This window comes from Hakea prostrata, chromosome 4 (genome assembly GCF_041222555.1).
Source record: "Hakea prostrata isolate BN-2017 chromosome 4, UWA_Hpros_2, whole genome shotgun sequence".
NCBI classification, from domain to species: Eukaryota; Viridiplantae; Streptophyta; class Magnoliopsida; order Proteales; family Proteaceae; genus Hakea; species Hakea prostrata.
In genome coordinates, this window is record NC_142603.1 from 42,155,673 (window position 1) to 42,227,761 (window position 72,089).

Genomic DNA, 72,089 nt, shown 5'->3' on the forward strand with positions numbered 1-72,089 from the left:
CTTAAGAAAAACAAAATAATACCCGTGAAGAAGCTTAGAACTATTTCATCGGTTTCATGTCTTTTCATATACCTTTTGAAGTCAATCTTCGGACATTTTATAGTTTATCATTTGTTTGGAAGGTTTGATTTGTTTACTTAGTGAACTCTGTCAGTGTTTTGCTATCGGGCCCAAGCCCAAGTAAAGGAGGTGGGTTAGTGCGTCAGGTCAGCAGCCAGAACTGGAAATTTTTTTTTTAGCCAAACCCTCTTTCATGGATTCGACCTTATATGATAAACGTTATACAAAAGTGTTCCCCGACAAAGAAGGAACGCTCTACACTATGGCCGGGTGTAGTGATAAATGGGCAAGGGTTAGCTAGGGTGTCTCTTGTAAGCAACACGTCGCATTGGCACCCATATGCGGTGATAAATAGGCAAGGGTTGTCGCGTTGTGGACGAGTGTGGGTAAAGAAGCTTATCCAAAAACGTAGGATTAGATTGGCATCTTGGAACATAGAATCTTTAATAGGTCAAAGCTTAGAATTGATAGATGTCATGAGGAAAAGAAATATTAATATAGCTTGCATTCAATAGATTAGATGGAAGGGCAAAAAAGTTAAGGAGTTGGATGACTTCAAACTCTAGTATACTGGGGATAAAACTAATAAAAATGGAATAGGTATAATAGTGGATAAAGATTTTAAGAATGATGTGGTGGATGTTAAAAGAGTGGGTGATAGGATTATTGCTATCAAGCTTGTAATGGAGAAAGATATAGTATTGTAAATATAATTTGTTCATATGCACTTCAAGTAGGATTGATGAAAGTCTAAAGTTTGAATTCTGGGAATATATGGATGCATTATCGCAAGGAATTCGTCAAGGAGAAGATTATCATAGGGGAGGTGATTTAAATGGATATATTGGAAAAGATCGAAGAGGCTATGAGAGAATACATGGAGGACATGGTTTTGGAGAGAGGAATGAGGAAGGGAATTCAATTTTAGATTTTGCTATTGTTTTTGATCTATCTTTTGTAAATATTTATTTCAAAAAGAAAGATGAACATTTATTTACCTTTAAAAGTGGACGTCTCAGAAGCCAAATAGATTTCTTCCTAACTAGAAAGATTGATAGATTGTTGTGCAAGGATTGCAAGGTGAAACCAGGGAAAAACTTAACTGTACAACATAAACTTGTGGTCTTGGATATGTGCCTAACCCAAAAAACTCATAAAAGGTGCAAGGTTAACTATCCCAGGATAAGAAGGTGGAACTTGAAAGGAGAGTGTTCGAAATCTTTCGCTAATGAAGTAATCAAACAAGGAAAGTGGGATTTTGAGAGGGACATTAATGCATGTGGAATGAGATGACTATGTTTATCAAAAAGGTGGCTAAAGATGTCCTAGGTGAATCAAAGGAAAACTCCATTCTTATAGAGAGACTTGGTGGTGGGATAGTGAGGTTCAAACTGTCATTAGGAATAAGGAAGCTAGTTTTAAGACATGACAAAGAACTAAGGATGTTGAGGATCTTTCAAAGGTATAGGTTGGTTAGAAATGAAGCTAAGAAAATTGCGAGAAAAGCAAGAGAGAAGAAGTATGAAGAATTATATAAGTTGGGCATGAAGGAAGGGAATAAATCTATTTACAAGATAGCTAAATAAGGGATAAGAAGAGTAGAGATCTTGACCATATTATATGTATTAAAAATGGAGATGATAAAATACTAGTGTGTGATGAAGACATTAAGAAAATATGAGAAATCTATTTCTCTAGTCTACTAAACGAGCATGCATCAAGCACCTTTGATTCGGACAACTACACCATTCACCAAGGCACCAATTTTCAAACATATATGCGGAAAATTTCGATGTCATAAGTAAAATAAACAGTAAGGAGGATGAAACATGGCAAGACACAAGGTCCTGATGAAATCCCAATAGAAGTATGGAAGAGCTTAGGGACCCGAGGGCTAGTTTGGTTGACTAAGTTTTTCAATAAGACTATGAGCATAGGGAAAATGCCAGATGAATAGAGGAAAAGCATTGTGGTTTCAGTTTATAAAAATAAATGAGATATTTAAACCTATAATAACTATAGGGACATTAAACTGATGAGCAATACTATAAAATTATGGGAGAGAGTAATTGAAGTCTGTTTGAGACACTTAACCACAATTACGGAGAACTAGTTTGGGTTTATACCGGGAAGATCAACAACGGAGGCTATTTACCTAATTAGAAGATTTATGAAAATGTATAGAGAGTGTAGGAAGGACCTTCATACGATATTTATAGACTTAGAAAAAACTTATGATAAAGTTCTTAGAGCATTAATTTGGTAAGTACTAGAGAAAAGAAGTGTTGCAAGTAAATATATAGACATAGTTAATGATATGTATGATGGTTCAATGACAAGTGTAAGAACAATAGAAGGACAAAGTAATGAATTCCCAATTACAGTTGGGCTATGCCAACGATCAACTTTAAGCCCATATTTATATGCACTTGTAATGGATAAATTAACCAAAGACATTCAAGACCATGGTAAAAAATTCGAGGCAAACTCAAGTTTCAACTGGGTGAAAATGGAAAACTTAGGTGGAAACTTGGGAAATTTCGAGGAAACCAAGGACTTCTCTGTACAATTTTTGACAGGTTTTAGAGAGTATTTTGGGGTGGAATTCTGTATTTAACTTAATTAGAGTATAAAGAACACATTGGCACATGCATTTTACTAAAAAAAAAAAAAATCAATGTAGATATGTCATTCAAAGTACATAACATTAATGCAAAGATGACCGAGAAGTACACAATAAAATTAACTATACTTAAGCATAACATTCAACATATAACTTCTAACTTCTAACTTCTAAGTTCAATTCAAAACATCAATTTAAACTCTTAAACATCATATACAATGTAACTAGTAATAAAAATAAAATGGGAAGTACAACTCACTAAATCAGTGCCAAGAGGAGTGCCTTGGCAAATCCATCCCGTGACTTGAGTAGTATTATGCCTGTGGCATCCTCTCCTCTGACCAATGGACATAGACATCCCGTGACATGTGATGCCTATGGTTGTCGAGGTAATCGATAACTGCAGCTCTATAGGTTTGGTTGCCAAGATGCATAAGATATCCAATCTGAGGGAATGCACAATAAGGATAGGGAAGTCCTAATTGAGCCTTAGGGGGTAGGGGTTGCGGTTGTATGCCGAAGATTTGCTCCACAAACATCTGTGACCCCGAATCAACATCCATATAAGTTGCACCCCTGTTCACATATACCATCCTCTCGTCAGATGTTGGATAATACATCCTATTCTGTTCCACTAGTCTATGTCCCCCATAATCCTGAGGAAACTCCTGACCATAAGATGCATCACTATAAGCCCTAGAAGAAGATGCAGCACTCTCCATATCGCTCTCGTACGAGTGGGGATCAGCTATTGCCGATATCCAATGTCCGGCAGTGGAGCCTGTTGACTCATCTAGACTGATAGATCCCATGGAGCCTGCCAAGCTATTCACATCATGGGATTGTAAGACCCGTACGATGAAATGTCATCCTCATACCCATGTCCATGCTCCTTCCCTTTCCCTTTCCCCTTCCAGCTGCAAGTGGAACTACGACCTGCACCATGGTCGACATCCTGGGTAGCGTGGGTGAACTGACTCTCCCCCGTGAACCTTAATGGCCCTCCCTATCCCTGACTCTCAATTGGGATCATTGTTGGCTCTGGTGGTGGTGGTGGTCTCTCCCGTGGTTCAGCTGAATCCTGATTAGCAGGCCCATCACCATCATCATCAGACCACCACCACCACCACCACCACCATCATCATCATCATCATTCCCACTCTCATGCCCACTACCAAGTCCATCATCATCATCATCGTCTGCATCATCTTGTGCTTGGCTAGCAGGTGGCTGAGTAACATCATCATCATCATCTAACCATATAATATTATGCACCGGAGTGTGGTACAAAGGGATGGTTAGGCTCGGTGTGCACTCTCCCATCTGTGGCCAAGAACTCATCCACATTAGCTCCCATCTCTCATGCAATTTGACTTCTGGGTCAACCTCCCGCCTCATCCAACAATGGCTCTCTGACCCACTCAAATAGGGGGTACTCCTCCTCCTCATCATCTATGGCAAAGATGTCAGCCAACTCAATCTTGTCCCCACTACCTTGCTCTTTACATAACCTATGTGCTCCTCTCTCAACCTCATATTATAGTGTGAACATATACAAGATTCTCTAGCCGCTTCACCCCCAAACGGTTCCACCTCTTAGAATGTATCAGATTGAATGTGCTCTAGTTACGTTCGCAACCGGTGGCAAAAGATGTCTGGGAGAGCACTCTAACTGCAATCTTAATCAAGTACTCCGAGTCTAACCCGTACTGCAGCCACCACTCAACTGCAAGAAACATAACCAACCAAATTAATAATAGTAAAAATAAATTGTGTCAAAAACTCAAATTGAGTATCTAAGACTTAGACTAACTGACTAAGTGACTAACCAGGAGTGTTGTTCTCCCTAGCTTGAATAGCAACTGAGCGACCGTAGCTACCAATAGCATCTCTAAAAGCCTTTAACTGCAATAAGTAATTACAAAGTTAGTATAAAAATAAGTATTTATCTTAATTCTTAAGTACTAGACTACTCGACTACTAGTCATCTCACAAGTCACAACTCACAATCTTACCTCATTATTAATTAATGTTTGTTTTGTTGGATCCGGTTCCAACCTTTTCACTACTTCATGAATTGCCCGGATCAAATCTGCCCTCACCCCAAGTTCTCTACTGTAGTGGTACATGGGATTCAAATAATAGGCTATCAAACAAGCCAACAAATGAGATGGTAAGAAACTATAAAACTACATAATAAGTATTAAGTTATTAACAATTAAGTATTTAAGTGATAACTTGAAAATTTTAATAACTTTCAACACACCCGCCAAATGCAATGGATCTTTTTCCTTTCCCACCTTTCTTGGATGATATCATCTCCACTGCAGCCCATATATGTGGTAAAGTTGGTTTCCTTTGTTGATCTACCAACTTCAAGACTGTCACCATAGGGTCTAGAAGCTTTATAAAAACTCTTAGATTTCCCCAGAAAGTATCACTGGATATGGTAGCCCGTGCTGCTCTCCCGCCCGGTGATTCTGATTGGGGCCAAGCAAACCACTCTTCAGATGCAAACATTGCACATAGTTGGGTTTTCTTCTTCTAAAAAATCTTCAAGAAAATCCAATTTGTAGCAAATCTTGTGACCCCAAGCCTCACCAAGTCACCACCACATGTCCTCCTCAACATATCCAATGCAAATCCATGGTTATATACGAATGTGGTCACATTTTGAGCCCGCTGAACAACGTTTTTCACAAATTTGACTTGCTCCATGTCTTTTAGCATCAAATCAATACAATGTGCCGCACAAGGAGTCCAAAAGAACTCATACCTAGGATCCACCATCAACTTCATCCCATCCTTCTTGAAATTGGCGCCATTATCAGTCACAACTTGCACCACATGCTCGACTCCAACCTCTTTCACCACACTCTTCAGCAACCCATATATGTATTTTGCATCCTTCTTGTGACCGGATGCATCAATAGACTTGAAGAACACCGTCCTCCCATCACAATTCAACATAAAATTGATGATAGACTGTCTAGTGGGACCAGTCCAACCATCACACTTCACTGTCACCCTATAGTGCATCCACATTGGCTTAAGACCATCAATGTAGGCTTTCAAGTCTTCCTTATGCCGTGGGAGATATACATTATATATCTCATATGGGGTTGGCCCAACCACCCCATGTCCAGCACCACTGATCTCATCCACCATCGCCACATAATAAGGTCCCTGTGCAGCATTTGTAGGAACACTATGATATAATGCCCACTTAGAAAAGGCCATCCCCAACTTCTCCTTCACATTACCCCACATATGCTTTAATTTCTTTTGTTTTGACTGTGGCCTCGCAAACAAGTCAGGATCAGTGCATAGTATCTACACATCAGGATCAGCCTCAATGGGTCTAGAAGCAACATATATGGCACTAGGTTGTGATCGTGGGGCCTATGGTAATGGGACTGATTCTCTGGATCCTCCTCATACTAGAGCTGCCTCCGCTTGCCCTCCCAACATCCGGATCTCTAGATGACCCTGCACCCACGGCCCTCTGTGTCCACCTGATCTCATTGAGTCTATAAGACTCCCTACTCATCCTGAGTACTCTCTCCATCTTTGCCTCTGGGGATGATGCATCACTTGGATTTGGATCCACATTTTTCTCTCCCACCTCCACCTCCTCTAGGCATGTTGGTCTGTAACTAATCCCTCTTTGCTTTCTTTTGTGCCCTCTTCTCTTGCCCTCTTGTCACATATTTTGCCATTGCCACTTTAACTTCATAAGGGACATTGGGGCATCCAACCACATTGCGGTCCCCTCCCGCTAGATGGATCTTTAGTCGAGTGGCCCACCTGATCTAATCTTTTTTAAACAATATTTACACTCTAACTTTTTCCTATCATTCGTCAGAGGCTTACCATGCTGCCAAGCTATGTCGAACATCGTGTTTCTGTCCGAGTCTCCAACTCAAAAGTTTGTGCTTGAATCTGAATTCCTGATACAAACATACATAATAATCACTGTTAAAATAGAAACCCAACACTTTAATTTTAACCTAAAGCCCTAAAGACACTAAAGTGTTAAACACATAGTCACACTTTACTTGAAAAGTGTAAACTAAGGTATTCATAAACATTTTGAAGTTTTTGTTCCTAATTAAAAATATTTTTTAATAATTAAAATATGTTTCATAATAATTGTTAAATATAAGGAAAATCAGAAAACATACTAAAACACTTCAAAAAACAGATCCAATCAATTACATATGTAGAGTTAGGTATTCATAAGCATTATGAAAATTTTGTTCCTAATTAAAAATATTTTTTATAATTAAATTATTTTTATAATAATTATTAAATCCAAGAAAAATAAAAAAAACATAGTAAAACACTTCAAAAATCAGATTCAATGAATTACATATGTAAATCTACTTACTAGAGACAACAAATACCAATATCAACTCAATCCAATATGCTTTGAGCATGAAGCAAATAAAAAAATGTAAAATTTCAGGTATTTTTTAAAATAAAAAAAAATATATATAGTAGAACAGTACAAGGATCAAATCCAACAACCACCACTTGTTAATCTACCTACTAGAGACCATCATAGTAAATTTCAAAACATTCCAACACCATTTGACGAGAAGGAAATCCAAAATAGGGACGGGCCTTCCAACAAAGCTTCACCGTGAAATAACCAGAAGGCCGTTGACCAAAGGAGTGCTTTAATCAACTTGAAATCATGCATAATCATGAAAAAAAGGTCGAAAATGGTGTTTCGAATTCCCTGCTTTGCCTGTTTTTCACGATTTCGATCGAAGAATGAGACTTTATAAAGGTAAACCCGTTGGTTCAACCGGTTCACTTAAATAAAAAAACCCAGTTTCGAGGTTCAATCGAAACTGTCGAAGTTGCGATCGAAACTCTCGATTTTCGCAAGTTTCCCCAGCCGGTTCAGGTTAGTTCACCCACGTTTCGACCCATTGGGAAATTTTGACAATTTCAACCGAAACTGAGGACTTTTTTTTTGTCCTCAAAGGTTTCATTTTGCATTTTTCAACTGAATTTTGTACCATGTTCAAGACGAGGTCCTTTGGTATATACTTTTTGCTGATGATATTGTGTTGATAGATGAGATTCAAGTGGGGATTAATACCAAGTTAGAATCATGGAAAACAACTTTGGAATCAAGAAGCTTTAAATTAAGTAGAATGAAGAGAAAATATTTAGTTTGTAACTTTAGTCATGATCGGGCAGATGATGAGGTGGTGAGACTTGACAATAAGGAGATTCCTCAAAGTGATTCTTGTAGGTACCTAGGTTCAATCATAAAAAAAAAGAGGTGATATAGAGGTGTGTTCGAGGTCTTGTGTGATCTACGTATTCCATTAAAGCTTAAAGGAAAATTTTATAGGACCGTCGTTCAACTAGCTCTGATGTATGGTACATAGTATTGGATTGTTAAAAATAATCATATAATAAACTCAATGTAGCAGAAATGCGGATGCTAAGATGGATGAGTGGCAAAACTAAGAAGAATAGGATAATGAATGATCACATTAGAGTTGATTTGGGAGTTGCTCCCATAAGTGATAAGCTACGGTAAAGTCATTTGAGGTGGCACGACCATGTTTAACGGAGACCTATAAATGTCCCTATATGGAGAAGTGATATAATCCAGAATGAAGGAACTAGAAGAGCTAGGGGTAGACCTAAGATAACCTTAAGAGAAGTGGTGAGAAAGGATATGCATAGTTTAGGCATTGTATTTAGCATGGCCTCAAACATAATAGATTGGAAGGCAAGAATTCATGTAGCCGACCCCATTTAGTTGGGACAAGGCTTATTGTTGTTGTTGTTGTTAATTTGTTTACTTAGTGACCATTTCGGGTTTGTATACATGTATATTTCATAAGCTTCCTAATTTAACCAAATCATCGGTATGTGCTTGTATAGCTTTCCTCTATTTATTCCGTATGTCACTTTTATTTTTGTATCTATCTACTAACCTCTTGTTCTTTATTTATTTATAAGGGAAGGAGGACTCTTGATGCTTATCAATTAGCCTCCAATCCTCTTTTTATTTATACAGGAAGGACTATTTATGCTTATCAACCCCTAAACACTTATTGCCCTTAAGGTTGGTAAATAAAATATCAATGATGAATAAGCATCAGTTTTATTTGTAAAAATTACCATATTACCCTTTCTTTATCTTTTCTTAGAAAAAATAATGCTATTTTTTTGGTTAAAAAAAAATTCAGCTAAGGGAAGAGAGGGGAAGAAGAAGAAGAATGTTATGGATGTTTGGCTCAGACCTTTAGGTCCAGGATAACCAATCAAACTGATGCTTTGGTCTGGTCCTGGTTCATTAAGACCTGGTTCGTTGGCCTCATAAGGCATTTCGTTGGCCTCAGTGAGGCACTTCTCAATAGAAAGGGATTGCTGAAAAGAGCGCCTCCTAGTGACAGCTAGATGTCTCGAGAAGCTTCTCGGCTCACCTCTCTGTAGGCACATGACAAGCCACTTCTCAAATAAAATAATGTTGCCAGAGGACTCTGCGCATATCTCTCAAAAGTCAATCGATGCATGAATTTCAGCATTGAATGCACTGAAATTCATTAAATGCTCATCGACAGCCAAGAAGCTTCTCATTCGCCCACAGCTTACTCAAGCACCACATCCTACCGTTTTGTCTGCCGAAGATTGGACTTGCTATCACATCAACGTTAGAAATAATCTGATCACCTTATTCGGTGGGATTATGTACAGTTGCAAAAGCTTCCTGGGGAAGATTGGGGTTTAGCTTGCTGATCAAGCCATGTTCCCCAAATGATTGCCACCCTCCTTTTGGGATCCATGAATCTGATGGCTAAGCAACACCTTCATGATCACAGAGGTATGAAGAGAATAAATATACTAACACTCAATACCAAAAGGGGTAAGTTCTTGAAGAACATTAAAGCTGGTTGATAACTCTCCGGCCAACCACCCAAGAAGACATTCTCTTCATCTTCTGGGAGTATTTACTTCTTCTTGTGAGGATTTATGTTCAATAGGATCTGACTCAATCATTGGAGGTGGTTTCCCGTCCCCAGAGGCGGCCCACTCTCACTTTCTTTGTCTTTCTAGGAACCAAGAACCAAGTTTGATCTTGGAACGAACCATTTTGGTCACAAGTCAGATTTTGGAGCAGCATTTGGTGCCATCTATGGGAAATGCTAACTAAAAGCCATTAATAGCTTTTCCCCTCGATTCTATCCAAAACATTCTGGAAGAAAGAAGACATTTAGCATCAACATTTGAAACGAAATAATTTCCAATAAAATTATGAGTTGATGTAAAACAACAACATTCAATCACAACAACCATAATAGAAATACACAAATGGAGTGGAAGAAGAGGGGGGGGGGGGACTCTAGAACTGAGATGGACCTAACTAGCATTCAACTAAGAACCAAGAGCCTCAAAACATAAACCAATGTTTTGTTGAAGTATCACATTGGAGGCAAATGAAAGATGTCAATATTTAGGGGAACTAAAAATTACTTAGGTTGAACCTCAAGGGTCCAAATAAAAATTACCCTAAAAAATAATATAAAAAGTGAACTCATAGTCTAATATGATCAAAATGACCCAAGGCTTATATCATGGTTAATAAGAAGATCAGGGTAAAAATCAAGGATAGGATTAGGGTCAAGATTAAGGACAAAATTAGCGTGAAGATTGGGGCCAAAATCAGGGTCAGGATCAGGGGAAAAATTAGGGTGATGATTTAAGCCAAAATTAGGGCCAAATCATGGTCAGGGTTGGGGCAAAAAATCAAGGACAAATTGAAATGGGCCTTGCAGGCCAAAGAGTAATAGCAGGCCCGCCCTTGATCCACCCTTAGGGCGAAAATCTTGAGCCCAAGCCCTATTTGGGCTCAGGGCGGGTCAAGGCCGATAGGGCAAAACTTGCACCCCTAACATATCCATATTGGATATAACCGATACATCACTTATTGATGCGTCTCTTCTTTTCTTAAAAGGGCACGTATTGGTCTTCCCAAAAATTTATCGGTCAATACAATACAATACTTGATATGAGACAATATTTCTCTTAAAATGACTTGAACAATATTATACTTCATACCAATACTTTAAACATTGTGCGCTTCTATTGACCCTTGCAGTGTCATGTGAGTTGCATCCACTAATGGAAACTATTGGCAAATCAAAGGAGCTATTTGAGACACAATTTTGATTAAAAAACAAGATTAACAATAACAATTTTATTTGTAAGGTAGAAAGAAAACATATTATTCATTATTAGGACTAGTAGAAAAAGGCCAAGAACTTCTATCTTAGCCATTCATGATCCTCTAACATTGGATCGAGTTGGTGATTTTAAATAGGGAGGGTATCCCTAGAAAGCCTCTAGATAGAGTACTAGTTAACACCCCCCCCCCAAAAAAAAAAAGAGTTTTTAGGAAACTCTTTGCATGGTTCCAAGGTTTAAATATCCCCCAAGATACAATATGATACTAGCTGATACATATCCATATTGAATATAACCGATACATCACATATTGATACATCTCTTTCTTTTCTTAAAAGGGCACATATTGGTCTGCACAAAAACATATCGGCCACTACAATGCAAAACTTGATACAAGACGTTATGTCTCTTAAAATGAACAGACCGATTAGATTTCAATACCGACAGTTTAAACCTTGTATGCTTCTATTGACCCTTGCAGTGTCATGTGAGTTGCATCCCCCAATGGAAACTCTTGGTAAGTCAAAGAAGCAATTTGTAACGCAATTTTGATTAAAAAGAAGAATAAAAATGACAATTGCATTTGTAAAATACAAAGAAAACATATTAATCATTACTGGGACTAGTACAAAAAGGCCAAAACTTCTAAGTTAGCCATTGATGATCTTAAAGCCGACCACAATCATAAAGAGTGTGGTCTGCAGTAGTGACAGAGAAGATGAAAAGAAGAATTAAACTTAGGAACTTAGTGACTGGTGATGTGGTCTGCAATAGTGTACCAATGAGATAAGTCTGTGTAGCTAGCCTCAAAATTCTCATCTTTCGCTCTTTAACATATCGATCAATTGCTTTCTCAATCGTTTTTGACATTGCCTTCTCTTCTTCTTCATTGTTCGTGCTAGTCTCTGAGTCCAAGCCAACTGCTGCTACTGGGTTTTTGGAAATCTCTTGTGCAAAGCATCTCCCAAGCACAACTGCATCTTCTAGTGCTGCAGCACCACCTTGTCCAACAAATGGTCCCATCGCATGCATTGCATCTCCAGCCATTGTGACATTTCCTTTCCTAAAACTTTCTACCACTATGTCCCATGGTGCTCGATGCCTCAAACTATAGAAAGTTACTGACTCAAGTTCACACTTCTTTATTACCTCAGGGAATCTTTCAGGGTGGTCCTTTATTAATTCCAAAGTTGAATCCCGGAGAAGCTTTGGTTCTTGGGCCAACATCGAATCTATTCAAAAATCCGTCATTGCATCAAATCAATCACCATCGAGGAATCAAAAGAATTTATATCTTCTACTATAAGAGATATAATGATGTTACACAAAAGTAATTAAGGGAAGTTGCTCAAATTACGGAGTTTAGATCCTCCCCAGTGACATTTAATCAGAGTAGTTATAGTGTTGTACCTTGAGGAGTCCGTGGTCGAGCCACAAACCAGTGAATAAGCTTATCATCAATCGGTAGTCTTCCGGAGAGTGTATGGTTTCCCCTTATTCGAACAAATTCATCACCGAAGCCATGGCCATTTGGGTAATTTGTGAAACCTACTACCCCACACACATCAAAGCGCTTTGTAGGTTTCAACTCCAACCATTTTCCCACCACTGAATTTACACCGTCACAACCAATTACAACCTGCATAAATGAATGTGATTCAGTATATATAAATCAATGCATGAGTACACATATATATAAGCTGCCAAAAAAAGAAGAAGATGAAATTCTACCTTGGCGCTAATGATAGTTCCATCCTGCTGATGGAGGATGGAACGGGAAGAATTAATAGGATCAGATTCCATTTTCACTATTTGGCATCCAAACCGTATTGTCTTGGATGGCAAACTCTCAGCCATGATTTCAATTAGATCACTCCTCTTGAGGCATCTATGCTCTGCATTTCTTTAGTAGGAAAAAGGAAAATTTTAATTACTTAATCAACATAATTAAATAGAGAGCTTAAGGAACTTACTTGAATGATTGCTCTTGTTGTGAACCCTCAGGAACGACTATATCTCGAGCCCTATAAAGCGCATGTAGATATGCAATCAGTGGAAGGTTTTGGAACCCACGTAGATTACATGCTAAAAATGAGAGAGTGTTAATGTAGACTCCGTTAAATATTCAAAGAAGTTACCGAGATAAGGGAATAGCTCTGAGCCTAAGGTGATGGCCAACTCCAAGCTGATCCAGAGCACGCCATGCATTTGGCTGGACACCAATTCCTACTCCTTCCGTCCTCAGTGATTTCGCCTTCTCTAAAACTGTGCTCCTAATCCCCTTCCTTATCATACATCATTAATAATCAATAATCAATATCTCCTTCAATTCATCTAATCCTTCTTCCATACTTGATTTAATATAGTTAATACTAGACAGATCAAATGGGTACCTGTGAAGAGCAAGAGCAGTAGCGAGGCCACAGATTCCTCCACCGACGATTACAATCGACTTTTCCTCCATTTATGATCACTCTCTGTATCTCACACACTAAATTTTGGTCAATGAGGTTGCAGACTTGCAGTCGTCTTATTTATTCACACTTAAAGGCAAGACAGAAAACAATAATTTAGTGGTTTCTGTGAACGTTCTCAGTCCACGTATGTGGTAATCGTTGATAAGGAGTAAGAACCATCAGGGTGAAGGATATCCTTGTATTCCAAGTCAAGAAATCGTGATTGAGAAGAAAACCCAAGGAAAACCAAAGTGGATTTGTGTGTGTCAAACATAGACCAATTGACTTAAGTCTCCCATGTCTGCTGAGGTAATTAAATCTAAGTTAGCAAGTGGAGGTAAAAACTACACGTCATTCCTTGCATCATAACTATGAATCTTCTAATCATTCATGTCAAGCTTTTAAGTATCGACATGAACTACCGGCTATGGAATAAGTTAGGTAATTTTTAGAGATTGTTTTTATTAAGGCAAATTACATATATATACTCCCCATATTTACAATAAGTAATATCTACTATCTCTAAAAGAAATCAATTACAAATATCTATTTAATTAATTAAGTGGAATGATGATAATAATAATTAGGGAATAATTGTAATTGATTTTTTTTTAAAGATAGTAAATGTAATTGATTACAAATATAAGGACTCTATATTTAATTTGTCATTCTTATTAAGCATACTAGAGAAATTATCATAGAGGCAAATAAAGAACGGTTAACAAGAAACGAGGGTGGAATTAATAAACAAAATTTGGCAACTGATAAAGACTTTACACACATAGCTAGAAATCTTTTTGTTGATTATTCTATGAAAAAAGTAAGGACTTTGCACACCTAGCTAAAAATCATTTTCTTGACTATTCTATGAGAAAGCAAGGTTAACCAGAAATAAGGATGGAGAATTAACTTCTTACCCCCCACCCCAGCCCACAAAAAAAAAGTGGAGTTAACCAAAGATTTTTGCAACTGATAAAGACTTTGCACGCATAATTAGAAATATTTTCATTGACTATTCTATTCTTTGTTTTCAAATGGACCTTTTTATTTCACTCTACTGGATCAAATGAAGTTTCCAGCTCTATTCATCAACTAGATCAAACAACTAGTGGTGAATCCTCAATATGTTATATTCTTGAATGGTGCTCGGTCACCTAGGTTTTCAGTGAACGAGGGTTTTCGTCAGGGCTGCCCCACTCCCCAATTCTCTTTAATCTAGTTTTACAAGTTCTCATGGACAACATTATGGAAGTTGCTTCAACTGGTGCATTTCAACTCCATCAATTTTGTACCAAACCTAGCATCTCCTCCATATGTTTTGCTGACGACTTATTTATTTTTGGGAAGGCAACACCCTGGAATGCAAAATCTTTGAACACTACTTGAATTTTCTAAAAAGTTAGGACTATGTGTCAACAAGAATAAGCCAGCTCTCCTTATATGTAACACCCTATGTCATGTCATATTCAGGATATCTTCAGCAACACTTTGGGATTTTCTATTACTACCAAACGTCGCCCCCCTTCTAACTTTGCATCTTAGATATCAAAGGTAGAGGGATGACTCTCATCATGGAAAGTGAAGGTGTTATCATATACAGGAAGATTGACTTTATTTAAATCTGTTGTTTATGGAATGATCAGTTACTGGATGCAATGCTTTGCTTTCCCTATGTCAATTATACATTGCCTAGAAAGGGCAATTTCTAGATTTATGTGGTGGGCCTCTAATGAAAAGGAATTGTTGCAATTTACCCAAGATTTGTGCATGATCAAGTTGGAGAAATCTTAATTCAATCATTGCGTCAAAACCTTCACCCGTCAAACACCCACTATTTAATCTACTTTTGAAGTCAATACTAAGGTGCTTGAGGTTAATAGAGAGTCCTATGCACTTATTTGTTCCCTACAAAAGAAATGATATATTGTCAAGTGACTGAATAACAAGTGAAAGGAACCCCCCCCCCCCCTACAAATAACTAATACACAAACTTGACATGAGAAATAACAATAGATGCACTAAATATATAACTTTTGTTTCATAAGCACATCCAAGACTTCCTCCTTAGACCATATTAGACTACGTTCCCTTGGTTTTAAACTCTCTCGTCAAACAATATACCTTCTAAGATTCCAAAGCACTTCGTACATCCTTAACTTACCATCTTCATCAATTGTAACCAAAGACTTGGCACAAAGAACTTTAAGTCTTGCTTGAGGGTAAAAGTCACAGGTCTTCCAATATATGACACACTATATTTTTTCCAACCAATATCAAGAAACACTTGTTGGTCTGTTTCTCCTAGTCCATCACAACTTATTTTTAAGCCATCCACAACATCATCATTGGGAATCTTTTGTAATTTCTTTAACATACTTTCCCATACTAGTCTTTTTTTTTTTTTTTTTTTTTTTTTTTTCTTGAGAATAAAGATGAACTTATAACTTCAAGAGCTAAGCGAAGTCCTCCAGTAATTTTTTCCATTGCTTTTGAGAGATATAAATACTCTTCTTGAGGTTGATTCCTCTTGAAGGTGTAATTGCTAAAGAGCTCAAGAGAGTGGTCAAAATTCATTACACGAGGCTCATAAATCCTATCTTTTTGAGAAGTTAAAATATCCTTATCCTTGCTGGTGATAATGATCTTGCATACTAAACCAAATAATTCCCCATCTCCAATTAAAGCCTGTGGTTGAATATCTCGATCCACATCTTCAAGAGCGAAAAGAACTTTCTTTGTGTATAATCTTTTTTCGATCACTTTTATTCCAGTATCTACATCAATAATATTTGGAATTCTGCTTTTCAAGATAGTAGTGAGAAGTTTGTTTTGTAGATGTTGGACCCCAAATTTTTTAGCATCCTTTTGAACATTTTCAATAAATGCATGTTCTTCAAATTCATTAAAGATTGTGTTGCAAATTACCCTTGCAATTGTTGTGTTCCCAATACCACCAAATCCATGGATCCCAACAATTTTTATGGCCTCACATTTAATATATAATAATTCCACCATTTCTTTTATATGAGATTCAATTCCAACTAGCTTGGTAGAAACATGCAAGAGCCTCCTATCCAATGTACTATAAACTATTTTTAAGATTTCTTTTACTAACTCCACTTCACGCCTTATTTTTCAAACAAGAAAATGGCAAATACAAAGTGTGATGAATAACGTACATTAAAAAAGAACAAAAAGAGATGTTCAATATAAAAGACATATACAAGCAAATTATGTGAACAAATGTATATTATGTGTTTATTATGTGCCTTTATTTTGGTATTGTTTCTTCATCATCAAAATCTTTCACAAAGAGCAAATAGGGTAAAAAAAATAATAAACAATATTTTTAGCTCTTAAGCTGACACACTTTTCTTGGGTACCCCTAATCTCCAGTTATTCTTCATTGATCCAACCCTTACCTTTCTTAATCTAAAGGAACTAGGTATTTATAGTGGAGGAATGTACACAACATTACAATGTAAAATAAAATGAAAGTGTAGCACTTACAAGCCCTCCTTGAAATGCCACCCGTCCAAGTTTCCTTGTCTCTTTTAGAACCTCTCGCCACTTTTGTATTGTTGCCTTGTCAAAGTGCTTTAGGTTCTCCTCATCAAAGGCCTTTGCATATTCCCCGGTTTGGTTTCGGATACCCCTAGGTTCAATTTTGTAGAAAATCGGCAATACAATTTGGTTCCTTGTTCTTTTGCATTCAGAGATCACCTTAAGCTCATTGAGGCACCATTTGCTAGATCCATAGTTCATTGAGAGAATGGAGATGGAGATTTTTGATTGCTAGATAGCATCTTGTAGATTAAGAGCAATCTCTTCTCCCTTGGTTAGTTTTTCATCATCCCTAAAAGTTTGAATCCCAGCCCCAACTAAAGCATGGTAGAGGTGATCGGTAAAACAGGTGTGAATGTCTTTGCCATGAGGCCATGTGGAATGAGGGTTAGTTAGGGTTAGTTGAGGTAATAAATAGAGGTAGAAGAGAGGGAGAGGGCATCAAATGTTTGGAGAGTCTTGTGGCAGCCGTAGGTTGAGGGAACACCTTGAGGTGTGTGGGGGGGTGACTGGAACCATAGAAACCAGTGTTATTTTGTTAAATTCTTGCATCTTGTATGGATATTGGGAAGTATTAGTAGGGTTTCATCAATTGGCATCAGAGCTGTAACGATCTTGGGAGGTGAAATGGCTTTGTCACTGTTTTCTAGTGATGGAAAGGCGCATGAGTGGTTAATAGAAGTCGAGCAATTTTTCCGGCAACACCAAATTGAGTGTGAATATTGGCTCGGAATAGCTCTCGAGCATTTGGATGGAGAAGCGTTAGAGTGGGTTTACTGGAGAAATTGGCTGGTGCTTGATTGGAAGGGTTTCAGAGAAGCCTTGCAAATTGATTTCGTTACGAGCCAAGCGGCTGACGTGAACTCGATTTTGGAGAGCAACCAGGAAGAACTTAGGGATGCTAATGGAGTGGTGGAACTAGGAGACCAAGCAAAACCGATGGAAAAAACGCCGAGTGACATCGCTTCCCCGGTCGATTACTACGGTGGTTCCATGCCAAACTGGGAGAAGAGAGAAGAAGCAAATGAGAGTTTCAGGTACCGATGCCTACCGGATTAAAGATGCAACAACGAGAAATCTGGCCGCCATATCCAAAGCCTGCAAGAAGAAAGAGATTCGAGGGAGACCAGAGGCAATCGGAGGAAAACTCCGGACAGCGGCTGAAGTTTATGTTCGCAGGAAAGGAAGAAGAAGACGATGGAGAGTTAGGGTTTTTCGAATTGGTTCGGTTCATCTCAAATTGGTTCGTGGGTTTGGTTCATTCATTAAGAGCTATAACTTTGGCCCAACTCAAGTTCGCCCATTCACACACTTAGGGCCCAAATGAACCAAGTTTAAAGATTGGGCCGCTTGATTCCCAAAGAAACCTTCTTGGGGCCCAACCTATTTCTTTAAACCCCAGCCCATTTTATTCCATTAGCCCAATATCCAACCTATATTCCTTCATCCACACTTTTAAGTGTTTAGACCTAGCCTATTCAAAAGAATTAATTTGGGCCCATTACGGTTTCATGACCCAAAACCCAACCCTTCCATTAAACCATTACCCAGCCCATTTCTTTTAACCCATGGTTTTAAGTATTTTGACCCCACCCGTTTTAACCATCACTCATGGGCTTGGCTCATTTCATTAATCCAAACCCCACCTTTTCTCATTATTATTTTGGGCCCATATTACTCAAACAAACCAAGCCCCCAACCCAAGTCCAATCCGACTCAAACAAATACCACAGGAGCGGTCCAACCGAATCAGAATACTGGGAGCCATCATCTTCAACCTCGCGAAATCGCGACGGACAGCAGGTGTCGTCAATGGAGTTGCAGCATCGCGATGGAGATTAATTTCGTTGCTAGCGGAAAAAAAATTCCAAACCAATTGTTTCGCTCCAAGTCTGATTTTGAGCAGTGGGTGTGTTATTCAGCCTGGGAGGACGATATTGAATTACTACGGTTATGCGGTACCATCATACGACTAAACTTCAATAATTCCATCACCTTGGGGACAAGGTGATTTTCGAGGGGTCGGTAGCTAGTGTTAGGACCCTAGGGATGAGGCCATGTGGAATGAGGGTTAGTTAGGGTTAGTTGAGGTAATAAATAGATGTAGAAGAGAGGGAGAGGGCATCGAATGTTTGGAGAGTCTTGTGGGCAGCCGTAGGCTGAGGGAACACCCTGAGGTGTGTGGGGGGGGTGACTGGCACCATAGAAACCAGTGTTATCTTGTTAAATTCTTGCATCTTGTATGGATTTTGGGAATATTAGTAGGGTTTCATCACTTTCCTTTTTAAATTTTGCTAGAGCAACGGTATGATTTTGTTTGGATTTGACCATTTGAGTGATAAGCCCAAGTTGCTTTGAATCTTCATACCAAACTAGTCCCTTCGAATTCCAATATATGGTTAATGTTTTTGTGTTCCCCGTAGGCAAAGTCCTCCATTTATTAAAATTTGAGTAAGTACATTTTCTGTTTTGCAGGAAAGGATAAGCATTGGAAGTAGTGGGGACACTCCTAGACGAGCTTACGAATCTGACTTACCTCACCAATATGTATGGATACACTTCTACTCATAATTTGTTGTTCTTGCTGTCTTTTGAGCCGGGATCAACTGCCCATATACACAGAGATATAGGCAAGAACAACTTTCCATCTTTCATGAAGGTATGGGATCCTTCTCCAAGGTGTAACAGTTATATCATATGAATGGTTCAGATCCTAAACTCAATTTCCGATTATAGTTTCAATCCTCTTCCTATATTTTTTTCCTTTTGATTGGGTAGAGCAACAGAAACAATGCAGTAGTCATGATATATATGGCTTGGGATATTTAGAGATTATCAGTATTGTTGCAGAATGACACCAAGTCATATAGATGGTGTCGGTATCCGTTGAGTATTAAATGGTCTAAAGTTAAGTCCAAGTGATGTAAACCAAGAAGGGGAAAGACTGATCTTACTGCTATAGATGATTAGCAGCACTTTCCTAGGGTTTTTGAGGCTCGTGGGCAAAGGGAATCTAAGGTTTTAGCCTTCCGACTAGGGTTTAGGGTGTTAGATTGGTAGGATTGATGGTCAGTAAAAGAGAAATTCTGTCTAGGGTTTTCTAATTGATTTTATTTTCTTTCAGTTCCGAATTTTCATAAATTTTCTATTATTCAGATTTTCCAGGATAGGGTCAGGGTTATGGTTGGGCAAGGTTGGGGATGCAGTTCTAACGTTTCGAGGTATGGGGAGGGGCCGCTGTCGACAACTTTAGGGTATGGGAGTGTTTTGGGAGGCTGTTCTGATAGAGATTTAGGTCTCAAGAGGGGAGTGGTTGATGTCTTCTGGAATTACAGCATCAGAGAATCCAGAAAATTACTGCAGGGTTTGGAAAAGAAGAGTGTTGGGGGAAGGCTTAGGGCTGCGTTGGGGGCTGGAACTAGGTCACTTTCTGTTCTTCAGGGAGTATGTGAAGAAGGGTTGCTGCTGCTGCTGTTGGAGAAGAATTAATGAAGAAGATGGACACACAAAGCTGCTGCGGGGTTTCCCTCCTTGGAAACCCTACACTAACCTAGTCGAACCTTTGGCTATAACTCACAGAAATTTTTTGATTTCAAAACTGATCTAATACAATCCAGCAAGAAATCTGGTTCAGAAACAAGCACTCCCTTCTTCTATTTATCATGCTTCAGTTCCTCTTCGTTTCTGGGTGGAATCTTCTTAACTGCAGTATTTTCGATAAATAGACTTCTATCTTCTGTTCTTGACATGCAAACTCCTCTTAAATTACTGTTTGGTCAAGATCCTACATATTCTGTTTTTCGGGTATTTGGGAGTGCTTGTTTCCCTTATTTAAGACCCTATGCAACACATAAATTTGCTCCCAAATCTTTGCCTTGTGTGTTCATGGGATACAGTGATAGACACAAGGGTTATAGGTGTTTTCACAAGTCTAGCTGCTGGTCGAGTTTACATCTCAAGAAGTGTTGTATTTGATGAACATCAATTTCCTTTTAAAGATGCAGCAGAGCTTGTTGACATGTTTTCTCTTAATGGTGATTTGGACAAGCTGGATGTGTGTACTTTTGAAGGGTGGGTTTCATATAATGAATCTCAGAATGTGTCTTCAAGATTATCACATCTGGATAAGCAAGGTTGTGTTCTTCAACCATGGTTTACAGCGGATGTTTCTTCTGGTACAGTTCAACCTTCTGCTAGTATAGATTCGGGTGTTGCAACTAGTGGTGTTCAGCATGCCTTGGAAATGGATGTTTCTTCTGGTATAGTTCAAACTTCTGCTAATATAGATTTGAGTGTTGCAGCTGGTGGTGTTCAGCCTGCCTTAAAAACCTTCCAAACTGAAAATAATGATGTAGTTGGTAATATGTCTACAGTTGGTAATCTTTCTAATGGTTTGTTAAGTAATGGACTGGACGTTACTTAGAATGGTTTTCGGATTTTAATTCTTCTCCTACTAGCGATGATTTGGATGTTAGCCCACGGACACGTTCTCAGGACATTGTTCACAATGGTGTTTCCTCTGGCCCATTAGTTAATGGTTCTAAATTTACATTGGGTACACTTCATTCCAGCCCATTATTAACAACAATTGTTTTACCTAATGATAATCTAGTTGCGTCCAGAGTATCTATGGGTAGTGATCATGTTGGTTTAGGATCAGCTCACTCTACTGCATTGGGTGATTCATCCAATCTGCATTCTATTGTTACACGGGCTCAAAATGGAATTTGAAAACCTAACCCACGCTATGTTTTGAGTGTATCTCAATTACCTCTTGAGCCTTGTGGTGTGAAAGCTGCTTTAAAAGATCCAGGTTGGCGTGCTGCTATGCAAGAAGAAATGGATGCCCTTTGCTCATAATAATACTTGGTCTCTTGTTCCACGGACTCTAGATATGAATATTGTAAGTTGTAAGTGGATTTTTCAAAACCAAACTAAAAGCTGATGGTTCTCTAGAATGACTTAAAGCAAGGTTGGTCGCTCGTGGATTTACCCAACAAGAAGGTGTGAATTTCTTTGAGACTTTTAGCCCAGTTATTAAACCTGGGTCCATACGGCTGGTTCTTGGTATTGCAACAATGTCGAAGTGGCCTTTACGACAACTTGATGTCAAAAATGCTTTTTAACATGGGTATTTGACTATACCTATGTACATGACACAACCACCAGGATTTATTGATGCAACACGTCTTACTGATGTATGCCAATTACATCGCTCTTTATATGGCCTATGACAAGCACCCAGAGCTTGGTTTGATCGGTTCAGTACTTTTTTATTGGACTTTGGGTTTGCTTGTAGTACATATGATAGCTCTTTTTTTTATCTATCGGGCTAATGGACGTGTGTTGTTGCTTCTTCTCTATGTTGATGATATTGTCTTAACGGGCAACGATAGTGCTTTTATGATGAGCTTCATTTCAACTTTACCCACCCCTTTTGCAATGAAGGATTTAGGGGAGTTACATTATTTTTTAGGGATTGAGGTTTCTCAAATTCCTTCTGGATTGTTCTTGTCTCAAAAGAAGTATGCTATGGATATTCTTCGTCGAGCTCATATGGATGAGATCAAGCCAATGTCAACCCCAATGGTAAATCGGGCTTCTACTATTGTTGATTCTACCTCTTTTTCTGATGTTACACTGTTTCGAAGTATTGTGGGTGGTCTACAATATTTGACTATAACACGTTCGGATTTATCTTATGATGTTAATATGGTATGTCAAGCCATGCATGCCCCAACGGTTGCTGATTTTGCTATTGTCAAAAGAATTTTGCGCTATGTTAAGGGTACCCTTGATTATGGGCTACGAATACATAAGGAAAGCAGCTTTCAATTATATAGATATTCAGATGCAGATTGGGCTGGCTGTCCCATCTCCCGTCGATCTACTATTGGTTTATGTACTTTATTGGGCTCCAATTGCATCTCATGGATTGTCAAGAAACAGCCTACTGTTTCATGCTCTAGCACTGAGGCCGAATATTGAGCCATGGCCTCTACTACTGCCGAATTGACTTAGCTTTGTTTTTTACTATGGGATATTGGTATCCCTCAGCCTGCTCCTACCATTTTGTTTTGTGATAATCTCAGCGCCTTACATATGTTAGTGAATCCTGTCTTTCATGCTCGAACGAAGCACATTGAGTTGGATTATCATTTTGTACGAGAGAAAGTGGCCCTTGGACTTTTAATCACTCGTTTTGTCTCTTCTTCGCACCAGCTCGCTGATCTGTTCACCAAGCCCTTACCTCATTGTGATCATGAGGCTTTGTGTATCAAACTAGGCCTTGTACCTCGGTCTAGTTTGAGGGGGGATGTTAAGGATATAGAAGTAAAATCACCTAAGAGTACATTTGTAAAACCACATACAGGGTAATGGGGTAGTGATGTTATATATATGATATTTGTCTTTCATAAATCAACGATCAATAAAATCATTCGATATTTTACATCAGCCCTGATACCATGTAAAATATCGAATGATTTTATTGATCGTTGATTTATGAAAGACAAATACCATATATATAACATCACTACCCCATTACCCTGTATGTGGTTTTACAAACGTACCCTTAGGTGATTTTACTGCTATATCCTTAACACAGATGACATGCACATTAAGCAAAACTAAGATATTCATTTCATAAAATTTATCATTTTATAATTTTAAACCTAGACTGAACCTTTTTTAAGGTGTCATATATTTTCTTTCTTATTGTGTGGATATCAGCTAAATTATTGCTTGTAAAAAATCTTATTATCAATGTTCTATAGGAGGTTTCAAGGGAAGTCATTTGAAGGACCGATACCTTCCAAGGTTTTCTACCCCAGCCTCAATGACTGATCTCTGAGTTTTATATTCTACTTATGTAAATTCAAATCTCACTTTTCAAATTTGAGTATCCTGCTTATTTGTAAGGGAAAAGTAGAGTATTCACCCATATTTTTTTACTGTGTCTTGAAATATGGCTCCCTGTTTGACAATGCAACATTATTGTGTCCATGAACAGGTTTCGTGGAAACGACCAATTATCCGGTGTCTTGCCTTCTCGAAAGAGTTCCTCACTTGTTAACATGTATGCTTTCTGCCCATTTTAATTTCTAAGGCAAGCGCAAGAGATTTGTAATGCCCCGAGTTTAAAATAAATAAAGAGAGTAAGAAATTTCCATATTAAGTAACAGGCAGAAATTCCTAGCTAGTACATAACAGGCAGAAACTCTAAGTAGCTTCTAGTTGTTGCTGATGGTCTTAAAGCCGACCACAATCGTAAAGTCTGTGGTCTGCAACAGTGACAAAGATGATGAAAAGAAGGATAGAGGTTAGGAACTGAATCACTGGTGATGTGGTTTGCAGGACTGTACCTATGAGGTATGTCTGTGTAGACAACTTCAAAATTCTCACCTTCCGCTCTTTAACGTATCGATCAATTGCTTTCTCAATCCTCTTTGACATTGCCTTCTCATCTTCTGCTTGTTTCTTTGAATTCAACTTAGCCTTGCTACTTCTCTCTGAGTCCAAGCATGCAGCTGCTGCTGGGTTTTTGTTAATCTCTTGTGCAAAACATCTTCCAAGCACAACTGCATCTTCTAGTGCTGCAGCACCACCTTGTCCAACGAATGGCCCCATGACATGCATAGCATCTCCAGCTACTGTGACAGTTCCTTTCCTGAAGTTCTCCAATAGTAAGTCCCATGGTGCACGACGCTTCAAACTGTAAATTGATATCAATTCAAGGTCACAGTTCTTCACTACTTCTGGGAATTTTGCAGGATAATCCTTGACTAATTCCATAGTTGAATCTCTAAGGAGCTTTGATTCTTTTGAAAGCATTGCATCTTGAGGTGTTCTTTGTTGAGTCACAAACCAGTAAATCAGTTTGTCGTCGATTGGTATTCTTCCCGCCAGTGTATGATCTCCTCTTATTCGAATGAACTCACCGCCAAAGCCATGCCCATCTGGGTATTTTGTGAAACCCATCACTGCACACAGATTGAAACGGCTTGCAGGTTTCAACTCTAACCATCCTCCCACCACAGAATTCACGCCGTCACACCCTATTACAACCTATGTAAGTAATAGTGTGAACCATCATACTCATTGCTCATACATGCATATATATACATTTAAGAAAGCAGCTTAAGAAACAAGATGGAAATAAGGAAATTTACCTTGGCCTTTATTATAGTTCCATCATGAAGATGAAGGATGGTAATTGAAGAATTAATTGGATCAGATTCTAGCTTAACTACTTGGCTTCCAAAACGTATGGTTCCAGAAGCCAAATTTTCAGCCATGATTTCAACAAGATCACTCCTTCTGAGGCATCGAACCTCCTTATTCCTTCAAAAGAGAGGAGAAAAAATATAGATAGTATGCAGTTGTCAGATAGGAAGTCTGAAGTCAGTGGAATTTTCTATTCTTGTACTTTGCTGTCCCCACATCCTTCCCTCACATACTTAGGAGGGGATTTATTTTGGGTCTACATTGTCAGAGGTAGACTTTCCTCTTAAACATATGATGGATGTATATGAGGGAAGCATAAATCTCTATGCCTGGAGTAAAGTACCCCATCTTCCATTATAAACATTAAGAAAAAGAGAATTTTAAAATTATATCTACTAGTAACTCACGCAAATGATTCTTCTTGTTTTTTACTGCTGGAAATGTTAATATCTCGAGTCCTACAAGCATATGCATATAATCATCCACACTGTCAGTATTAAAAGGAATCTACCCACTGCATCAATGAGGTGTAGAGAATAATATCTTCAAAATATATGTGACTCCTATTTATTATGATATGAGAAAGTGTATTGTTCTATTTCTATAATTAAATTATGGAAAAAAAGGCTGCCACTGCATGGCCTCTATGCCTACAAATGTAAGAAAAGAAAAACGATCTTCTTACTCTCTTTGGAATGAAAAATTCAATACAATTAGGGGTTTCATATGTGCTATCATTGCCCTCAAGAATGAACGTATGAATATCGTTCTCAATGTTTTAGTGAATTTTGTGTAAAATTTGTTATATGAAGAATTTTGGAACCTAAGTTCGTCTAGACCAATTTTTGTGCACTTTATCTATATTTAGGGAATAGGGAATAGCTGTTGCATATAATTTTAAATACAATACGAGACTTCGCCAACACGAACAAATAAAAACCCACAAAGACTATTATTTGGCTGAATCAAAATTTTCTCCCTTTCACAATTTAGTCAAGTAATTGAAGTATAGATGGACTATCGAAGAAGAATAAGACATGAAAAATAGAAGAAGAGACGTGCAAGAAACTTACAAAGATATGGGAATAGCTTTGAGCCTAAGGTGATGGCCAACTCCAAGTTGATCCAGAGCACGCCATGCATTTGGCTGGACACCAATCCCTCCTCCTTCTGTCCTCAGTGATTTCGCCTTCTCTAAAACTGTGCTCCTAATCCCCTTCCTTATCATACATCATTAATAATCAATAATCAATATCTCCTTCAATTCATCCAATCCTTCTTCCATACTTGCTTTAATATATTTAATACTAAACAGATCAAATGGGTACCTGTGAAGAGCAAGAGCAGTAGCGAGGCCACAGATTCCTCCACCGACGATTACAATCGACTTTTCCTCCTCCATTGATGATCACTCTCTGTATCTCACACCAAATTTTGATCAAATAATTTAGTGCCTTCTGTGAACGTTCAGTCCACATATGTGGTAATGGTTGATATGGACCATCAGGTGAAGGATATCCTTGTATTCCAACCAAGAAACAGTGATTGACAAGAAAAGTAAAGCCAGTGCTCCAACACATCCTTCAATTCTCCTTAGCTTTTCAGAGATTGGAAACTCTGATCCAGTGAGGTCAATCAACGATAATCGAATCTTAAATGTGGACGACGCAATGGATCAATGGGCTGGATAAGGGAATCTGAATCTGATTAATTTCCATTATGTTGCCTAGTACCGGATTGATCTTCAAAACACTATGAGAAAGCATTGAATTGGTCTGCAAGAGAGCAGAAGATACCCGTGAAGATTTTAGACATTGCCTCTTCTTACATTTGTGTCTGTCAACGTGGACCGATTGACTTAGTCTCCCATGTCTGCTGAGGTAAATCTAAGTTAGCAAGTGGAGGTAAAAACTATACGTTATTCCTTGCATCATAACTATAAATATTCTAATCATTCATGTCAAGCTTTTAAGTATCTACATCGACTATTGACAATGGCATAAGTTGGGTAATTTTTAGAGATGTTTTTTTTTTTCTTTTGCCAACCCTGGTTTTCAAGGCTTTGCCCTGACAAATCCGGTGTTCGACCCGGGTTGCACACCTGGTGTGGTGGGTGAGTCTTCCAGCGGGGATTTTTTGCATCAACAAGGTTTCAATACCGGAACCTTGCTTTAGCGGACCAAGCTGCTTACCACTTGGACCAACCCTGTTGGTTTTAGAGATGTTTTTTATTAAGGCAAATTACACTAGATTTCCCAGATTTATAATATGTTATATCTACTATATCTAAAAAGAAATTAAGTATAAATATCTACTTAATTAATTAAGTGGAATGATGATAATAACAGTAAGGGAGTAATTGTAATTGTTTTTTTTAGAGATATTAGATGTAATTGATTGTAAATATAAAGAGTCTATATTTAATTTATCATTTTTCTTAAGCATACTAGATAAATTCTCATAAAAGCAAATAACGGACGGTTAACAAGAAACGAGGGTGGAATTAACCAACAGACTTTTGCAACTAATAAAGACTTCACACACCTAGCTAGGAATCTTTGAGTTGATTATTGTTAGATGGACTGAAGCGTTAAATGATTCACGTCCACAGATGGGAAATTGTGTCGCAGTTTAATTGTTTCTAACTCATAAAAAACATCAACTCCAATTTAAGACCTCACTAGGTTGCAGAATTAGAGTTTTAAGTCCAAGGAGCTACAATTTGGAATCTTGCAAGAGATGCCTACCTAAATAAACCAATGTAAGCTAATCCTCGATCATTGAGAAGACCAAAAAGCTTCCCACCATATATCTCAAAGAAACTCACAAACAACTGGAAACCTTGATTGTGGAAAGCACTGTGCATTGATCTCAAAATATCCTGCAATGCTTTAATTGGCAGAGGTTGCATTGTACAAGTTTTTCCACTCCCCAAATTTGAAACAACCATCAACCTAAAGTTACTGTTCCATTATGCTAAAATCAGCAATTTATACTAGCCAAGGAAGTAGGATGTCTCAACTACCAAAGGAAAACCAAATAAAAATGTAGATTGTTAGATTTACTCACTTGAATAATATCTACATCACTATGACAAGTAGGGACTTTTGCCACAGGAAATTATCCTTGAAAAAGCCCTAAAATTGTAGCAAATACTTTGACGCGACGGTAAAATTTTGTGGGTTAGAAAGCCATCGTAAAGTTTTGCCACGGAGAATGGTGACTGTGGGTTCTATTTTCTTTACCCACAATAATTAGTTTGATAATATGGGCATCCACTTTCATAGAATTAGTCGTGCTAAGTGGGTCCCATGGGACTACCTTTCGCTATGGAATTTGTCTACAAATGCAAAAAAAAATAGAAAATCGTTATACTTATATAGATAAAGTAATATATTCTTATTAATGGACATGTAACAATCTTTTTCAGAGATGAAAATTTTCATTTGAATGGAAAAATTTTAATACGAATAGAGAGGGTTGACATAAATTGTTGCAGGTAGTTACAACCACGGAACATTATATCGCTGAATTTTGGTGAAATTTCGCCGAAATTCGGTGATATCGCCCCCTAGCGAACCAAAACCCGGGGGCAAAACGAGATTGGCGGGTTATCGCCGATTTCTCGGCAATATCTCACCTTTTTTTGCAATTTTTCGCTGTTTATTTTTCGACGATAAACACTACATTTCGCTGCTGCTAGGGTCAGCGGCGGTCTCCAGCATGCATCACCATGCTTGCAGTAAGTGATCTGTGCATGTTCTTAGAGAGAGAAAGAGAAAAGGAAAGAGAGAAAGCTTGGGGTTGAGATTTTTCTTGTTCTTGAGAAGAAATAGTTGCAAAGAGAGGAGGGACGAAGAGTGGGAGAGAGAGAGTTACAATGATAGTTTTTGTTTGAATATTATTTTATTATTGTTTTCAAATGACTGATTGATGTTTTGTATGAATATTTATATTTTTTTTTTTATTAACTTTTTAAGCTTTACATTATGGTACATAGATACTCGCACCAGATGTTTTGCAGCTTTGCTTTACATGGAACGGTGGAAGTGGAATTGCCATTAATAAATGTCTTTTCAAATATTTCTATTAGAAATTGTTATTATAGGCAGCAAAATCTCGCCGAAATATCGTCGAGATTTTGCCATATCGCCCGGTTCGCTACAAACCTGGTGAACCGGGCGATATTTCTTTCCTTGGTTACAACAATCAAGAAACGTGGTAAAAAAAATGTACTTAATCATGAAGAGAATAGTCTCATTTTCTCATCATACTTGTGTGAGACAAGTATTCTTGGAACATGTTGAGCCATCAAATGGTCCTCCCCTCCAAAGTTGAGCCTGCTAACAAATTCTTCGCATGTTTACTAACAACTTTGAAGGGCTTTGAGTATTCGAAACCATTGTGGAAGCCTCTTGAACTTCTTAATAACAATTAATCCAGAAAGAACAAGATCCTTGTTGCATAAAATATATAACAAGAAAGCAATAAAACCTAGACACATAAGAATATAGTTATTCAATAGTAGTGATTCAAAAATGTCACTTGGTCCAATTGTACTTTATTTTGGACTTGCAGACCAGGGGCTTGCCATGCAACACCCAAATCTAGCTTGTTATGGCTACTAAAACTTTCATACAATGCACAGTCTCTAGAACCTATGTCCCTTGATTGATTCCAACATATTTCATCTAACCAAATAAAAGATTGTGGATGATTTCCACAAATTGGGCAACTATATAATCATCGATGTGGATTTCTTTTGGTGTTTAAAGCCAGCATCATTGTCTTTGCCCATAGCTGCACGATGAAGGCTCTTGTTTCATTCCTTTGGAAGTTTAGATAATAGCACAAGTTATTTGAGTGAATAATGGACTATTCAAACATAAGACCAACAATTTGTTTGAAAGCAAATTAATCTCATGGGGTAGGAATATTGACGCAACTTGCTCATTATGCCAGTCGGTAGGAGAGTCGCATGCTCATATCTTCTTCTCCTGTCCTTTCTCTTTTAGCGTCTGGAGCCGTCTCATGATCCTTCATGGACTCAGGGATCCTGGTCCTCTCTCGTGGGCCGACGCCTTGCAATGGTGCATTGAGCATTTCAAGGGATCTGATAACTTGAATGATGTGAGACGATTCAGCTTTGTTACCATGATTTACTTTCTGTGGCAGGAAAAGAATAATCGTACCTTTCAGAAGGGTTCTCGGAGTGACCTCGACATCTTTTGCTTAGTGGCTAAGATGACCCGATTACGGTTTCAATTTGCAAAGCTAGTGGTGGAGGATTGCCCAAGACAGAGACAATTCTTCGCTAGTTGGGGTATTTCGGTTTCTTTTGCCCAGGTCAAGAGTTCTATTCATTATTTGTTACCACCGCCATGGGGTTGGATCCTGATCAACTGTGACGGTTCTCACCGGGAACATATTGGAGGGTATGGTGCTATGGCTCGGAATTGCAAAGGAGATGTTATTTCTGCTTGTTCTGGTGGCTGTGCTAATGTGGGTGTTTTTCATGCTGAGATGCTTGCAATTCGGTGTGGCTTGCAATTTGCACGGCAATACTGCTGTAATAAGGTTTTGGTGCATTCAGACTCCCAAATGGCAATTAGGACTTTATTGGGTACTTATCGCCCACATTGGGGGATATTACACATTCTTGAGGATATTCTTCACTTGAGATCTTTGTTTCAGGAGTGTATTTTGGTGCATGGAGTTAGGGAGACTAATAGATGCGCGGATTATTTAGCTGAATTGGCAACGGCAAATCAAGAAATTCTGTTGGATCCTCTCTCTTTGCCTGCTCAGCTCTCTCAATATGTTGTAGAAGAGCGGCAGGGTCGTAGGTTCTTTAGAACCTAATCCTGCATTATTGTATGTATTCTATTTATTTCTAGTATTATAAAGTCTCCTTTTCTCCCAAAAAAAAATACTTAATGGATTATATAGCAAAAAGACAAATAGGAAGCAATTAGCTCCTATCGTCTTGGACCTTAAAATTTGTACATTCTGTTTAGGTGCTTAACAACTGGTATACAGAAAAAATATAATTTCTCCATGAAATTACCATGTCGCTGGCCAGGGGGAGTGTCATTAGACGCTTCTCCACCATTCTTAATGACATGACGCTCAGCAAAATGAAAAATAGATGTATACGCAAACAACATAAAATTAAGACAGTATTACTAAAAGCACCGATGCATATGCTAAAAAAACACAATAAATGTCAAATGATTTAGAAATCCTTGCTCCTATACATAATAATTTTCTGTGCTAATGTATACCATCAATTAACCAGCAATAGAGTATCTCTAATGTTGGACAATAACCCCAATGCATCACATGACAAGCATAGATCCGAGCAAGAGTTCTAGAACTTGTTTAGTTTCCTAGCCTGTTGGACAAATGTAATGCACCAATGCAACACAATAACATCACAATGACAAGCATAGATCTCTAAGAAAAACTTGTTTTTCAATCAGTTCTATTTGATGTCATGTTAAATACAAGGTCTAAGCTGTGCATATCCTTTCTCACCACTTCTTTTAAGGTTATCTTAGGCCTACATCTAGCTCTTCTAGTTCCTTTAATTTGGATTATATCACTTCTCTATATAGGGACATTTAAATTAATTTCAAAACCAAATATTACATATGCCATTAGCATGATGGACATCAAACTGTATTTGAAGTTGTCGAATGGGGCAGAAATGATGGAAGCATATAATGATGCAATGGAATTGCAAATGTGTCACAATAGTATGCAGCCATTTAGTTTTTGATTGGGAATGGATAAGCCATTCAATCCTATTTCAAGAAGCCTCCTATTTCGGGTGTATAGCCATGGCCACAAAAGGGTAATGGTTGGCTTAATTTTTCGTAGTCTTGGATGTCTGCAAAGCACTGGAATTGTAATTTCATTAGTTTGTCTGTAACTTTGATTGGTTTTGTTGCACAGCTAAAGCTCTTTTCTCTCTTATGTTGCTTTTGATTCTAATTTCCTCTCTTTCATGGCTTTTGGATTATGCTATTGTTCTTTATTGTCACCACTAATGATAAATGTATAGTTCATCTTGAAGTTACCTTGATATTGCAGTATTGAGTGACGAAATCCCATCAGCATTCATCAAACTACAAAACTGATGAAAATTTACAGACTGTTAAGGTTTTTTAGATTATCAGTAGACCATTGTTTGTTAAGCTTGCTTAGCTGATCTTATTCTGAACTTGATTATAGAAATGATTGCCTACTTTAAATAGATAAATATATTCTTCTCATTTAACTTACAAATAAGCAACTTCCTAGAATCATAGATGGGCATCTGACAATGCGCTTACTGGCAAAATTCCAAACTTCATTGGCATGAATTGGACTAAGCTTACTTCCTGGTAAGACTATTTTGCTTTCACATTTTATATCATCTGACAATTCTAAGTTTAGAAACTCCAGATGAAATGTACATTAAGCAAAACCAAGATATAAATTCATAAAATTTATCATCTTATAATTTAAAACCTAGACTGAACCTTTTGTTAAGTTGTAATATATTTTCTTTCTTATTGTGAGGATATCAGCTAAATTATTGCTTGTACAAATCTTATCATCAATGTTCTGTAGGAGGTTTCAAGGGAAGTCATTTTAAGGACCGATACCTTCCAAGTTTTTCTAACCTGGCCTCCATGACTGATCTCTGAGTTTTTTCACTCCACTGATGTAAATTCCAATCTCACTTTTTAAATTTGAGTAGCCTACTTATTTGTAAGAGGAAAATAGAGTATTCACCCATATTTTTTACTTTGTGTCTTGTGATGTGGCTCCATGTTTTGACAATGCAACATTATTGTGTCCATGAGCAGGTTTCGTGGAAGCAACCAATTATCCAGTGTCTTGCCTTCTCGAAAGAGTTCTTCACTTGTTAACATGTATGATTTCTATCCATTTTAATTTCTAAGGCAAGTGCAAGAGATTTGTAATGCCCGAGTTAAAAATAAATAAATGAAGAAACAGAGTAAGAAATTTCCATATTAACTGACAGGCAGAAATTCCTAGCTAGTACATACCAGGCAGAAATTCTAAGTAGCTTCTAGATGTTGCTGATGGTCTTAAAGCCGACCACAATCGTAAAGTGTGTGATCTGCAACAGTGACAAAGATGATGAAAAGAAGGATAGAGGTGAGGAACTTGATCACTGGTGATGTGGTTTGCAGCAGTGTACCCATGAGGTATGCCTGTGTAGACAACTTCAAAATTCTCATCTTCCGCTCTTTAACGTATCGATCAATTGCTTTCTCAATCCTCTTTGACATTGCCTTCTCTTCTTCTGCTTGTTTCTTTGATTTCAACTTATCCTTGCTACTTCTATCTGAATCCAAGCAAGCTGCTGCTGCTGGGTTTTTGTTAATCTCTTGTGCAAAACATCTTCCAAGCACAACTGCATCTTCCAGTGCTGCAGCACCACCTTGTCCAACGAATGGCCCCATGACATGCATAGCATCTCCAGCTACTGTGACAGTTCCTTTCCTGAAGTTCTCCAATAGTAAGTCCCATGGTGCACGACGCCTCAAACTGAAAATTGATATCAATTCAAGGTCACAGTTCTTCACTACTTCTGGGAATTTTGCTGGATAATCCTTGACTAATTCCATAGTTGAATCTCTAAGGAACTTTGGTTCTTCTGAAAGCATTGCATCTTGAGGAGTTCTTTGTCGAGCCACAAACCAATAAATCAGTTTGTCATCGATTGGTAGTCTTCCCACCATTGTATGATCTCCTCTTATTCGAACGAACTCACCACCAAAGCCATGCCCATCTGGGTATTTTGTGAAACCCACCACTGCACACAGATTGAAACGGCTTGCAGGTTTCAACTCTAACCATCCTCCCACCACAGAATTCACGCCATCACACCCTATTACGACCTATGTAAGTAATAATGTAAACCATTATCCTCCGTGCTCATACATGCGTATATACATTTAAGAAAGCAGCTTAAGAGTTGAGAAACAAGATGGAAATAAGGAAATTTACCTTGGCCTTTATTATAGTTCCATCATGTAGATGAAGGATGGTAAGGGAAGAATTAATTGGATCAGATTCTAGCTTAACTACTTGGATTCCAAAACGTATGGTTCCAGAAGGCAAATTTTCAGCCATGATTTCAACAAGGTCACTCCTTCTGAGGCATCGAGCCTCCTTATTCCTTCAAAAGAGGGGGAAAAATATAGATAGTATTTAATTGTCAGATAGATAGGAAGACTGAAGTCAGTGGAATCTTCTATTCTTGTACTTTGCTCTACTCACATCTTTCCCTCACATACTTAGGAGGGGATTTATTTTGGGTCTACCTTGTCAGTGTTCAGAGGTAAACTTTCTTCTTAAACATATAATGGATGTATGTAAGAGAAGCATAATCCTCTATCCCTGGAGTAAAGTACCCCATCTTCCATTATAAACATGAAGAAAAAGAGAATTTTAAAATTATATCTACTAGTAACTTACGCAAATGATTCTTCTTGTTGTTTACCGCTGGAAAGATTAATATCTCGAATCCTACAAGCATATGCATATAATCATCCACACTGTCAATGTTAAAAGGAATCTACCCACTACATCAATGAGGTGTAGAGAATAATATCATCAAAATATAAGTGACTCCTATTTATTATGATATGAGAAAGTGTATTGTTCCATTTCTATAATTAAATTATGGAGAAAAAAAAAAAGGCTGCCACTGCATGGCCTCTATGCCTATAAATGCAAGAAAAGAAAAATGATCTTCTTACTCTCTTTGGAATGAAAAATTCAACTACTATTAGGGGTTTTGTATGTGCTATCATTGGCCCTCAAGAATGAACATAAGAATATCGTTGTCAATATTTTAGTGAATTTTGTGTAAAAAGAAAAAAGTTGGAGGTTAAATTTGTTATATGAAGAGTTTTGGAACTGAAGTAGTCCAGACCAGTTTTTGTGCACTTTATCTACATTCTTAGGGAATAGATGTTGCATATAATTTTAAATACAAGATAGGGTTCGCCAACAAGAACAAATAAAAACTCACAAAGAGGTATTATTTGCCTGAATCAAAATTTTCTCCCTTTCACAAGTTAGTCAACTAATTGAAGCATAAATGGACTATCAAGAAGAGATGCTTAAGAAACTCACAAAGACATGGGAATGGCTTTGAGCCTGAGGTGATGGCCAACTCCAAGCTGATCCAGTGCACGCCATGCATTTGGCTGGACACCAATTCCTAATCCTTCTGTCCTCAGTGACTTCGCCTTCTCTATCACTGTGCTCCTAATCCCCTTTCTAATCATACATCGTTAGCAGTCACTAGTTAATGTCCCCTACTTCATGTGTTTATTCTTTCACTCAAACAAAATTAAGTTAAATCCAGTCTAATCAACACTAAACAGACCAAAATTATTACCTATGAAGAGCTAGTGCAGTAGCGAGGCCGCAGATTCCTCCACCGATGATTACGATTGCCTTCTCCTCCTCCATGGATGATTCCTCTTTGATACTCTCTTTTCTTGAGCGTAAGGGTTCACCAAGTTCTCACATGCGTATGAGGTTGCAGTGTTCTTATTTATACACAGTAGAATGACTACAGTGAGCTAACTACTCATGTCCTTGAACGTTCGATCATGGCAAACCAGTAGAGCTGTAGGAGGTCAAAGTTGGATTTGTAAAACGTAACAGGATTGCACGTTCATCCACCTTATTCTTTCTTCTTGACAGTGACGGTCAATTTTTTAATTAGAAGATCATTCCTTGAAAACCAAGCAAAACAATAACGATTGATAAGTAAATACAAAAATCAAATTTTATTATCAAGATTATTTTCACTCATCCAGAAGAAAAAAAATCAATTCATCCAAAAAAAAACTAAAAACAAATTGATTTCCTATCTCTCACAAACATGGACCCATAAGCTTATCTTTTCCTACTATATATATCACTTATATACTTTATCTAAGTTGATAGGTAGACACATCACTACCTGCGTCATTGCTCTCATAAGCCCCCAATTTTAAATTAAAATAAACAAATAAATAAAGAGACTAGTTTAGTTGGCATAGACCAATGCCTCTTAATAAGAGGTGAAGAGTTCAACTCTCTTTGAGGTATATACAAATAGTTAGCCCCTTATATAAAAAGTGTTTGTTACCTTAAGAAAAACAAAATAATACCCGTGAAGGAGCTTAGAACTATTTCATCGGTTTCATGTCTTTTCATATGCCTTTTGAAGTCAATCTTCGGATTTTTTATAGTTTATCATTTGTTTAGAAGGTTTGATTTGTTTACTTAGTGAACTCTACCAATGTTTTGTTGTTGGTCCCAAGCCCGGGTAAAAGAAGAGGGTTGGTGCGTTAGGTCAGCAGATGGCATTGAATAAAAAAATAAAAAAAAAAATCTAGCTAAGCCATTTTCATGGATTTAACTTTATATGATAAATGCTATGCTAGGGTATTTCTCGACAAAAAAGACGCCACACTGCACTATATCCTGGTGTAGTGATAAGTGGGCAAGGGTTAGCTAGGGCGTTCCTAGCTGTAAGTGACGGGTTGCTTCGGCGCTTGGATGCGGTCATAAGTAGGCAAGGGTTCCCATGCTGTAAACAAGTGCAGGAAAAGAAGTTAGTCAAAAAACATAGGATTAGATTAGCATCTTATAACACAGGATCTTTAACAGGTAAGAGCTTAGAATTGATAGATGTTATAAGGCAAAGAGAGATTAATATAGCTTGCATTCAAGAGATTAGATGGAAGGGCAAAAATGCTAAAGAATTGGATGACTTTAAACTCGATATACCTGGGGATAAAACTAATAAAAATGGGGAAGGCATAATAGTAGATAAATATTTTAAGAATGATGTGATGGATGTTAAAAGAGTGGGTGATAGGATTATTGCTATCAAGCTTGTAATGGAGAAGGAGATTGTAAATATAATTTGTGCATATGCATCTCAAGTAGGATTGATGAAAGTCTAAAGTTAGAATTTTGGGAATATATGGATGGATTAATGCAAGGAATTCGTCAAGAAGATTATCATAGGGGAGGTGATCTAAATGGACATCATGGAAAAGATTGAAGAGGCTATGAGAGTATACATGGAGGACAAGGTTTTGGAAAGAGGAATGAGGAAATGATTTCAATTTTAGATGTTGATGTTGCTTTTGATCTATCTATTATAAATACTTACTTCAATTTTATGTTGCTTTTGATCTATCTATTATAAATACTTACTTCAAAAAAAGAGATGAACATTTAATTATCTTTAAAAGTGGACATCAAAGAAGCCAAATAGATTTCTCCATAATTAGAAGGACTGATAGATCGTTGTGCAAAGATTGCAAGGTGAGACCATGGGAAAGCTTAACTGCACAACATAGACTTGTGGTCTTGGATATGTGCCTAACCCAAAAAAAACTCATAAAAGGTGCAAGGTTACTATCCAATATACGATGGTGGAACTTGAAAAGAAAGTGCTTGACATCCTTTGCTAATGAAGTAGTCAAACAAGCAAAGTGGGATTTTGAGAGGGACATTAATGCGACATGGAATGAGATGACTATGTATATCAATAAGGTGGCTAAAGATGTCCTAGGTGAATCAAAAGGAAAACTCCATCTTATAGAGAGACTTGGTGGTGGGATAGTGAGGTTCAAATTATCATAAGGAATAAGAAAGCTAGTTTTAAGACATAGCAAAGAATTAAGGATGTTGATGATCTTCAAAGGTATAGGTTGGTTAGAAATGAGGCTAAGAAAATTGTGAAAAAAGCAAGAGAGAATAAGTATGAAGAGTTATGTAAGTTGGGCATGAAAGAAAGGGAAAAATCTATTTATAAGATAGCTAAATAAGGGATAGGAAGAGTAGAGATCTTGACCATGTTAGATGTATTAAAAATGGATATGGTAAAGTACTAGTATGTGATGAGGACATTAATAAAATATAAGAAATATATTTATCTAGTCTATTAAATGAGCATGCTTCAAGCACATTTGATTCGGACGATTACACCTTTCACCAAGGCACTAATTTTCAAACATATATGTGGAGAATTTTGATATCATAAGTAAAAGAAACACTAAGGAGAATGAAACTAGACAAGACACAAGGTCTTGCTGAAATCCCAATAGAAGTATGGAAGAACTTAGGAACTCACGGGCTAGTTTGGTTGACTAAATTGTTCAATAAGATTATGAGCACAGAGAAAAAGCCAAATGAATACAGGAAAAGCATTGTAGTTCCAATTTTTAAAAATAAAGGAGATATTTAAAGCTGTAATAACTATAAGGACATTAAATTGATGAATACTACAAAATTATGGAGAGAGTAATTGAAATCTGTTTGAGACACTTAGCTACAATTACATGGAACCGGTTTGGGTTTATACCAGGAAGATCAACAATGGAGGCTATTTACTTAAATATAAAACTTCTGGAAATGTATAGAAGAGTGTAAGAAAGACCTTTATATAGTATTTATAGACCTAGAAAAAGCTTATGATAGAGTTTCTAGAGCATTATTTTGGCAAGTATTAGAGGAAAGAAGTGTTACAAGTAAATATATAGACATAGTTAAGGATATGTATGATGGTTCAGTGACAAGTGTAAGAACAGTGGGAGGACAAAGTAATGAATTCTCAATTACAATTGGGCTACGTCAATGATCAACTTTAAGCCCATATTTTTTGGCACTTGTAATGGATGAATTAACCAAAGACATTCAAAACAAAGTCCCTTGGTATATGTTTTTTGCTGATGATATTGTGTTGATAGATGAGACTCAAGTGGAGATTAATACCAAGTTAGAATCATAGAGAGCAGCTTTGGAATCATGAGGCTTTAAATTAAGTAGAACAAAGACAAAATATCTAGTTTGTAACTTTAGTCATAATCGGGCAGATGATGAGGTGGTTAAACTTGACGATAAAGAGACTCCTCAAAGTGATTCTTTTAGGTACCTAGGTTCAATCATAAATAAAAGAGGTGATATAAAGAATGATGTTTTCCAAAGAATTAAAATAGGGTGGATGAAATGGAGAGATGCATCCGGGGTCTTGTGTGATCAATGCATTCTATTAAAGCTTAAAGGAAAATTCTATAGGATTGTTGTTTGACTAACTCTTGTACGGTACAAAGTGTTGGGCTGTTAAAAAAGAACCATATAGATAAATTTAGTGTAGCAGAAATGAGGATGCTAAGATGGATGAGTGGCAAAATTAGGAATGATAAGATAATGAATGATCATATTGGAATTGGTATGGGAGTTGCTTCCATAAGTGATGAGCTTTGGTAAAGTCATTTGAGGTGGCACGACCATGCTCAACAAAGACCTATAAATGCCCCTGTACGGAAAAGTAACATAATATAGATTGAAGGAACTAGAAGAGTTAGGGGTAGACCTAAGATAACCTTAAGGGAAGTGGTGAGAAAGGATATACATAGCTTAGGCCTTGTATCTAGCATGACCTCAAACATAATAGATTGGAAGGAAAGAATCCATGTAGCCGACCCCATTTAGTTGGGACAAGATTTGTTTACTTAATGACTATATCGGGTCAATATACGTGTATATTTTAGAAGCTTCCTAATTTAACCAAAATCATCGGTATGTACTTGTATAGGTTTCCTCAGTTTGTTTATTCCATATGTCACTTTTATTTCTGTATATATCTATTAACCACTTTTTCTTTATTTATTTATAAGAGAAGGACTCTTGATCCTTATCAATTAGCCTCCAACCCTTTTTTTTATTTATACAGGGAGGACTCTTTATGCTTATCAACCCTTAAACTCCTATTGCCCTTAGGGTTGGTAAGTAAAACATCAATGATGAATAAGCATTAGTTGTATTTGCAGAAATTACCATATTACCCTTTCTTTATCTTTTCTTAGGAAAAAAAAATAATGCTATTATTTTGGTTAAAAAAAAAAACTTCAGCAAAGGGAAGAGAGGGGAAGAAGAAGACCAAAGGCAGATGTCACACAAGGAAATCCAGGAAGTTTATTTCTTACTTGAACATGCTACCTTTTACTTTAACAATCTCTCACAATGTCAAATGCAATGAAATGCCATCTCTATTTGCTCTTGAATTCAATTTCTCTTTCAAACCCTAAACTTCTAAATAGATTATGGTTTCTTATTATAGTCAAATTCAGTCAATTTTTACATTACCATTTACTTTCTGAATCTGTTCCTAATTCACTATCATTGTTAAATTTATAATAAACATTCACACACAAGAACCAAAGAATTAACGTGGTTCGACATTCATTGTGAAGCCTACATCCACAACAAGAAAACTTCAATCAACTTATTTCTGAGGTGATGTTTCATTATCTTTAAACAGAAAGAGTAAGATTTCTTCAAGAAGTGAAATTCTAATATAACTCCCCCTCTCTGCTAGTCTCCTTATAGAGTTGGGAGACTAGCAAGTTACATTCAAAACACTCCCCATCAAGTTGGATCAAAGACATCATCTAAAGTCAATTTGCTCAATGCAATTTGAAATAATCCCTTTGACAAGGCTTTGGTGAAGACATCTACAAATTGATTTTCACTTCTTACACAAGGGGTTTCTATAGTTCCATCTTGAACCTTCTCATGAACAAAATGCCAATCAACTTCAATGTGTTTAGTTCTTTCATGAAACACCGGATTAGAGGCAATGTGTGTAGCTGCTTGATTGTCGTAGAACAACTTCATGGATTTTGTAGAACTTCTCACCCCAATTCTTGAAGTAGGGCACCAATCTAGATTAATTCACTAGTTGCAGACACCATTGCTCTGTACTCTGCTTCTGCACTAGAACGAGCGACAATATTTTGTTTTTTACTTCTCCAAGAGACTAAATTTTCTTCTACGAATATGCAAAATCCAATAGTTGATCTTCGATCAATAGGATTGCCACCCAATCTACATCTTGCATATCCTTCAATGTTTGTATGTCCATTCTTCTTCATGCAAATGCCCCTTCCTGGAGAAGACTTTAGATAACGTAGTATGTGATTAACCAATTCCATGTGCCCTTTGGTAGGATTATGCATAAACTGATTGACATAGCTCACTACATATGCAATATTAGGATTATGCATAAACTAACTAACATAGCTCACTACATATGCAATATTAGGTCTGGTAATGGTCAAATAAATCAATTTCCCAACCAACCTTTGAAAACAATTATTATCTTGCAATGGAGAATCATTATTAGTAACCTTACAAGTGTAATCCATAGGTGTGTTAGATGGTTTCACACACAATTTGCCAGTTTCCTTCAACAAATCAAGAACATATTTCCTTTGAGAGATGAATAATCCTTTACTAGACCTTGCAACTTCAATTCCAAGGAAATATCGAAGTTGTCCTAAGTCCTTGATGTCAAAAGTCTTCTTCAAATAGTCTTTGAGAGTATTGATTCCTTGATGATCATCTCCAGTAATTTCAATGTCATCCATGTGTACCAAAATTATTGTTGTGCCAGTAGAGGCTTTCTTCATAAACATGGAAAAATTTGATCCACTTCTAGTGAATCCAAATCTAATAAGATTTGTACTTAACTTTTCATACCATGTTCATGGTGATTGTTTTAAGCCGTACATTGTTTTCTTCAATTTACAAGCAAGTCCATCTTGTTTTTTTAATGGGTGGCTTGGAGGAATTTCCATATATAATTCTTTGTTAGTCTCCTTGTAAAAGGCTTTTTTTTTTACATCTATTTGTAAAAGTGGCCATCCACAATTAATGGCAATTGACATTAACACTCTTACAGTATTTATTTTAATTATCAGAGCAAATGTTTCTCTATAATCAACTCCATATATTTGAGTATATCCTTTTGCAACAAGCCTTACCTTATACCTTATCTGAATAAGAGGAGATGGAGGAGAGAGAAGCTCTAGAGAAAGATGGCGTGCCTAAGGCATCAGTGTTTCTGCTTTGCAACCTTCGGAAAAGGCTAGTATGGCTTCACTTAGATGGTGGACGGTGGGAGATCTTTTGCAGGGGTGGTAGGGACTTCGATAATGCCTGAGATTGATTCCCTCCCATCTCCTATGCAAGCAGGATCTTATCGGCGTATTGTTATTCCTTAAATTGAGTATGAGCTGCAGCGTACTCGATTTCGTTTCTCCTTGATTGGAAGGGTAAACTTTCATCAAACGACAATGGATGCTCTACATGATCTAGCATCAAAATCTTGGAAATTGAAAGAAGAAGTTTTTTTAAATTCTTTGGGGAAGAGTTTCATGATTTTTCAATTTAGATGTGAGGAGGATTTGACGGAAGTTTGGAGACGAGGTGTCTAGAATATTGGCACTCAACTGATTCATTTCCAACGTTGGCGCCCGGATTTTAACATTCATGCTCCCCAACCTTCTGCCAAACTGGTTTGGATTCTCTTCCCTGATCTTCCTCTTGAATACTGGCATGTCAAGGTATTACTCTCTATTGCCAAGACGGTAGGTCGTCCGATTTCCTTATATCGTCGTACTCATCTAGGTTCTGTGGGACATTACGCTAGAATTCTGGTGGAATTAGAATTGAAAGCAAAAAGAGTGCCTGAAGTTCAAATAGAATGCCTTGAACCTGGTTCTACACGTGTTTTTAGCTTTATTCAAAAGGAGATTTATGAGGATACTATTCAGAGATGCTTTCGATGTAATCGGGAAGGCCATTTGGGCCAAAATTGCACTATTAATGTTCCTTCTGCAAAAGAGAAGCATGTTCTTCAACAACTGGCGCATGAAGATGATATTCAGAATGAAAGCCCTACTTCTATTAGGACTGCAAAGTCGCTGGAGATTGAGGGTGAAAGAAATTTATCCTCTTTAGTGGTTCATGCGGCTTTAGTGGAGGCAGGTTTTGGTGGATTCTCCGTCGGCTAATGGGAATTTAGATAATTCCTCTTTAAATCCAGAGTTATTTGCTAATGAGGTGTTGGTTTTGGGTAAGGATTCTTCTCCAAATCAGTCTTCTTCGTCTCCTACCCAGGACAACGACCCTTTTGAAATTCAAAAAATCCTAGATGCGGGAAAGAGTTCTAAATCACGTGGAAACCCTAATTTAAGGAGTTATCAAGTGAGCTCCGAAGTTGAATTGGGGGTTAGTGGTTCGGCCAACAATTTTGAATTTAAAAATTCTTAGATGCTAATAAGAGTTCTAAATCAATTGGTAACTTTCCTCTGGGGAGTTCACTAGTGGGACTTGCAGATAATGAATGAAGTTTGTGGTTCAGCAAATCCATGTGAATTTCAAAAAGTCCTTGATGCGGGTAAGAGTTCTACTCACATTGATAACCTTCATTTGGGGAGTTCTCATGTGGGCCTCGAAGATGAATTTGAGGTTAGTGGTTCGGCCAACATTTTTGAATTTCAAAAATCCTTAGATGCGGCTAAGAGTTCTAAATCAGTTGGTGAATTTCCTTTGGTTAATTCACTAGTGGGACCCGCAAATAAGAAAGAAGTTTGTGGTTCGGCCATTCCATTTGAATTTCAAAAAGTCCTTGCTGCGGATAAGAGTTCTTATCAAATTGGAAACCTTTCTTTGGGGTGTTCATTGGTGGGACCCGAAGCTAAGAAGGTAATTAGAAATTTAGCCAATGAAGGAAAGTGTTTAAGAGGGAGCTCAATGGGGGCTGATGTGCCAACTAGGGAGGATGATTTGGAATCTAGTGGGCCCCCTCAGAGTTTGGCCAGGCTAAAAAGTGATGGAACGCTGCAATTGGAAGTGGTTCTTCCTCGTCGAAAGCCTAGTCGTCCTAAGAAGGCTTACACAGTGAGGAAAGTGTTAACAAGTAAAAAGGTTTCTATGGCAGAGGAATTCAAGAAGGTAGATGCAGCTTTAGAAAAAGTATCTACAGTAAATAATAGCCTCTCATTGGGAGAGGACAGTGTTGCTATATAACTGATACTATGAAGTTTTTCTTTTGAAATTTTTGCGGCATTGGTAATACGTTTGGGAGGAGGGCTCTTAAACTTTTGTTAATGACTCGTCAACCAGATATTTTTTGTGTCACTGAACCAAAAATGGATGTCAATAAGTGCCCAATTCTGATGGGTTAATTGTTATCAATGTGAGTAGGAACCAGTGAGGTAGGGTGTATTGGGGGCAACTATTGTTGTGGGTGAGCGAGGTTGGTTCCTCTTAAGGTTCTAATTGTTGTATTTTTGTTTTCTTTTTCTTCTTCACTTTATAAAATGACCCTTTTAGCAAAAAAAAAAAAAGAAAAGCCTTACCTTATACCTCTCTAGAGTCCCATAACTCTTGAATCCATCACTCTTGAATTTGGTCTTTTAGACCCAACAACATCCAACTGGATGTTTGCCACTTGGGAGTTGTACTATATCCCATGTTTTATTTTTATAAAGAACTTCTAGTTCCTCATTCATAGCCTTCACCCATTTTGGTGATTTCTTAGCTTTAATAAAATTGGCGGGCTCCTTATGGTCTTCATTGGCCGAAAGATATGCAAATTATTGAGGGGAGATATGATCATAACTTATATGAGATTGAATACTCTTTTTAATATATCCAATGTTGATGATCAAGAAAGAGTGAACGAGTTCTCATCCTTTTCTAAAGAAATTTAAATCTCTAAATATCCCAAGGGATTCATATCCCTTAATATGGCCTCTACTAAATAAAGCAAACTTGTTAAGGTGAACCCTGCCACGGTTCTCTATCCATTTTTTGAGGTTGACATCGTGACTCTCATAAGATCCTCATATGTTTCTTCTCCTCATATTATTATTGTAGTAACGGGGCAAGGGTCATCCAACTTAAGGACAAACCATGGCTCAAGATGGAGTTGTTGTGGATATGAGAGCTTTGAATATTTTGAATGATGAGAAAGAAAAACAACACGGACTTGGATTCAGTGGAAGAATTAATCTTTGTAGATTTGGTTCTTATGTTGATGTTGGTGGAGAAAAGTTGTGGATAGAAGTTTTGAATGCAACCCTAATGATGTGTTTGGCTAAGGCACGTACCGTTTGTTTGCAAAGGTACGTGGGGTGGAAAAAAAGGGGTAGAAAAATAGACATGTGGGCCTCAAATGTAATGGGGTGGGGGAAAAGGAAAGGAAATGAAGGGTTTTGTAAAAAAGTGTTAAATGTGGGTTCCACTTTATTATTTTTCACAGTTTTGCATAAAATTTCACTTATTTTGTGGGATTTTGAAAAGGCATTGGGTGGAAAAGTTAACATGCTACATCAACAGACAAACTTCCTGAATTTAAAAAACTTGTCTGCCAACTTTCCCACCTTAGTGAACCAAACAAGCCACACTTTGGGATTTTATAGAAAATTTTGTTTTTTCAAACTTTTTTCCACCACACCTTTATGGAAAAGTGTTAAATGTGGTCTTACTTTTTTGTTTTTCACACTTTTCTACAAAATCTCACCTATTTTGTGGGATTTTGAAAAGGCATAGATGGAAAAGTTAACATGCCACCTCAGTAGACAAACTTATTTAATTAAAGAAACTTGTCTGCCAACTTTCCCACCATAGTGAATCAACAAGCCACATGTTGAGATTTCATAGATAAAGTTTGCTTATTTAAATTTTTTTTCTCACCTCACCTTTAGACACCATTTGTTTGCTGGAATAAATGTGAGGTGGGAAGATAGGGGTGAAAAAAAAAAACTTGTGGGTTCCATATGTAATGAAGTGAGGGAGAAGCAAATGAAATGAATTAATTTTGTGAAAAAAGTATTAAATTTGGGTCTTACTTTGTTATTTTTCACACTTTTTCACAAAATTCCACCTATTTTATGGGGTTTTGAAAAGACATGGGGTGGGAAAGTTAGCATGCCATTTCACCAGACAAGCTTTCTTAAATGTGGGTCTCATGGAAAAGTTTACTTTTTAAAACATTTTTCCACCCCTACTTTTATGGAAAAGTGTTAAATGTAGATCTCACTTTGTTGTTTTCCACACTTTTTCACAAAATTTCACTTACTTTGTGGAATTTTGAAAAGACATGGGGTAAAAGAGTTAAGATGCCACCTCATCAAACAAGCTTCCTTAAAATTAAAGAAGCTTGTCTACCAACTTTCTCAACCCAATGAACCAAACAGACCACACTTTAGTATTTCATAGAAAAGTTTGTTTTTTCAAAAAAAAATTCCACCCCTTTTTTCCCACCTCACCTTTATTCCAGCAAACAAATAATGCCTGAGAAATAAAATGGGGTGGGAAAAAAAGGTGGAAAAGGTACATTATTTTCAATGTAATCTTAAAATATTGTTATGGAAGCTTGTCTATTGGTTTGGCACCTAACATTAGCCCATTTCTTTTAAGTCTTACATTTTTAGATACAACTTTGTGGGAAATGGAGCAAAATGAAAAAGAACTAGTATTGTGTTTATCACGAGAGCAAGATTTTCAATTTTTACACAAAATCTTTTCTTTTTCTTTCCTATTCCCCCACCCCCACTATCAATAGGTTTCAGCTAGTTATTTTTTCCATCCCCTTTTTATCTTACCAAAAAAAAAAAAAAACTATTAGTGTGAATCTATTGATATATGATCTTCTTAGTACAATATGTTAGGCTCAAGCCATTGTTTATTTGAGTTTGTTTATTTGCAATATACAAAAAGGGCTAGGAAAGTTGTATCTTTGGGTCCTACATGTTGGTATGGTGGGAAAAAAGGAAAGGAAAGGAAAGGATAGTGAAGCAATTGTTGATCTTTCTTTTATAGCTTTCTTAAATTGTTCTTGAATAATTGATGTTAACATGCCCATGTTAATTTATCCATCTCCAACATAAGAAATCATTTATTTTTGAGTTTTTTTTAAACAGCACCGACTATTATTGGTGTAAACTAATGACCACCCACTATAGAAAAACAAATCACCAAAATTTTATCGAAATTCGCCAAATTTTCGATCGTTTTGGCATTTGGTATTAAGAAACAGCCTCAATGGGAAAAATAGTTGAATGATTTCATATGAGAGAACTTCAAATATATAGGCAGCATACATCCCATGCTGTTACATAACTATGAACAATAAAAGAAATATATAAAACATGGAAATATAATACTTGGAAATGTTTGTTTGAAAATACAATACATGGAAGTGATTTAATAGAGAAACCAATCAAGCCAAATTAGGATACTGATGAAATGGAAGGATGAGATGGTATGGAAAGAATGATGATGGAAATAATTCAAATGAGAGGAATGATGAATGAAAAGAATTCAAATGAGAGGAGGAAATGATATGAAAATAATTCAAATGAGATGATGAAATAATATGGAAAGAATTCAAATTAGAGACAATTAGGGAAAGGATGAAAAATTTTCCTTATTAAGCCTAATACTTCCCCTCAAGTTGGAGAGTGAACGTAAAGAACTCCCAACTTGCCTCTATGACTGAGAAATAAATCTTTTCCAAGGGCCTTGGTGAAAATGTCAGCAACTTGAGCAGCACTAGTGATGGAGGTGGGTTGAATAAGACCATGTCGAACTTGATCACGAACCACATGACAATAAATCTTGATGTGATTGGTGTGCTAGTGAAAGACTGGGTTTGCAGCAATATGTAAAGCAGCTTGATTGTCACAAAATAAAGGTATTGGTCGAGGGACAATGACACCAAGATCTTTGAGCAATGTAACTAACCACATGAGTTCACAAGTAGTGACAACCATAGCATGATACTCAGCCTCAGCAGATGAGCGGAACATAGTAGCTTGTTTTTTAGATTTTCAAGATAAAGGGCTAGAACCAAGGAATACACAATATCCAGTGGTAGATCTCCAAGTCATAGGACAACTTGCCCAATCTAAGTCACAATAAGCACGAAGAGATGACTCATTATCAGCAGATAAAAGAATCCCTTGTCTTGGAGTGCCATGGAGGTAACATAGTAAACAATTAGCAGCATCCATATGAGGTTTACGAGGCTCATGCATGAACAGACTAAGAACATTCACAGTGTCAACAATTTTTGAACGAGTAATTGTGAGATAAATAAGTCGGCCCACTAACCAACGGTATGGTGTTAGATCAGGTAAGGACTCACCATCAAAAGTATTTAACTTGAGGTGTTGTTCCATTGGAAATTGAGTCGGATTAGCACCTATGAAACCAACATCAGTTAAGATGTCCAATGTGTATTTTCGTTGGTTGATGAAAATACCTTTCTTGGAACATACCACCTCAAGACCAATGAAATATTTAAGCAAATCAAGATCTTTAATCCGAAAACGTTGCTGAAGAAGTGATTTTAAGTTGGAAATCACAATTGTGTCAGACCCAGGAATTAAAAGGTCATCAACATAAACAAGTACAAAGGTAGATGAAGACTCTGTAAGTAAAGAAAATAGAGAGTAATCTGCCTTAGATTGTGTATATCCAAAATCAATAAAGGCACCAGAAAGCTTGGAAAATCAATTACAAGATGTCTGCTTAAGCCCATATAATGATTTGTCCAAACGACAAACCAATTTCTCCCTTTTTCGATGATAATTAGGTGGAAGTGTCATATATACCTCTTCATCAAAATCGCCATGGAGAAAGGCATTGTTGGCATCCAATTGATGCAAGGACCATCCTTTGATGGTAGCAAAATTAAATCAAGCAGTTGTAAAATAAAGAAAGGGGGTATATGTATAAATATAATAATTTTTTTTTTTAATCTAAAGATTTAAAAGTTTTGGAATTTACAAAATCAAGTACCTACTCTACCGGACCCAATTCCCAAACCCTCTATGTTCTCCGCTCCACTTGGTCTCGTTCCACCACCACTGCCACCTACAGAGTCATTCTGACTCAAAGTTTCCAATAATCCGACATAAATCATTTGATAACATTAATTTCTAGATTTCAAAATTGGAACCCTGTTAGCATCCTCCCTCCTTCAACCTCCCCTGTTCTCTGTCTTCTTCGTCCCTTCTCAGTGTCTGGCAATAATCTGTTGTGTCGTTTTCAATTGCAATCCATTCTAAGGGTAAGAACTGATAAACACAAATAAAAGGTGATTTGAGGGAAATCACTAGTTGGGTATTTGAAAATAGCAAAAATTTCTTCATGGTAAGCAAAATTTTCAATTGGATGGAGAAACAAAGGAAGAGTAGCCACGGGTCTCCGGTTACCAAAATAGGGGAAGATGCACTTTAAAATGCCAATGAGAACTTGACCCCTTCTAGGAATCAAACAAGGGGCTGTTCTTCTGCTTTTGTGCTGAAGGCGGAGGCGCCTCCTCTGTTCTGCCACTGCAGCCACATTGGTTGTAGTGGATACTTCCATGGTGAAGACTGATGACACTTGGGTAAGCAAGGCAAAGAGAGCTTGATGCTTCACAGGGGGCTTCCGATGATAAGTCCATCTTGCAGAATGATTTGTGTCAAATTATCTGAAAGTCTGGTTTGGATCCTTCGCTGTTTTTCTTCCTGCTTTCCCTTTTTCATTTATAGAAATCAAATTAGATGATGGGATCGTTGCTTGATGTTGAATATGGTCGGAGTCGGGAATAGGATTGAGTGAGGGCCTTGTTTCATAAATTTGCAAACTTTCAAAACTTCAATGTAAAAATAAGAAATCATATTTACAATTAAACCCTCACCTTTTGATGCTATGTTCGATTGCTTTTGTAGATGTGGCAAAATCTCCACTATCGGCATATCATATCATTACGCGACATAACTGATGCTTGACCCATAGAAGAAAAGCTAGCTGCACATCAATTTAAGGGTTCTAACTTGATGTGAACCATGTTAAATATTTATTTATCTATTTTTATTTCCATTAATTATTTCTTTGGTGTTTATTCTAACATCATTAGAATCAAAAGAAAAGACGGCAAACTCACTATTGTTTAGAATGGTAAAAATCAATAAGAAATAATATTTAGATTTACTAAATTGAGGTGACAAAAGAAACCAGACTAGGTTGGCTGATTTGTTACGAATGAAACTTCTGTTAATAAGACAATACATACAAAGTACTAGCTATACTTGCCAAAGTCATTTCTCCATGTACATATTTGAGGAGAGCATCAAGGAACTAAGAAATTTGTTACAAACTTGAAAACAGATAGAGATTGGTTTGAACATCGACACAAATCCAGCGGATTAACTAGATAGATTCTTTTTTTTTTTGATAGAACTAGATGATTCTTAACAAGAAGAAGAATCGAGACTCAAGAAATTATACGTTATGTGATCATTAAACATGCCAATCTTCTGTTCTAAAGAATATTGAATGAGCCAATGCAGAGCTATTCTAGTGGTGAAACTAACACTTCTTAGTGAAGAGGTTGTGGGTTCTGTTGGGTTTAGTGATGAAAATCACTTTATCTTTGTTTGAATTCAAATTTGAATTTAGTGGGTCCCACTTAGTGTTTAACATGGGTAGGTGTTTGGTATCATTAAGAGGGTCTTGGGAGAGGTAAATGGAGAGAGAAAAGGTGAGTTTCTAGTGACTTCTAAAGGGGTTTTTGTCCAAAAAACGGGATTGAGCTTTTGGAGTCTTCTTCTTCTTGTGGTTTTGCAAGAAAAGGGTTTTTTCTCTCTTGTGTTCTTCTCCATTGCATCTCCATTGAAGCTTGAGCTTGGATTGAAGGGTTTTCTTCAAGAGCTTAAGGTGGAAGGGTATTCTAAGGAGTTTTGAGAGGTTATGTGACCGGTTGAGGTAACATTGTATCACACTCAAATCTTGTACTATTTTGAAGATTAAAATAGTGAAATCCCTCCCCGTGGATGTAGCTAATCTCGAATATTTCGGATTAGTGAACCACGTAAAATTCTTGTGTGTTGTTTGCATTTCATTTTCATTCTTGTGGTGGTTTGTTGTTTGTTTGCTTTGTGATTGTCTTTCAATTTATATTGCACAAGATCTTGGTTTATTTTGTTCATTTGGGTGATTTGTTTAATCATCCAGTTCCATGGATTCGGTCTTGTCTTCTACAATTGGCATCAGAGCATAGGTTTTGTGCATTTATTTTGAAGACAATGAGTGCTCATACATTTAGGGTGGAGCCATTTGATGGAAAGACAAATTTTGAATTATGGAAAATGAAGATGAAAGACTTGTTGATTCAAAATGGTTGTCACAAAGCATTGTTGGGAAAAGATAAGAAACCGGAGGGAATGAAAGATGATGATTGGGAAGAGATGGATCTCAAAGCCATGTCTACTATTCGGTTGAGCTTGTCCAATGAAGTTTTGTTTAATATTGCACATGAAAAATCGGCGGCGGATTTGTGGTCAAAGTTGGAAAGCATCTACCAAACAAAGTCTCTCACAAATAGAATTTTCTTGAAGAGAAAATTATTTTCTTTAAGAATGAAAGATGGTTCAAATATTTCTAATCATTTGAATGAGTTCAACAATATACTTTGTCAATTGGAAAGTGTTGAAGAAAAGATGAAGGATGAAGACAAGGCGGTGATTTTACTTTGCACTCTACCGGAATCTTATGATCATTTAGTAACGACCCTATGTTGTAGTAAGGGGGATTCTCTTGACTTTGACTCGGTTTGTAGTACATTACTTGCCGATGAACTCCGGAAAAAAGGCTTCTTTGGGAAGTTCTATGGAGGTGGGTTCGGAAGCTAATATGACAAGGGGTAGAAGCAAAGAACGTCATGATTCTTCAAAGGGTTCTTCAAAAAGCAAGTCAAGACATTGTTCTAAATCCAAGGGGCATGATGGCAAGTATAATTGTTGGTTTTGTGGAGAGAGCGGACATCTTAAAAAGAATTGTTTCAAAAGAAAGAAAAATGGTTTTAATTCGGGAAATGAGAAAGGTAAAGAGATTGTTGGTGAACATTCTAAGGAGGCAAATCAAGTTGTGGTTACTACATCTAGTGTTATCGAAGATGAAGTGTTGATAGTGGGTTGCAATTCGGAATTTCACCAAAATTGGGTTCTTGACACCGGTGCTACACATCATATGTGCCCACACAAATCTTGGTTTAGCACATATGAACCATGTGAAGGAGGATTGGTGAAAATGGGGAATAACTCATCTAGTAGAACACTTGGCATTGGATCGGTACACTTGAAGATGTTTGATGGTATTGTTCGCACACTTGAAAATGTTAGACATATTCCGGATATGACAAAAGGTTTGATTTCTTTATCTACTTTGGAGAAGGAAGGTTGTAAATTTTCCGGAGGAGATGGAGTACTCAAAGTTTCAAGAGGTGCTCTTGTTATCATGAAGGGAATCCGGGTTGGTCTCTTGTACAAGTTATTAGGTAGTTCCATTGTTGATGATATTGCAAATGTGGCGGTTGACAAAGGAGATGTTTCTCTTAGGTTGTGGCATCGAAAACTTGGGCACATGAGTGAAAAAGGTATGAAAGTTTTGATGGAAAAGAAACTTATCCCAAATCTGAATTTTTTAGAGAAGGAATTTTGTGAGCATTGTGTCTATGGGAAGCATCATAGAAGGGCTTTTAAAGCGGGTATGCACACAAGTAAAGGGATTGTTGATTATATTCACTCGGATGTTTGGGGTCCATCACCGGATATGTCTTATGGTGGTGCTCAATACTTTGTTACTTTCATTGATGATTTTTCAAGGAAAGTATGGGTGACAATTCTCAAGTCAAAGAGTGATGTGTTAATGGCATTCAAGAACTTCAAGGTTGAGGTGGAGAAAACAACCGGTAGGAGCATCAAAGTTTTGAGGACGGATAATGGAATGGAATATGCAAAGAATGAATTTGGTAATTTTTGCAAGGAAGTAGGAATTGTATGGCATCATACGGTTGTGCATACTCCACAACAAAATGGAGTGGCGGAACGCATGAATAGAACATTGATGGAGAGGGTTCGGGCAATGCTTAGCAATGCAAACTTGGAGAAAGAGTTGTGGGCCGAAGCGGTGTTGACGGCATGCTATCTTATGAATAGGTCTCCTTCAATGACTTTGGGTGGAAAAACTCCAAATGAGGTATGGCATGGAACTCCTTATGATTATTCGGATTTGAAAATTTTTGGATGTGATGCATATGCTTTGATTCCAAGTTGTCAAAGGAGCAAACTTGATCCAAAATCCAAGAAGTGCATTTTTGTAGGATATGCTAAGAATGTGAAGGGGTATCGGTTATGGGATCCAAGTACCCATAAGATTATCATAAGTCGTGATGTACATTTTGATGAATCCTCTATGTTGATTAAGGGGGTGGAAAAGAAATGTGATGAAGAAAAATCAATTGTTGAGGATACCCATGAATTTCACATGCAACCTACAAGTTCTTCAAATGAGGATGCTCATGATGAAGATATTATAGATCTTGATAATCAAGATGTACAAGGAGAAATTCAAGAAGAAACACCGGTTGGTGTTGAAGAAGAAATTGTGGTACCTTTGGGAGGAAGGCCAACAAGACAAACTCGTTTGCCGGAAAGGTACAAAGATTGTGTTGATCCAAATACTCTTAGAGCTTTGGTGGCTTTAAATGAAGAACCAAGTACATTTCTTGATGCCATCAATGTGGATGATGCAAAGCATTGGAAGGATGCAATGAATGAAGAGTTTCAAGCACTTCAAAAGAAAAAGACATGGGATTTGGTGGAATTGCCAAAAGGAAGAAAAGCCATTGGTTGTAAATGGGTGTACAAACTCAAGAGAGGGGTGGATGGCAAGGTGGAAAGGTATAGAGCAAGGCTTGTTGCCCAAGGCTTTGCACCAAAGGAAGGTATTGATTTCTTTGAAGTCTTTTCCCCGGTTGTGAAGTTGGTGACTATTAGATTGGTGCTTGGACTTGTTGCTATACATGACTTGGAGCTTGAACAAATGGATGTAAGAACAGCGTTTTTACATGGTGATCTTCTTGAAGAGGTGTACATGAGGCAACCGGAAGGATTTGTTGAGAAAGGCAAAGGGAAGCTCGTGTGCAAGTTGAGGAAGTCCTTATATGGACTTAAACAAGCTTCAAGACAATGGTACAAAACTTTTGACTCCTTCATTTTAAGTCTTGGTTACAAAAGAAGTGAATATGACCATTGTTTATACATTAAGTTCTTTGATGATGGTTCATATGTGATTTTAGTTTTATATGTGGATGATATGCTCTTGGTGTCCAAGGATAAAGCTAAAATTGATGAGCTCAAAGGATGTTTGAGCAAGAGGTTTGAAATGAAGGATCTTGGTCAAGCCAAACAAATTCTTGGAGTTGAGATTCAAAGAAATAGAATGAATGGGACTTTATCACTTTCACAAAAGTCATTTGTGAAAAAAATTCTTGAGAAGTTTGGCAAATGTAAAGAAAAGGCGGTTTCAACTCCATTGGGATCACATTTCAAATTATCTTCCAATGATAGCCCAAATACGGAAGATGAAAAGACCAAGATGTCTAGATACCCTTATGCAAGTTTAGTTGGGAGCTTGATGTTTCTAATGGTGTGCACTAGGCCGGATATTGCTCATGCGGTTGGTGTGTTGAGTAGGTTTATGGCAAATCCCGGAAAGAAGCATTGGGAGGCGGCAAAATGGGTGCTTAGATATTTGAGAGGCACAAGTGACTACTCTATCACATTTAGCAAAGGTGGAGAGCAAGTTCAAGGCTATGTGGATGCTAGTTATTGTGATGATCGTGATAAGGGGCGATCTACAATGGGGTATATTTTCAAGTATGGAAATGGTCCAATAAGTTGGATGTCTAAGCTTCAAGCGACGGTGGCATTATCAACTACCGAAGCGGAATACATGGCGGCAACCGAAGCTTGTAAAGAAGCGGTGTGGCTTCAAGGTTTAATGGGTGAGATTGGCATTGAATCAAAAGGTATGCATTTGTTTTGTGATAATATGAGTGCAATTTACTTGGCCAAGAATCCGGTACATCACAAGAGGACAAAGCATATATTGGTACAATATCATTACATTCGAGAAGTCATTGAAGACGGAAGGATCCAATTGTTAAAAGTTGGAACAAATGAGAATGTAGCGGATATGCTTACCAAGGTTGTCCAAGGAGAGAAGTTGAATTGGAGTCTATCTTCACTTGGTTTCAAGAAACATGACAAGTAAGTGATTTCCATCAAGGTGGAGATTGTTGGGTTTAGTGATGAAAATCACTTTATCTTTGTTTGAATTCAAATTTGAATTTAGTGGGTCCCACTTAGTGTTTAACATGGGTAGGTGTTTGGTATCATTAAGAGGGTCTTGGGAGAGGTAAATGGAGAGAGAAAAGGTGAGTTTCTAGTGACTTCTAAAGGGGTTTTTGTCCAAAAAACGGGATTGAGCTTTTGGAGTCTTCTTCTTCTTGTGGTTTTGCAAGAAAAGGGTTTTTTCTCTCTTGTGTTCTTCTCCATTGCATCTCCATTGAAGCTTGAGCTTGGATTGAAGGGTTTTCTTCAAGAGCTTAAGGTGGAAGGGTATTCTAAGGAGTTTTGAGAGGTTATGTGACCGGTTGAGGTAACATTGTATCACACTCAAATCTTGTACTATTTTGAAGATTAAAATAGTGAAATCCCTCCCCGTGGATGTAGCTAATCTCGAATATTTTGGATTAGTGAACCACATAAAATTCTTGTGTGTTGTTTGCATTTCATTTTCATTCTTGTGGTGGTTTGTTGTTTATTTGCTTTGTGATTGTCTTTCAATTTATATTGCACAAGATCTTGGTTTATTTTGTTCATTTGGGTGATTTGTTTAATCATCCGGTTCCGTGGATTCGGTCTTGTCTTCTACAGGTTCGACTCTTGCTGAGGCATATTAATATCCCATCCCCCCACTTAATAAAGCCCCTTTGTACTCAAAAAATAAAAAAATAAAAAGAATATCTGCCCGCGCAGACTTTGGGAGGCAGTGAGTCGACCTGTAAATGAATAGCTAAAATTTGTCTCTCAATTCGCATTTATATTAAGTGTATCAAAATCCAAAATTTTTCTTATTGAAAAATATTTGCATCCATCCAACAAATAACAGGATTCAGATTCAAATAATTGCTTAGCATTACGGAAAATAACGATTTGAGTAAAAAAAAAATTAAATAATAGTACATTATTAAACTCTAAAGAGTTTTTTACGTGTGGGTTCTCTTAGCTTTTTTTCTCTCTTCACCAGCCTTAGACCTTGGCTCTCAAGGTAGGAACAGGGTACCTCAACCATTGAGATGCCAAGGAGCTGGTGGGTTCTCTTGGTAGACGCTAAACTAATGTTGGGTCCTCTTAGTGCAATATATTATGTCTTGGTCCCAACCAAACTAACACTGTTAACCACCATTAAGTGTTTTCAAGTTTCAAGCCTGGAGAGACCAAAATACCCCTGACGTTGTTTAATATATATGATATGACTAAAATACCCCTAATAATCAATTTTTATCCACCATATAGGTGGGTGAAGGGATTCTTCCTTCACCCATCTTCTTCCTTCACCTTGCTAGCTTGCTCAATGGAAGATCCAAACTTGACTTCTTCACTTGCAGGAAATACAATCCTTTCGAGATCGAAAAGTGGAACTGGTATAGCTTTCTCACTCTTAATTTTAATTTTTTCCCATGCACCCACTTCGATTTTTCACTCAATTCCAGTTTCTAAAATGAACGAGTAAGAATTTGCAAATTGAACCCAATCCCATTTTGATTTTTTAAAGAAGGAAAGTCCATTCTTTTTCAAGATTCTCCCTTTTTGTTTGAATAGCTATGCTACTGTTAATAGTTAAATTGGCCTGATTTTGTTTGTCCCTATTTGAAAGCATTTGGCAATGGAGAAGAATCGAACATTATCTATTAAATTATCTCCAAAGATTTATAATTTGACAAGAGAGAAGCCGTTGATTGCTTCCTTCATCATTCAAGTCCTTTGTTCAATGGGAGATGGCAAGAGGTCAAACCCGGTTGAGGAATTAAATATTTGAATTTTGTTTTGGTTACCGTTGAAAAAGCTCAAATCTTTGGTTTTTTGCTCTTTTTCATAGTCAAAGCGATAATACACAAGCAAATAAAGAACAACGACAACGCTTATGTCTGGACGATTGAGAATCCTCAAGAAATATATAGATCCTTTGGGGACATAGGTTCTTTGGGGTGGGGCAGAACTGAGAATTAGTTGTGTGTAGGGGATTTCAACTCGGTCCTAGTTTGGCATGAGAGAAGTGGGGGAAATTGTAAAAGAGGTAAGGATATTGCACAATTCAAAGATTTTACTAAAAATTGTGGCCCTATTGGATTAGGGAGCACATGGAGCTACATTTACATGGAGCAATAAGAGGATGAAAGACGCAATATTAGGGTGAGGCTTGATAGGGTGTTGGCAAATTCTGAGTGGATGTTAGCTTTCCTAAAAGATGTTGTATTTGTTGAAACTGCCTGCTCTTCAGATCATGGTCCTCTATCACTTGACACTAATTGGAGTCATTCAAAAGGATCAAGACCTTTCAGATTTGAAGCGATGTAGCTGAAAAATCTTTCTTGTGAAAGTGTCATTCAGAGAGCTTGGAATAAAGGTGAAACTCACTCTTCTCTCCTCCAAAGGTTAACATTATGCAAAAAGATTTGAAAAAGTGGAACAAGTATTTGGGAATGTACAAAAACATATTGGAAAATTTGAAAAAAGACTAGCCTACTTGCAGGGTCTTCTAGTGGAAAAAAAAATTCACAAGATGAGGAGAACTTACCCATGGAGGAGTTGGAGAATTTATTGAGTTGTGAAGAGACTATGTGGAGATAGAAATCTAGAATCCAGTGGCTCCAAGAGGGGGAGAGAAATACAACTTTTTTTCCATGCTATTACCATCAATAGAATAAGGCACAATTGAGTTCTCAAGATCGGAATGAGGATGGCATATGGTGTGAGGAGGAGAAAGAAACATATGATATTTTTCCAGAATATTATGCTTCTCTTTTCACATCAGAGGAGTTGGAGGACGGTGACCTAGAGGCTGCCCTCACAAGTTTCCAGCTTATGCTCTCACAACAAAATAGGGAGGATCTTAAAAAAGCTCCCACACTTGAGGAGATCAAGGAAGCTCTATTTGATATGAGGCCCTTAAAGAGTCCAGGTTCAGATGGATTTCTCCCTTTTTTATCAGAAATTTTGGGATCTAATCTATAAAGATCTTGCTAGCTTTGTAACACATTTTTTCTCTACATGTGAGGTCCCAGAAGGAAACAATGAAACTCTTGTGTGTCTTATGCCCAAAAAAGACAACCCTGAAAAAGTGGAGGATTTCAAACCAATCAGTCTATGTGGTGTGGCCATTAAGGTGGTGACTAAAAGCATTGCTAAAAGACTACATATCATTCTCCCTATGGTGATACCTTATGTTCAATCTAGATTTAGATTTGTGAGAGGAAGATTGATCTTGGACAATGTGTTTAAGGCGCATGAAGTTTTTCATTATTTGAAAATGAGGAAGAAAGGAGAAAGGTCTCTTATGGCACTCAAGCTAGACATGAAGAGAGCATATGATAGATTGGAGTGGCGGTTTGTAGCATCTATTCTTACAAAATTGGGCTTTAGAGTGAAAATGATTGATATGATCATTAATCAAATCACAACGGTCACCTACACTTTTCTCATGAATGGTGGGGAGAGATTCTCAATTATACCGGAGCGTGGTATTAGGCAAGGTGACCCCCTCTCCCCAGCACTATTTGTGTTGTGTTCCATGGTTTATCTACTCTATTGCACAGAAGCGGGAGGAAGGATTGGTGAAAGGTATCAAGATCAAAGGTAGGACAGCCCCTCTCTCTCACCTCATGTTTTTATGGATGATTTCATATTGTTTTCGGAGGCTAGGTTGAATAGTATTTACACACTTAAAAAATGCCTACTCCTCTATTGCAAAGCATTGGGTCAAGCAGTTAACTACACAAAATCAAGTTTGTGCTTTAGCCCTAATACTATACAAAAGGTGAAGAGATGGTTCTCAAAGACTTTCAAAGTTAACTATAATTATGGGCCCTCAAAGTATCTTGGCTTGCCTACGGACTTTGGTGTTTCCATGGTGGAGTTATTTCACATGGAGAAAAGATTTAAAGGATGGTCTAAGAAACTTCTCAACCACAAAGGTAGAGAGATCTTACTTAAGTCGGTGGCCCTCTCTTCCTCCAACTATATTGCTTCACACTTCAAAATTCCAAAGATTATTCATAAGAGAGTACAAGCAAAGGCGTCAACCTTTTTTTGGAGAGGAACTGAGGAAAAATCTACTATACATTGGATGTCTTGGAAAGAGATTAGCAAAACACAAATCTAAAGGGGGTTTAGGATTAAGAGACTTATGGTTGCACAATTGAGCACTCCTAAGAAAAGTGGCATGGAGATTGATGGTAGAGCCGGATTCGGATTGGGCAAAGTTCATGAAAGGAATCTACTTCCCCTCATATGATTTCTTGGAGGCTAGAATGGGAAATTATCCATCATGGGCATGGAGGAGCATATTGGAGGGGAGAGAAGTTATTAAACTTGAGTAGATTTGGAGTATTGGCAAAGGCAATAAGATAGATGTTTGGAAGGACCCTTGGATACCAAACTTGAAGGACTTCAAAATTACTTCACATAATAAGCCCAATGGATGTAATATCAAGATGGTTGAGGATCTTGTCAATAAGGAGAGTAGAACATGGAATGAAACATAAGTCAAAAAATGGTTTAAGGAGGAGGAGGCCGAGACAATCTTATCCATCCATTTATCTCTATTTCCAAAAGAAGATTAACCAATGTGAGGTGGAAGCAATGATGGTAAATTCTCGGTGAAAATTGTCTATAAATTACAAAAAAGAATACATCAAGAAGAAGAGGTAGGTAGACCATCTTCATCTAAATCACATGGGTGGGAGGAACTACAAGCCAAGGAATGGAATGATGAATGGAAGTGGCCCACCTTGCCCAAAATAAATTCTTTCTTATGAAGAGCATGTAATGAAAGCCTTGCACCAGGAAGCAGGGAGGGCGGGGGGGGGCCGCCAAGGTGGAATGATGATGGAGTGGCCCACCTTGCCCAAAATAAATTCTTTTTTATAAAGAGCATGTAATGAAAGCCTTGCAACATTGGAAAGATTAAAAAATAAGGGTATTAAGGGAGACACTATTTGTGGAGAGTGTGGGGAGCAAGAGGAGAACATTCCACTTATCCTTTACCAATGTACTTTTGCTAGGCAAGTATGCTTTGGCAGCCCTCTATCTTGGAGAAGTACATCAACAAATTTGGGAAGCATGACCGAATGGATAAAAGGATGGAAAGAGGTAAGAAATGTAAGTGAAGAATCTTATAGTCTTATCTCTTTCATAGCTTGGACACTTTGGAGGGCAAGAAATGATCGTGCAAAAGGGGTCAAAAGATGGACAACTTATGAAGTGATACATAGAGCATTAAGAGCACATAAAGAGTTTTGGGAGAATAGGAGGAATCATATTAAAGAAACAACGATAAGAAGTTCTCATGAAAGTAACAGATCTAACTAGGTTCCTCCAGATCACCCCTTCATCAATTTGAATGTTGATGCTTCATGGAAGGAAAAGAAGAGAAAAGGTGGTATTGGATTTGTGGGGGCGTAGCTGGGATAGACGGCCAAAGATTGCATGGTCTATACCATTACATTTTTCTTCAGTTTTGGATGGAGAAGCTTTAGCACTTCGTGAAGCACTACTTTTCAGTTTGGCAGACGGTATTGACTATGTACATGCGGAATCCGACAACCAATTACTAGTCAATCTAATTAAGAATCATAGCACAAGTTGCCCCCCCCCCCCCGCTCTCTACGGTGAAGCAATTGTTGAATGACATTTGTAAGTTGGCGGAAAGTTTTTTGGGTTTTATAATTTCTTATGTACCTAGGGAAGTTAATGTATTAGTAGGCATCCTAGCTAAGGAGGCCCTTTCAATTGAGAGCCCGAAAGCATGGTCGTGTTCTAATGAGTGGTTACTAGAGCTTTGCTCGGCCACATCCTTTGCTCAAAATTAATGACATGCTTGATTCCAAAAAAAAAAAGAATCTTCAAGAAAGAGAGTGTTCTTCTTCTCTCTCTCTCTCTCAATCACTATTTGAAAAGTCTCACTAGCTTGCACTGTCTCACCAATACGTCGATCTTCGAATCTCTCTAGCTAGAGATTGTGCAGTCCCATTGGTAGACTGGTTCATTGATGGTTGTCGAGGTGGTGATTGTGGTTGTTTTCTTCTTCTTCTTTTTTTTTCATCTTTTTTCTTTTTTCTTCTTCTTCTTTTTCCTTTTTTGATTTCCATCAAGGTAGTATCATTGATTCTTCAAACAAGGTGAAAGAAGAAAATAGGTGAAGAGATTTTCCCTCCACCCACCTACATCGTTGATAAAAAATATTTATTGATAGTATTTATTCTATCATATGTATAAAACATCAGGTTTTTTTTTCCTCCTTCCAAACTTGAAACTTGAGAAACACTTAACAATTAGTAACGGTATTAGGTCAGTTAGAACCCAAACATAATATACTGCACTAAGCAGAGGGTCTACTAAAAAGACCCATGAAAAAATTTTAATTTTAAATAATATCTAACCCAGTGATCTTTTAACCCTTAATAAAGTCGAACAAATTAACCTTAATAAATGGATAAACTCATCTTAAGCTCCATCAATTATTCATAACCAATTCAGTTATTCATAGCCAATTGGCCAAACCATGGTAAAACCCATTAATCATCATCACTTAATCAACTGAAAAATCCAGATAGTTTATTACATTAAATAATTATCAGATATTCAATAAAATTCTGAATTCAAATTCTCATACCCTCTATAAATTGCCACCAAATTTCACATAGCTATCCTCTATAGATTGCCACCAAATTCCGGAACTCGTCGCAATTGATAAATCCTTTTTTTTTTTATTTTTTTCTAAACGGAAATAAATCATTAACATGTGATGTTTGCAGCTCCTCTGATTGAAATTGAAAAATTCAGCTATGAAGGTTCCGAGCTCCCCCTTAACTGGGTTACTCGATACCCATTTTTAAATAAGAATGATAATATCAGCCAGGTTGAATTTGCCAGTAGATTTAACATTCCGGGGAAAATAATTAGCATCAACAGAAAATAATATTAGGTCTAGCAATACACTACTAAAATTCTTCTCTAAGCACTTAAATGCATATCAAAATTTTTCAAATGTATATGATCAACAAAACCAAGTCATCCTCCTAAGCAGGAATAACATAACAAGAAAACCTGACGCGAAGAGGGCAAAATTGAAACACCTGGAACAATGAGTTGCTTAAGCAGCACCAGCACTGCCCTTGCCCTTCTTCCTCTGTAACTTCTTCATATAGAATTCCAACTCCTTCCCTTCTAATATGTACCTGTTGAATGGAATTACGAGGCACAAGAAGCTGTAAAACCAAACCAGACGAGGATGGAAGAGCAGCAACATAAATGCAAAATATTTAGTACGTTTCTACTCACCCATCACATCTGCCACATTGACCAGGTCGAGAAGAGATGCAAGCTAACAACCTCCCACCGCCGAATTGTTCTTCAATATGGGCGTCAAGTTTATGATCCTGAAGCCGCTTCTCTATCTTCCTCTGGACATGGTTGCTCTTCTTGGTCTCCTCTGCAGCAGCTTCTCCTTCCTGAAACAAGAAGCAAGAAGGTTAAAAACATAAATACTGCAAATGGGTTGAATGTGTAATAGTTGAAGAATAAATGTTGAACGATGAACTGAAAAATAGCAGATTATAAACTGAAAGACAGCCACTGGTATCATACTGAACAATGTTTTAGTTGCCTAGGAAGGAGCATAGTCTCCCAGTGGTTGTTATTATACTGCATCCAGGCTCCCTCCCTCCAATGCTTTGGATTGCCAGACGACATCACTATGCCTGGCACGTTAGATTTTTTCGAAGCATTCTACTAAACCTACTATTCTTCACACGTTTGATTTCAATATCCAGAATGTCTAATTACATTCAAAATTATTCAAATTTGGAATAATATTATCTTAGCAACCCCACGTCCACACATGAGTTACACTACGCATAAAGCACAATATACCAACATTTAAGGAATACAACCCTTTGTACCTCAACTGTTTCCTTCTTTGCAGCAGCTGTCTTCTTCTTCCTACCAATATCAACACCATAATGCTGAAGGTACCATTGTTTAAATGGTGCAGCATCAACCTGAACAATTGCACTCTTGACTAGGGTCTGTGTCCGGACAAGTTCATTGTTTGAGGCATTGTAGACCACATCAAGGACACGTGTCTTACGGGTGACAGCCTCACTTCCCCATGAGTAGTTTCCTGTATCCAACCTGAGAGCCCTCCATTTCACATTGCCTCCTCTAACACGGATTCTCCTAACAGTCTTGTTGCTAGAAAGTTTAGTATTGGCTGGTTGACGACCGAGCTCATACCTTTATAAACCCAAAGGAAAAAAGACAAAAACAGCACATTAGATAGTTTGAATGACATAATATTGTTGATCTCAAACCATCCATTGAACAAACTATATTTAAAATAAAAATAAAAGAAGAAGAGATAGAGAAAACCACTAAAAACTGATCATGAACATTAGACCAACAACAGAGAGGGAAAAAACCAACAAAAGTAAAGAAAACCATGACAGCAGAAGGGTAAAAAAATCAAAGGGTGGGGGGATAAGATGAAGATCTCAAGAGAGGCAAGATGCCTACTCAATTAACGATTAAGCTCACCAAACAAATGATTAGAGATTCATTTATATTATAAAAAGATTAATGGCTTCCCAACTCTGCTTAGTCAAACACATCAAGGACGACATACTGATCCACATTAAACAGAAGAATATGAAACAAGATATTAGTCAAACCCAATTAAATAACTTTCGTCCAATGTTAAAGTTCACAATAAAACCAAAGATTTAGTTGTCAACAAAATTTAAAGCTACTATCTTGCTGTTTCCTACGACTTTCCCATACAGGGTTAAGCACCGAGTTGAAGTTTAACTTCGGTAACCAGAATTCCAAACTATACAGTCCTCTACAAGTACCACTAGAATGTTATAGGGGATTTTAAGTACGCATAGAATCTACTCGTATACTTCAGTAACCGTAGAAATGCGTGAATCCAAGATCGAAGAAGAAAATTCAAAGTTTGAAGTTCTTATCGGAATCAAACAGATAAAGGGAAAACTAATACCACAACTAATCAGATATGACAAAAGGTAGCCTTCTCAAATCCGAAAAAAAGTTAATGACGAATCGTTCTACAGGTAAATAAATTATTACCAATCAGATCCAAGACAACGAACAAGAAATCGACTAAATAATTGGTAAATTACAGAAACCAGATCGAAATTTCGATTGAGCCCAAAGAACCACCGTAATGTGTAAACTTACAACTGTCTTTGCTCACCAGAACCTCACAGCAGGAACAAATGGGGAAGAAAGGAAAGGAAAAATACTTACTTTCGCTTCTTCCTCCATGCCTTCTTCTTGCCACCAGTGGCACGCCTTTTGTGCATAGAGTCCCGAGAGATACCTGAGATAACAATACGAATCCATGAGAAAAACAGAGAGTTTTGCAGAAACAGGAAATCGAGAGAGATCGAATACAACGAACAGTGAGTGTTACATACCCATATTTGGTGAGCGGCGGAGACGATGGCCAAAAACTCCTGCGAGGAACAACCTCTCTCTCTCTTTCCCTCTCCCTCCGTCTCTCTCACTACCCTTAGTTGTATAAATTGCAACTTCGATATAAAAACCCTAACGACACTTCTCCTTCGATTTAAACCGTTGGATGAAATCTCGTCATCTCTATTTGTACCAGAACAACCCATGACTACGAGTCAAATTGAAGATACCAATCTGATGGACGTTATACAGGGATAAATCATATTCCAATCCAAACCTACTGGTGTTGTTAGTTAGTAGGGGTGTCAACGGTTCTGGTTGGGTTGGTTTCAGGCAAGGCCTAATGGTTTCAGGCTGAAAAACATTCAGCCCAAACACAGCCCATTAAGAATATAACGGTTACGGGCCGGTGCAATTTGAGTTCAGGCTAACTAACAGTTTTGGCTAACGTTTTAGAATTGGGTTTACTAATCGTTTGGGTTCAGGTTTACTAGCGGTATGTTTTGAGTACTTTGTTGATTTGTGAAATTTATCAAGAGCATGTGAACAAATATAAGCATTAAGTTCACTTCGGATGCGTTTGATAACGTTCTTTAAAAACGTTTATGGCGTTTTTCTGTTCTTTGGGAACGGAAGAACGGGTCAGAGGTGTTTGATAAAACGGTTCGTTCTTCTATTTTTTAAGAACGGACCAGTCAGAAAAGTGTTCTAAAGAACGCTTTTTGCAGAACATAAAAAAGATGTTTTTACCAAAGAACAGAAACAGAAGTGATAAAATTGGTTCAAATTGATGCCTTAGAACAAGTTTATCAAACACCAATTTATTTTTTAACCCAAAAAAAAAAAAACACTAACATATTCTATTTAGTGTTTTAAAAATATTTTCAGAACGGATTTATCAAACGCCCATTTTCATGTAAAGAACAATCTTTTAGCACAAAAACATTAAAAAACGGTTTTGCATAAGAACTGGTTTCTCAGAACAGAAACGTTACCAAATGCATACTTCAAGTCTCTTGTTTTAGGTGTTCAAAACCAAAAAAAAAAATTCTACAAAGAAATAAAAATTATAGAATTAATATACAAAAGAAAGTTAGCATCTAGATGAATTTTAATAGGTTGTCTTTGTTTATTCTCCACCCCATTCTTGACATTTGAAAAAATGGATTAAAATAAAGCATTAAAAGATTTTCAAATGATAATACACTTGTTAAATATTTATTAAGTTCATCTTCCAAATGGGGAAGGCTTTAACAGGCTTGTTGTTTGCATATTTCAAAGCAAAACAATTAAGGAAAACAAATGGACACTTGAGGGTTTTCCTGTATTTTACTTTTAAATTTATTTCATTTTATTTATTTATAACGGGTATAACTGGTTGGTTTGGATTCGGGCTGGTTTCCGGCCAAACGGTTCGGGCTAGCAGGCCACACACGGGCTGGGCTAGACTGGACCAGCCCGACCCAACCCGAACCAGTGCGGGTTGAGGTCTTTCAGCCCAAACACACCCCATTAAGCTTCGATTCGGGCTATAACGGGCCATTCAATCAGGTTTTAACGGTTCGGATTAGGTTTTGACACCCTTATTAGTTAGGTTCACTTTGATTTTGATTTTGCTTTAGAGTTTTTTTTTTTTTTTCGGGTAATGATTTTTATTTGGACCTAAGGTTTGGTCTAAGTTATTTTTAGTCTAAATAAAATAATATTTTATACGTCAGAGTATCCTACTTCTACATCCTTATTCGAAGATCCAAGGAAAGTTTGGGACATTATTAATGACATCCTTCAAAGATTTATATCAAATGGACAATGTCCGTTTTACCCACATTAGACCGAAAGAAAACCAAGTAGTCAATTAACATTCAAGGATGTTCTATGATTAAATGGAAATCCTGAAAATCCTACAAAACCCACCTCCGAAATTAGAGGAATTTCTTCAAGTTGATATGTTGGTTGGGCCAAATTTCTTTGATTTGTCACCCTCTGCAATGCAAACTTGGTAATACCTTAACCACAAGTCCAACTTGGTGAAGTATCTTGCACCGCCAAGCCTATCAAAGAGATCATCAATCAAAGGAATGGGATACTTGTTTTTTATAGTTATCTTGTTGAGTGCCATATAGTCGATGCATAGCCTCAACGATCCGTCATGCTTTGTTGGAACTACACTAGTGTGCCATATGGTGCCTTCGACAATCATATGTAGTCTGCACCCAATAGCTCCTTGAGTTGCTTCTTTAATTCCTCCAACTCCGGCAGGGACACCCTATAAGATGCCATTATTAGGGGTTGGCACCAGGCTCCAACTCGATTGCATGATCCACCTCCCTCATTGGTGGTAGTCTTTTAGGTAGCTCCGGGGGCATCACATCCTTGAACTCCTCTAGAGTTCTCTCGATCTCCTTTGGTAATGCCGCATTGGAAACATCCTCCTCGTCTTCCAAGAGTGTTGCCAAATATGTGACTTGCCCTTTTTTGACTCCCTTCTCCAATTGCATGGCTAAAAGAAGCTTCGGCTCCTCTTTAGTCCCTTGTACCGTCGGGACCATACATGGTGCTCCTTCCTCCATAATGCACACCTTACTTATGAATGGCATGGGTACGGCCTTGAATCGTCTCATGAATTCCATGCCAAGCACCAATTCAAAATAGTCCATTGTCACTACCGACAAGTCCACGGTGCATTTCCATCCCCAAATTGTCATCTCGACTCCATTGGCAACTCCCTCGATAGGGTGCGCATTCGAGTTAACGGCCTTAAGACTCCCTCTTTCCTTGCTCATTTTGAGTCCCAAATGCTTTACCTCCTCCGTTGAGACAAAATTGTGTGTTGCCCCCGTATCAACCATGGCCCTTGCCATCTAGTTGTTGATACGCGCCTCCACGTACATCAACCCCTTTGATGTTGTAGGGGCTTTGTCCTCCTTGGCCTTGATGGCACCAAGCTGCAGTAACGATCCCACATGCGCCTCCTCTTCGTCCTTGTCTTTGAGTAGTACACTTAGAGCCTTCCGTTTTGGGCAATCCCTAGCCCAATGTGGTCCATCACAAAGGAAGCATTTGTCTTTGGGGTTGGAATTTCTTCTTCTTTTTTTGCTTACCACCTTCCTTGTTCGAAGAGGACTTATTCATGCCTTCCTTTGTGTGGTCAGTCTTCGACCCGCTCTCTCCCCCACCTTTGCCATTATTGCTCTTCTTGGCCTTAGACTTATCCCTTCTAAACTCTATCAAGGACTCCACCGCTGCTATAGCCATCTCAAGATATTGTACGCCTCAACATTGTAACTCTTGTGAGGCCCAATTTTGGAGTCCATCCATAAATTCGAAGAGAAGTTCATCTTCAGTCATACTCAAGACCTCCAACATGAGCGTTGAGAACTCCTTCACATAGTCCTGAATTGACCCCATGTGCTTTAGCCTCTTGATGTTCTTTCGAGCCAAGAATGCAGCATTCTCCGGATAAAATTGCTTCTTAAGCTCCTTCTTGAAGTCCATGTGTCTATGGTACAAGTACCCCTTTGTATGTCAATGTACCTTCGTCTCCACCATAGAGCTGCTGTCTCGGTAAGGTAGAGTTGCACGGTCTTGATTTTGGTGGACTCGTCCTCCATTGACATAGCCTCTAAATAGCGCTCCATATGCCATAGGAAGTTGTCAACCTCTCAGGCATCTCTCGTTCCCTTGAATGCTTTGGGCTTTGGCACCTCCACCTTTGGTGCTTCACACCACACAATGCCTCCAATCATGGTTCTCCTACATGTTGCCAACTCTCCACTCAATTTGTGCACATGAGCTTCCACCGCAACGATCCTTTCGGTGCTTGGGTATGAAGAACATCAAGCTGTTGTTTGTGCTCCATGTTGTTGAGAGCACCCAATAGGAATTCCTTAAGCTCATCCATCCGACCATCGAGCTCCTAGGTCCTTTGCTCCCCCAAGTCGAGGCTTTCCCTTGCCTTAGCCATCGCCAACTCTTCCGACGTTAGACGTGGCTCCATAGTAGCACCAACTTCAACGGACTTCTCCTTGCTCTTATGCTTATCTTTGGTGGTGTCCCACGGTTTAGCTCGCCTTGTGCACCATTAAGCATCTCGGACTCTCTCCTCATCATGTCTTCTCACAAGCTTGACACACCCAATCGAAGCTCTGATACCACAAATGTCATGGCCTTAGTTTTTGACTAAGCCAACCACGGCAGCACTTAGCATTTACTTGCACTAAGTTAGCCAAAAACCCAACTACAAAGAGTAGAAGAGAGCTTAAAGCTTCAAGAGAACCTTGAGAGAACTTGTATTGATCACTTGTTTGATGCTTTGTACAAATGAGTTTTCTCCTCCCCTATTTATAGGTGAGGTAAGATATAATAAATGATTATGATGTTCAAATGTCTATAATCTAATGGTTAGGAACATCTTAGTAGATCTAGATATTTCTAGGGACATTTCTAGAAACAAAATATTTTATAGTTATAAGATTCTTCTAGAATCTCCCTTCTTTCTAGAATATGGGTTAAGTGTAGCCCTTTAATAACTTTTCCTAAGTTGGGCTAGGCCATGTGTGCCCCATTAATATTAATACCATTGGACCCATAACAAATTGGTCCATGTCATGATAAATTAGGTTGTGTCGTTACACTCAGGGATATCAAGAAATTAAGGTGAGGAGGAAGGACATTTATAAAACAGTGTTTAGTCTGCATGAAACATTATGAGTTCACTATATTCATGACATTTGGCCTAACCAATGCACCTTCAACATTTCAAGCAATAATGAACTCAACATTCAAGCCCTATCTTCGGCATTATATCTTGGTTTTCTTTGATGAATTTTAGTATATAGCCTAGATTGGGCTTCCATCTCACCCATTTGAGAATAGTATTAACCACCTCTAGGCCCACAAAATATTTGTGGTAAAATTCTGAATGCACAACACATCAATAGATTATTTGGGCCATGCTCACATGACCCATGGATTAGCGGTGGATCTACGAAAAGTAGCCAAAGAATATTAAGGGAATCTACCAGGTTTTGGGCCTCACTAGATATTACAAACAATATATTCTAAGAATATGGTAAGTTGATTGCACCTTTAAAACATTTATATATTGAAAAAAGAGGATCCAAACAAACCCCAACAAGTTGCAACAAGTATTGACATATATACATTCCGGTTTTGGCTCTACCAAATCTTACCTTTTCTAATTGAAACAAATGCATCAAGCATGTGGAATTGGAACCATAACAACACAAGGTGTGTAGGATCAAGCGTTTGCCGTTGCTCTAAAAGTCCAGACCTGTAGATACGGTACCACTAATTTTCCTTATACCGTAGCCAGCAACTACCCAAATTCGAGCCTAGATCTGGACGGGACCAGGAGTAGAACTAGGATTAAACATTGGGGGCGCCGAATATACCTAAGCCAATGCAAGACCCACCGTGGGTCCCATCTCATAAAATTTTATTATATTTTGACATGTGGGGGCCTACATTAAAAATTTAGGTAAATTAAGCTAAAATTCTAAGCGAGATTTGAATAGCTGAAATTCTAAGCAAGATTTGAATTTCCATTAATAGGAATGAAATTTTAGGAAAAAGTTATGGATTAAAAAAAAATCAATGATTCTGATTGGATTTGATAAAATCAATGGTTGAATTCTAACGAGATTCAAATTGCTATTAGTATAATCAAATTTTAGGAGAAAGAAATAACAACTAAATAAAAAAATAAAATTATACTTTATGAAATGAATACTAGAAAAATTGTGAGTGTGAGAGAGAGGAATAATTTGAGAAAGAGAAAGTGAATACTGATAATTATGGAGAAGATTTCGAAAAATTCCAATGATCTACTAACTACTCCAATATTTTGTGAGATGTGTGAGAAAAAAAAGAGAGAAGAAATAGGAATAAAAGAGGAGATTCATAAGAGAATAAATAGGAATGAAAATATGAGAGAGAATATAGGGAAAAATTCATGGATCGTGAGTTAGTTTTTAATTATTAACCCTTTGTTCCTTATTAATAATAACCATTTGATTATGATTAAGAATAACACTTGTACCCATCATCTATATCTTAAATTTTTTTATTTTTAATTTTTAGAAGAGGCCAAATAGTGGTATTTCCCACTAAAATGAGAAAAATTAGGAAAATATGTAGGCATTTTTAAATTTTCAAAAAATCCGGGGGGGGGGGGCATGGCCACCCTGGGTCCCTACGTGGCTCCGCCATTGGGCGGGACCTTGGGCAACCTCAGCACAGTCTGGCAAGGTCCCAACAATTTCCCCCAAATCCAAAGCAAGATTTTTGGATAACTGAACCTCAACATATCCCGGTGATGCCCTAAAACCTCCGAACAATCCCCCAAATAGCACCATGGGGATTCGAACACGAGACCTCCTAGCTTTGATACCACTTGTAGGATCAGTGTTGTTGAGTCTTATGGAATTTACTTCTTTTCTTTATCTCTGTTTGGTATTTACTATAGGTGACCCAGATTTGTCTAGTAGTTGACTTGTGCTCTCCTTGTGGTGGAGTGGGTGATGAGGTCCTAGTTGAGTAGTGAATCAGTGATTGAGTTAGGAGTGTGAAACAAAGGTTTGATAACGGAGTTCGGTCCAAGGACCTACATTTTCGGGACTCATGTGCGAGTCCAAGCTACTATGGGATTATTCGAAATACTTACCGAACAAAGAGGAAATCATACAACAAAGAGTAATCAAATAGCTCCTCCATCGACCGTCAAGTGCTCACCAAGTCGCCGGACAAACTCCATGTTGTAGTGGCGAATCATCTCTTCAAGAACAAGAACGAAACCGAAGAATAGAGGATAATCGAAAGAGACTATCACACGAGACCCAAAACCCCCAAATTTCTAATTTGCATACATGTCTAAACCAAACCAGCTTATGAGATATATACAAGATATGAACGAAACCGGTTCAAATAGAACTGGCTCAACCAGAAATGAACCAAAACCAAATTACCCTTACAAATCTCCCCCTTAATCTATAAGCATAAAAAATTCCTATAAAAGACTAGACTTCAACCGTTATCGTCTAAGTGTTCCTACAAGACAACAAAGAAAAGAGACCAACAGTACAAAGCAAATCTAAATATGCAAAATACCTAAACACAAGCAACAACAAAGGACTCCTTACAGGCACACCATGCAATAGGTAGAGACACCCTAAACCACAACTCAACCAAACAACCATGGAGAGTAAACATACACAAACTAGGCATATATCTCATAACAAAGATAAAATGAACAAGAGCTGTAAAAAATTGGGCAACATCTCCCCTAAAAAATGCAACATATGCAAAACCTGATAAATCACATAAGCATACTTGGACATCACCATACCAAAGATAAATGGAAAAATAAAGAATACACTTCCACAAAATGTACTAAACCACCACATAGACTTACTCATG

General features: G+C 37.6%; 5 protein-coding genes across 5 annotated transcripts; 1 reads left to right on the top strand and 4 right to left on the bottom strand.

Moving 5' to 3' along the window:
• Window positions 1–11,419: 11,419 nt before the first annotated feature.
• On the bottom strand, window positions 11,420–13,440 carry LOC149018941 (monooxygenase 1-like). Its single transcript, XM_089153058.1, has 6 exons — window positions 13,294–13,440; window positions 13,039–13,185; window positions 12,874–12,924; window positions 12,632–12,803; window positions 12,311–12,539; window positions 11,420–12,132 (listed from the first exon to the last, which is right to left on the bottom strand). The coding sequence occupies exons 1-6, from the start codon at window positions 13,362–13,364 to the stop codon at window positions 11,567–11,569; spliced, it is 1,236 nt and encodes a 411-aa protein (XP_089009184.1). The 5' UTR covers window positions 13,365–13,440; the 3' UTR covers window positions 11,420–11,566.
• A 10,726-nt stretch (window positions 13,441–24,166) lies between these two features.
• LOC149018942 (monooxygenase 1-like) lies at window positions 24,167–26,612 on the bottom strand. Its single transcript, XM_089154019.1, has 4 exons — window positions 26,475–26,612; window positions 26,220–26,366; window positions 25,092–25,263; window positions 24,167–24,987 (listed from the first exon to the last, which is right to left on the bottom strand). The coding sequence occupies exons 1-4, from the start codon at window positions 26,546–26,548 to the stop codon at window positions 24,172–24,174; spliced, it is 1,209 nt and encodes a 402-aa protein (XP_089010145.1). The 5' UTR covers window positions 26,549–26,612; the 3' UTR covers window positions 24,167–24,171.
• A 3,565-nt stretch (window positions 26,613–30,177) lies between these two features.
• LOC149018943 (uncharacterized) lies at window positions 30,178–31,008 on the top strand. The gene has a single exon (XM_089154021.1). It carries the CDS (start codon window positions 30,178–30,180, stop codon window positions 31,006–31,008), a length of 831 nt encoding a protein of 276 aa, XP_089010147.1.
• Window positions 31,009–33,248: 2,240 nt separating this feature from the next.
• On the bottom strand, window positions 33,249–35,649 carry LOC149018944 (monooxygenase 1-like). Its single transcript, XM_089154453.1, has 5 exons — window positions 35,576–35,649; window positions 35,308–35,454; window positions 34,645–34,695; window positions 34,174–34,345; window positions 33,249–34,064 (listed from the first exon to the last, which is right to left on the bottom strand). Exons 1-5 carry the CDS (start codon window positions 35,647–35,649, stop codon window positions 33,249–33,251), a joined length of 1,260 nt encoding a protein of 419 aa, XP_089010579.1.
• A 26,475-nt stretch (window positions 35,650–62,124) lies between these two features.
• On the bottom strand, window positions 62,125–64,761 carry LOC149018945 (small ribosomal subunit protein eS8). Its single transcript, XM_089153059.1, has 5 exons — window positions 64,655–64,761; window positions 64,485–64,557; window positions 63,119–63,452; window positions 62,499–62,668; window positions 62,125–62,395 (listed from the first exon to the last, which is right to left on the bottom strand). The coding sequence occupies exons 1-5, from the start codon at window positions 64,656–64,658 to the stop codon at window positions 62,311–62,313; spliced, it is 666 nt and encodes a 221-aa protein (XP_089009185.1). The 5' UTR covers window positions 64,659–64,761; the 3' UTR covers window positions 62,125–62,310.
• Between the last annotated feature and the right edge of the window lie 7,328 nt (window positions 64,762–72,089).

Bases quoted from the DNA above. Each gene is read 5' to 3' on its own strand.
- LOC149018941 (XM_089153058.1), bottom strand. From the start codon at position 13,364: ATGGAGGAAAAGTCGATTGTAATCGTCGGTGGAGGAATCTGTGGCCTC. The intron at 13,186-13,293 runs GTACCCATTTGA...ATGTATGATAAG, and splicing joins ACTGCTCTTGCTCTTCACAG to GAAGGGGATTAGGAGCACAG. The intron at 12,133-12,310 runs GTACAACACTAT...ATTTTTGAATAG, and splicing joins TCGACCACGGACTCCTCAAG to ATTCGATGTTGGCCCAAGAA.
- LOC149018942 (XM_089154019.1), bottom strand. From the start codon at position 26,548: ATGGAGGAGGAAAAGTCGATTGTAATCGTCGGTGGAGGAATCTGTGGC. The intron at 26,367-26,474 runs GTACCCATTTGA...ATGTATGATAAG, and splicing joins ACTGCTCTTGCTCTTCACAG to GAAGGGGATTAGGAGCACAG. The intron at 25,264-26,219 runs GTAAGTTTCTTG...TCTCTTTTGAAG, and splicing joins AAAGCTATTCCCATATCTTT to GAATAAGGAGGTTCGATGCC.
- LOC149018943 (XM_089154021.1), top strand. From the start codon at position 30,178: ATGATCCTTCATGGACTCAGGGATCCTGGTCCTCTCTCGTGGGCCGAC.
- LOC149018944 (XM_089154453.1), bottom strand. From the start codon at position 35,649: ATGGAGGAGGAGAAGGCAATCGTAATCATCGGTGGAGGAATCTGCGGC. The intron at 34,696-35,307 runs GTGAGTTTCTTA...ATATGCTTGTAG, and splicing joins AAAGCCATTCCCATGTCTTT to GATTCGAGATATTAATCTTT. The intron at 34,065-34,173 runs GTAAATTTCCTT...TTACTTACATAG, and splicing joins GAACTATAATAAAGGCCAAG to GTCGTAATAGGGTGTGATGG.
- LOC149018945 (XM_089153059.1), bottom strand. The intron at 63,453-64,484 runs GTAAGTATTTTT...GGGTTTATAAAG, and splicing joins GCATGGAGGAAGAAGCGAAA to GTATGAGCTCGGTCGTCAAC. The intron at 62,396-62,498 runs GTGAGTAGAAAC...TCCATTCAACAG, and splicing joins CAATGTGGCAGATGTGATGG to GTACATATTAGAAGGGAAGG.